The following is a 72,089-nucleotide window of genomic DNA, read 5'->3' as shown; positions in this document are numbered from 1 at the left end:
TGTATTTAATGGATTGGGTATATATGATATTTCAACTACTTTGTAAGGGTATATATGATACTTGTAATTTTATTTTATATTAAGGGTATTGTAGTCATTTCACACTAATATAACTGAGAAAACTAACCCCCATTCACGCCAGGGACTATTAGAGAACGAATTTGTCAATGTTGGGGACTATAGCTGTAATTTTAAAAATATAGAGACTAAAGGTGAAATCAGAGCAAACCACATGAACTATCCAGGCACTTTTCTCAAAATAAAATAAAATAAAATGAAAAATTAAACTCGTGTTTTGTATAACGACTTTCTTTTATACCATATCATGATCACCACTTGCATTCCGCTTTTAATCAATAGGTAAGTTCTAATAGTTACTTGATGTATAATATAAAATAAAAAAACTCGTGTTTTGTATAACGAGTTTCTTTTAGACCATATCATGATCACTACTTGCATTCCGCTTTTTTAATCTACTAGTTGATGCCCCGCCCGTGTTGCGGGGCGATGATAAGACCGTAATTTTCGGTTCAAAGAGCTGCCTAACACTCGCTAATTCTCAATCAACTAAAAAAGCACAACTATAACTAGTTTAATACCCGTCCGGTGGACGGGTTACGCTAACAACGTAACAAACAAAGATAATGTATATTGATGGTGTTTCGGTTTGCTTCTCCTTTTCTTCTTTTCCGTCTCCTTTTTGAAAACCCGCGTAAAACAGCTAGGATATCCACCCGGGTGATGGGCCTTCGACCTCCACTTATTACCTGAGCCCAACCCACTGAAATTCCACCAAATCTGGGCCTGATGCAGCTGATTTAGCGCCCAGGAGTAGCAGCTATCCATCAGCATCCCACCCTTTAACTGGGCCTTCCAATCCAGCAATAGACCTGGTTTATACCTTATAACCTGGGCCCCCGCCTTAACCTAAAACAGAACCAACAACAGAATTTAGATGTGGGCTTTTAAGTTCGGGAATAAGTTCCAGATCCTACAATCAGGCAACAAATTGTTCCAGTACCAAGGCCTATTCATCAGTAAACAACCATTTCTTAACTGCGATAGAATTATAATATTCGTGCAACTTCCCAAAATGCCCTTCATGTACCCATAGTTGTGCGGCTTCACCGGCATAAAAAACGTAGCATCATAACCATTTTGGCCTTTTAACAGCAACATCCCAGATAACAGCTTAACAATTATGTTACTAAAATTGTGACCAGTCATGATTTTGCGTCTCGAGTTGTGAGGGGTAGCATGGTCATTTTGACTGCTCTGTTGTCGCAAATGATGTAACCAGTTCTTGGCAGTCCTTGAAATTAGTGCGACCAATGAACCAAGATCCAATAACAACACCGCATTAGAGCAGATCATCAAGACACACCATATCATCATGTTTTTCCACATCAAAATTACCAACCTTGTTAAAAAACTATTTCTCAGCCAATGAGGGGCATAACAGTCATATTGACAGCCCTGCTTCCATAATCGATGCAGCCTGCTCTAATGTCATAATAACATAGATATTTTTTTTCATTCTAAACAAAAATATTATTTGTTTGTAAAAGAAATATATGTTAGTTCATTAGATTTGAAGTAGGGTATGCATATGACATTCTAAAGAAAATAATGAACATTATTTGATTAGAAAGAAATATATGTTAACTCAGTAGACAGTCCACAGTCCAGTAGTTCAATTTAATATTAAGTCTTTATCACTGGACCATTCCCTTAAGGAGTAATTATTAAATTTCTATTTAGAGAGTTTGATTTGTACCTATCACATAGGAAACCAATACAAGAACACACGTTCCAAATGGTACATTGACCTTTTGTCATCATAAAACTTAGTAGATGGAGGTGTATACCAACCCCGAGGCTTTTTCACGCTCAAGTTATTCTCAAATCCCCTAGAAACAAACAAATATATAAGTTATAACATTCAAAGATTTAAGATAAATGTTCTAAAAATAAAGTATTACCATTCTCCAAGTTCGAATCCGAAACGCTACGCTTTTTCCCATCCCATGGGCCCATGGAGCTTGAGAGAAGAATGGTTGCTTGTGAACAGTTGACACACACACTTTCTCCTTCAAAAGCCTGCACAAATTGAAACAAAATTATAAATTAATCATAGATAGAGATGACAATTAGTGACACAACCTTAATCATGGCACGAAATTGATCAGTTTTTGACACAACTTTAAGCACCATATGGTAGTCGGTTTTAGAACCCATATTATTACAACTTTCCTGCCCATTTAACATGTTTACAATTTGACGATGGCTCATTTATAACCGGCTAACCCGTTTACAAAATGCTATCCCGTCTTCCTGTTTAGATAAAGGGTTACCAATACCAAGATTCAAATCTATGGATTGGTTGTAATCTGTAATAAAAAAGATACAAATCATGACCGATACTTTCAAAATACATGTATTACAGTAAGGTAATTTAGCATGTTACTATTGAAGAAGTTGATTAATAGTTTAATACCTCCGTTTTCAGTCTCGGAACTTAACGACCCCTCATACGAACTGGGTTCAAAGTTGGTGATCGCTTCTCTTCCGTTGCATTTTATAGCAGCCTTGTCATAGGCCCTAAGTTATTGATAATCATAATAATACGACATGATAAGTGTATAAGAACAGATCCATTTAAGAATGAAAAACGATAAGAGGCTGGAGAGAATATTTGTGCTAACCTTGCAGCTTCTATTTCAGTGTCAAACAATCCAAGATAGATGTACCTAAGGCAAACAAAGTGTCACCAATTCAGTCACATGAAACGTACACAAATTGATTCACATTCCCCAAAATCAAGGTAAAAAAAACAGGTTCTTAATAATTTGATTAAAGTACATGGATGGTCCATGTGGTTTATCAAAATTTTGGATTTGGTCCCTAGCTTTCCAAAAGTCACATGGATGGTCTCTATGGTTTGCACTTCGTACGCATTTAGTCCCTAACTTGGACCTGCTGAATCCTTTAGATTTGTTGGAGGACTAAGTGCATTACAAAGTGAAAACCACAGGGACCAATCCGTGTACTTTACTCTAATTTTCAGATATAGTTCTATAAGTTCTCACTTTTTCCCAAGAAACTGCCCCATCCGAGCTTCCCATCGACCACATTTGTACAGGGTAACACCCCGGTATTTTGAGCTTCCTCTAGAGAACCTAGTGCTTTGACGGCGAAGAATGTGAACAAACTCTTCTTTGCTCAAGTTTTTTATCTGCACAAGTTACATAAGATAAATGAATAAAATGGCACAAACACACTTAAATGGTGTTAATATTTAAGTAACTTCAGCCAAACCTGTTTAAGGTCTTCCTCGTAATCACTTATGTTGAAATTAATATCGGCATCAAGTCCACGAAACTTAATCGCAACGTGATCATATGCCCTACAACAAAAACGTCAAACTCATACGGAATGCTTCACTTGATAATGTAAGTTCAAATAGAAAAACAAAAAAAAAATAAAACGGATAGTTAGTTACCTTGCGGCAGCATGTGCAGTGTCAAATCCACCTACAAAACCAATCACAGACAATCAAACAAAAACAAATAGTTCAGCTATTGGTCAAACAACAGAATCCTATACAAGTTTAATTAGCAAAACCGAGCGAACCCAGTGCAAATTCGCCAATTCGGTAACCTTAATTGCTTACCTAGATAAACTTGTTACCCACAATCCCTGCATGATCAATTGTTTGTCAGTATTTAGTTGTACAACAGACATAAATTCTATACACATCCCATCAATTTCCACAGTGACCAACAAATTTAAAATAGAAACAGATCAAGCAAACTGAAACTTAAGAAATTCAGCGGTGTAACCCTAAACTGTAATCAACAATATAAAGACATCATCAAAACAAACAGACATCTAACAAATTCTCTTTAATTAGGGCTTTGAGAAACATAACGGACTACCAAGAGTGAGAGAGATGGACTGTGCTCGAAGCCATGGCAGGAGAACAACCAAGACCGGAGAGAACGGATTACCAGATTGTGGTTGAATGGCGGTGCCCACTTCTCGTAATCGTAAACCGTGGTAGTGGCGGTGAACACTGGTGGCTCCTAATTTTTCAAATTTGGGCAATGGATACCAGATGATGTTGAGATGCTTGGATGAGAGAGAAAAGATTCTTCGAATGGGAAGAAGGAGCCAGATGACGCATTGATTCATGTGGTAAAGGGGGTTTATAAGGATGAATTTAGGTACTTCGCCTTCAAAACCGCTAAGAACCGACAACATACCGCTAAGAACCGCCAACATACCGTGATTTGGGGAGAACATGGGCAGGAAACAGGAAACTTCTTTGAACTGCCAACAGAGGTTATTTTTATGAGTTTAAGTGGCTAAGATTTAATCTCAGCCAAATCCAATGGTGGATATTGACTTGAATGGTGGTTAGACTTAATAGGTTCCATAAATATATATAGGGAGAAGATCATGCGAGAACCACCTCTTATTGTGAGAACCGCGAGAACCAAATGTGAACACACAAAAAATGCCTAAAAATAGCTAAAAATCACACAAAAATTTTTTTTTTGAATTTTTTAATATTTTTTATAAAAAAATCGCTACTTTTCGAAGCCAAAAAAAAATTTTTTTTTAATTTTTTTTTTAAAAAAAAAAATTTTTTTTAATTTTTTTTTAAAAAAAAAATTTCTTTTTGCTTCTAAAAGTAGCGATTTTAACATAAAAAATATTAAAAAATTCAAAAAAAAAATTTTAGATTTTTTTCTGATTTTTTTAGATTTTTTTAGGTTTTTTTGGGGATTTAGTTTTTAGCATTTTAGCTTGGGGGTAGGGGGTGGGGGGGGGGGGGGTTTAGGTTTTTGGGGGGTGGGGGAGGGGGTTTAGGTTTTTGGGGGGGGGGGGTGGTGTTAGGTTTTTTTTAGCATATAGCTTGGGGGGGGGGGAGGGGGGTTTAGGTTTTTTTTTTTGGGGGGGGGGTTAGGTTTTTTTTTTGGGGGGGGGGGGTGGGGGGTTTAGGTTTTTGGTGGGGGGGGGGAGGGTGGGGGTTAGGTTTTTTTAGCTATTTTAGGTTGTGTTCACATTGGTTCTCAAGGTTCTCACAATAAGGGTGGTTCTCGCATGAGCCCCTCCCTATATATATATATATATATATATATATATATATAATTTTGCTAGGAAAAAACTAAAACGATGATAAGACCGTAATTTTCGGCTCAGGGCAAAACTGTAATTTTTCAGGACTAATTAGCGAGTGTTAGGCAGCTCTTTGACACGAAAAAAAAGTAAATGGAGTAAATCAATTAAAATAAAAAACTTTTATAGTTTTGCTAAAAACAATAAAATGATGGGAAAAGCGTAATTTTGAACCGACGGTGAGATGGTAATTTTAATTCAGGGATGAAATCGTAAATTAAAAGGACCAATGGGGGAGTGGCAGGCACCGGTTGGCATGACTGCAATTTTACACTGGGGGCAAAATTGTAATTTAACCAGGAAAACAAACAAAAAAGATGGAGAAAATGTAAATTTAAGTTGAGGGAAAAATCGTAACTTGGCTATGAGAAAAAAACTAGTGGCAAAACTTTAAATTTAAACGGGGCAAAATCATAATTCTTAACCGAGGGCAAAAGTGAAATTTTTATCTGGGAGCAAAAGCGTACATTTATTTTTAAGTGGGGGGTAAAAACATAATTTTAAACTGATGGCAAAATCGTAATTCAAGGAAAAAAAACTAATGGTAAAAGTTAGGGGTGTGAATTTCCAACACGAACCTAACACGAAATTCACGGGTTTGGGTTTGGGTTTAGTCTAAATGGGTTAGGGTCAGGTTCGGGTCAACCTGGTCGGGTTGGCGGGTTAACCCGTTTAACCCATTTATATTAAAATTATATTTTTACTATATATTTTATGTCATAGTTTGATTAGGTGTGTAATTTTATGTCAAAAATATAACTTAAAAAGGGAAATTGACATAATATTTTATGATTTTAATGTAATTTTATTATATAAATTTGTGTTTTCTGTAGTAGATGTTAATTTTAATATATTAATTTGCTGAAAAAAAAATCAAAAAATAAAAATTTCGGGTTGAATGGGTCGGGTTCGGGTCAGCCTGAGAATATTCGGGTCGGGTTCGGGTTCATATGTATGACACAATTTTCGGGTTCGGGTTCGTCTAAAATTTTCGGGTTCGGGTCGGGTTGAACCCGTCAACCCGCGAACACGACCCGTTTAACACCCATAGTAAAAGTGTAAATTTAAACGGGGCAAAATCAAAATTTTTAACCGAGGGCAAAATCGAAATTTTTAGCTAGGAGCAAAAGCGCAAATTTATTTTTAAGTGGGGGTAAAAACATAATTTTAAACTGATGGCAAAATCGTAATTTTAAGGAAAAAAACTAATGGCAAACGTATAAATTTAAACGGGGCAAAATCGTAATTTTTAACTGAGGGCAAAATCGAAATTTTTAGCTGGGAGTAAAAGCACAAATTTATTTTTAAGTGGTAGCAAAAACATAATTTTATACTCATGGCAAAATCGTCATTTTAAAACGGGATAAAATTATAAATTTGTTAGGCCAATAAAGAAGTGTCAGATAGTCGTCTATCACTTTTTAGTTTGCCACCCATTACAGTCAATTGGGGACGGTCATTATTGCCGCTTATGTGAATAGTAAGTATTGAATTGAATGAATAGGTAAGTTTTCAATATGAAACAATATTTACTTGTATTATCGAAGATATAAACCCGTGAACAATCTCCCACGACGTATATTATTTTTAACCTTTTTGTGAGATACTAATATATTTTAAAATTTATAAAATTAAATGTTACAACCACATTGACATATCACAAACCATTGAATTATAGGGCCCACTTTTCTGTATCAGAACAAATCAATTGAAGCAAAAGGTTACGTATATTTTAGTGACTAAATTACAAATAAAAAAGAACAAATAAAATCCTATAAATCTTCATGGTTAAGCATAATTTCTTGATTGGCATGATGCTTCCTGGAACCACCTTAGTGCCTCACACTTCTTTACCAAATAAATATCAACCTCTTCCATATATTTCCAAATAAATTTCAAAATTAAATTTAACATTATAAAATTTTAGTAATCAATACACAATTTATAGCATACATGTAAAAAGGGGTGTGTGTATATTTTATTTTGAAACAATTTTTGTAACTTTTTTCTTTACAAAGAGTATAACACTTACCTGGTTATTTATGAAGTTAGTTTCTGTTTATAGCTCACTAGGTTATCACCCGTGAACTTCGTGGGTAGAAAAATTTACTTTATATTAATCGAGTTATGTCATTAAATAAAATAAAATACATGTTTTCAAACGTAATTTTTTTATAATTGTTTTGAATTGAAAGTTGTAGTCAATGGGTTGCGAGTAAGGTCAGAAACTTCGGGCAAGAACCGGAGGCAGAAACTTGCATCTCTGAACGACCCATGAAACAAAAAAAAAACTTTTATTTTTATAATAAAATATACACATGAAGTTGTTCGAACCTGCAAAACAAACTCATTTAATTAGATTTAGAAGTGGCAACTCTCTCTCTATCCTCTTTTCTGTGTGTTAAATTATTCTTTTTTTCCTTTTCCTTTCAGTTTTTTGTTCAGAATATAATTCAGATTATAACAACCTCTCATTTTTTATACTTAAATGTGAATCTAATTGTTCAAACTTATTTGTCTACAATCAACAAAATCTCATATAACCAGCAATTTCATGCACAATCAAAGGTGTCACAATCAAACACAAACATAATTCAATCTACACATTTCTCAAAACACAATCTCTAACATCACTAACCTGTAGCAATAATTCAAAACCCTAACTAATGTGTTGTGCACTCACTAATATCTGCTACACATGTCTCACTTATTCATCTTCACAACTTCAAACACATCTTATCTAACACCTTATGCCAATCAACAAAATCTCATATATACATAAACCTTGAATATTACTCAAACACATCTTATTTAATGAATCAAAATAAAAACACATAAACCTTGAATATTACTCAATTTATGACTACTATCCCACAAAATAAAACTTTATCAACAAATTATACTAACTTATGCAATGGTAAACCATAAAAATAACAAATTAATTTAGATGATTAGCCTTGCAGAAAACCCAAATCGGGAAAGTTTACCAGAATTGTTAGCGAAAAAAATCAGACTCAGATTGGGTTACTCAAGCGGATATTAATCACGAAAAAAATCAGACTCAGATTGCCATTACTTCAAAATTTAAATTTAAAATAATGATTGAGTTCAAAATTTAAAATTTAAAATCTGAAAATCAAATCACTAATATCCAATCCCGTAAATCAAGCAAACTTATTAGGAAAGTCTAACCTTTAAAATTTAAATTCAATTTACAGTTTCGAAATTTAAAATCAAACACATTAATGGCAAACTTTCAAATCTAATAAGTTATGTTCAAACTTATTTGTCTACAATCAACAAAATCTCATATAACCAGCAATTTCATACACAATCAAAGGTGTCACAATCAAACACAGACATAATTCAATCTACACATTTCTCATAACACAATCCCTAACATCACTAACCTGTAGCAATAATTCAAAACCCTAACTAATGTGTTGTGCACTCACTAATATCTGCTACACATGTCTCACTTATTCATCTTCACAACTTCAAACACATCTTATCTAATACCTTATGCCAATCAACAAAATCTCATACATCAATCAGCGATACAATGCACAATCAAATACCTCACAATCAATTTCAAACATCAATCAATATACAAAATTTCTCAAGGCACAAATTTTAATATCACTAACCTAATGCGCTACTACTCAATAATGTGTTGGTGCCATGAAAAAACATCATAACCTTAACTAATGTGTTAACTTACCAAGGATCAAGGCTGTATATTTTCCCAATGTTGTTTGTCCGACGCATCGTCACAAATCTAGCAACCGAGTCAATCAAATTATTAGTTAAAACCAAATAAACAAAGTATACTAATATCCAATCCCGTAAATCAAGCAAACTTATTAGGAAAGACTAACTTTTCAAATTTAAATTCAATTTACAGATTCGAAATTTAAAATCAAACACATTAATGGCAAACTTTCAAATTTAAATTTAACATAATAATTGACTTCGAAATTGAAAATTTAAAATCAAACACAATAATGGTTTATTTCAAAATTTAAATTTAGATTAATGATTAACTTCAAAATTTAAAATTTAAAATCTGAAAATCAAATCACTAATATCTAATCCCGTAAATCAATCAAACTTATTAGGAAAGTCTAACCTTACGAATCAAAACCAACCGACATGGTACCAATTTATAGCAATAGCAAGCATATCTCTGTCCAACATAGTTGCAGCCAAAAACTCCGGGCCATCCAAAATAAACACCTAATGAATCAAAATAAAAGCACATCCCTAAAATTACAAATAATATAGTCAAAGCATCTCATAAAAAACATCAGGATTTCAAAGCATTCAAAATTTAAAATCAAACACAATAATGGTTTACTTCAAAATTTAAATTTAAAATAATGATTGACTTCAAAATTTAAAATTTAAAATCTGAAAATCAAATCACTAATATCCAATCCCATAAATCAAGCAAACTTATTAGGAAAGTCTAACCTTTCAAATTTAAATTCAATTTACAGATTTGAAATTTAAAATCAAACACATTAATGGAAAACTTTCAAATTTAAATTTAAAATAATGATTGATTTCAAAATTTAAAATTTAAAAATCAAATCACTAAGGAAACATACCAAAAATATAGGATCATATTACTCAATAAACTTTAACAACGAATGAGAGTTGTTTTTAGGATCCATAACTGCAAATGAAGTAACCATTGTTTTAAAAAATATATAATGGTAATATATTTATAGAAACAAAGACTATTTACAGAAACCGAATCATAATTCCGAATACAAAAATAATCTTTAACAACAATAATCTGTTTATAGAAACAAAAACAACTTTAAAATTGAAATCAAAGGCATCTTTAAAGAATTAACAACTAACTAAATACAAAATTTATAACTCAATGACTCACGATAAATCATCATCAATAATTTTAAGACATTGACATATGGAAGTTGTTCTCCCCACAATAAGGTTGCAAAATCATATGGTATTTCCTATCAATCGAAACAAAAAAAAAAACATATAAGTTGCAATAACTTATTGTGTGCACAAAACTGAAAACTTAAGAAACATACCAAAAATATAGGATCATAGTCCCCAATCAACTTTAACAACGAAGGAGCGTTGTTTTCATGATCCATAACTGCAATGGAAGTAACCACTGTTTAAAAAAAAATATAACGGTAATCTATTTATAGAAACAAAGTCTATTTACATAAACCGAATCATAATTTCGAATACAAAAATCATCTTTAACAACACTAATCTATTTATAGAAACAAAAACAACTTTAAAAAGAAATTAAAGACATCTTTAAAGAATTAACAATTAACTAAGTACAAAAATCATAACTAAATACAAAAAAATTATAACTCACAAAACAAACCATAAGAACTTCAAAAGATAATCACATAAAATTTCAAATTAACACCTAAAGACAAAAATAAAAAAGAAAGACTATACATATCAAAAAACAAACAACACCAACAAAACTAAACTAACCTGTTTTTGGTCGACGAACAATTCGAAAAATATAGGATCATAGTCCTCAATCGACTTTAATAACGAAGGAGCATTGTTTTCATTATCCATAACTGCAAACGAAGTAACCATTGTTTAAAAAAAATATAACGGTAATCTATTTATAGAAACAAAGTCTATTTACAGAAACCGAATCATAATTTCGAATACAAAAATCATCTTTAACAACACTAATCTATTTATAGAAACAAAAACAGATTTAAAAAAAATTAAAGACATCTTTAAAGAATTAAAAACTAATTAAATACAAAAATTATAACTCACAAAACAGTGCAAGATATACCTTTCCTTCAACTTCTCATAGGAACCCATTCAATAGTTCCTTGTAGGGGAAGGAGTCTGAAAGAAGCTCTTCACCTAAAATTACAAAACACAAAAAGTTTGTGAGATATGCAACTCGAGTACAAAAACAATAGTCAAAGACTCGAAGCATCCCTAAAGTTACAAATAATATAATCAAAGCATCTCATAAAAAAACATCAAGATTTCAAAGCATACAAAATTTAAAATCAAACATAATAATGGTTAATTCAAAATTTAAATTTAAAATAATGATTGACTTCAAAATTTAAAATTTAAAATCTGAAAATCAAATCACTAATATCCAAGCCCGTAAATCAAGCAAACTTATTAGGAAAGTCTAAACTTTCAAATTTAAATTTAATTTACAGATTCGAAATTTAAAATGAAACACATTAATGGAAAACTTTTAAATTTAAAATTTAAATAGAAACCTTAATTCCAGAAAAATTATCATACTAAAAATAAATCACTAAAATTTGAATTTGAGGTTTCAAAAAAAAAAAATCATTAACGAAATTTAAACTGTGACAATCAAAATAAGGATTTTTTTATTAGTACTCAACAAATGATCGTTAAATAATTAATTAAAAGTGTAATACCATATAAGAAAACAAATATTATATATATTTTGATAAAAATAAATAAATTATATACATCAAAATTATTTCTCATTCTATTGTAGTTTTCATTTTACTTAAATATGATTGTTAATTAATAAAGAAACAAATTTATCTAAAATAACTTTGATATGTTATTGCATTATAAATGGAAATATTACTTTAGAAAACTTTGGAAATTACGAATAGACAAAATCGACCAAATAATTTAACATAAATAAATTATCATTGTTTTGTTAATTATTATAAATTTTATAAGTTTCCTAAAATTAATAATAAGTTAATAAAAATATAAGATATACATCTAGAAATAAATCAACATACAAATTCAAACATCTACTTATTTGGTAATTTGACTGTTATGTTTTATCGTGTGTAAGATATATTCAATTGTTGTATTTTTTAATAAAAATGTATAAAACTAACATTCGTATTGAAAAAAATACATAAGTAACTATCATAATTCGAACAAAATATCAAATCAGAAATACTCACATCAGAAAAAACTATGGAGGACAGACTCGGTTCAGAAATAAATATCTATAACTGCAAAGGAAGTAAGCAATTTTTTAAAAAAATATAACTGTAACATATTTATAGAAACAATGTCTAATTAAAGAAACAGACTTGTAATTCAAATTTCAAAAATTAACCTTAAAAAACAGTGGTCTATTTATAGGAAAAAAATAAATTTTAAAAAGAAATTAAATGTTTCTTTAAAGCTAAATTGAACAAATGATAACTGAAAAATCAAAGAATATGAACTTCAAAACGTTGATAATTTAATAAGAATAAAACACACTATATATATAAAAAAAAAATATGATAAACTAACCTCTGTTACTTGACGAATGGTGGGATTCAGATTGTTATAACGGATGTAAGGAATCACATGAAAAAATACAACAACCAAAATCATTAACTGCGATAAATGTGGAATAGATGATTAAGAAAAACCCGAAAACTTGATTTTATACATAACAAAAATCAACAAAAAACATCTGATGTAGATTTTGGTTTAAGAAAAAAAATAAACATGTTCAATCTCTTAGATTAAAGATGTATACTACATAAACAACCGAGTAAAACAACATACCTTCAAGATTTATGGTCTGATCTACAAAATCAGAAAAAAAGAAGTTAATATAGTTAAAAAAAATTAAACATGTTCAATCGCTTAGATTAAAGATGAATACTACATAAACAACAGAGTAAAACAACATACCTTCAAGATATATATAGGCGGATCTACAAAAAATCAGGAAAAAAAGGTTAATAGAAGTAGAAAGATTAAACAAAATAAAAACATCATAAAATCTTTGAAAAATCTGAAATGACTATTAAATCCTGAGACTACTTTTCCAGCTTTGCTTTCAAATACAAACCTTCATTGTTCTCACAATCACCCATACGCGGTTTAGTGGAAGACTGAGAAGAACATAAATCCACATCATAAACGGCATCCAAATTACGCTTAAGTTCATTCTCCAGCATCTTCTACCCAACATTGTATTAAGATTCTGATAGTAGTTAAAATATAAATGAAACCGTATTAAGATTCTGATAGTAGTTTAAATATAAATGAAACCATAATTTAAAATGAACAAGAAAATATAAACAAAAATTTAGTTGATAAAATTAGAAAAATTAAAATAATAAATTTTGCTCACTTTTCCTTAAATGTCAGTATCTGATCAAAATTGTCGTTAAATGAAAAGCCGTGTACCATCAAAATTTGTAGATATCCCCCATTTACCTATTATTAAGTAACATAAATATACATCACATTTACTCGAAATATTGAAGCTTAAGATTGAGCCATTTTCAAATTAACATGAGATTGAACACTTACCTTGCATAACCCAACTTTGATCAAAACAAAACCTCAATTGCAAATAGAAAACTGTGACAATCAAAATAAGGATTTTTTTATTAGTACTCAACAAATGATCGTTAAATAATTAATTAAAAGTGTAATACCATATAAGAAAACAAATATTATATATATTTTGATAAAAAAATAAATTATCTACATCAAAATTATTTGTCATTCTATTGTAGTTTCCATTTTACTTAAATATGATTGTTAATTAATAAAGAAACAAATTTATCTAAAATAACTTTGATATGTTATTGCATTATAAATGGAAATATTACTTTACAAAACTTTGGAAATTACGAATAGACAAAATCGACCAAATAATTTAACATAAATAAATTTTCATTGTTTTGTTAATTATTATAAATATTTATAAGTTTCCTAAAATTAATAATAAGTTAATAAAAATATAAGATATACATCTAGAAATAAGTCAACATACAAATTCAAACATCAACTTATTTGGTAATTTGACTGTTATGTTTTATCGTGTGTAAGATATATATTCAATTGTTGTATTTTTTAATAAAAATATATAAAACTAACATTCGTATGAAAAAAATACATAAGTAACTATAATAATTCGAACAAAATATCAAATCAGAAATACTCACATAAAAAATACTCATATCAGAAAAAACTATGGAGGACAGACTCTGTTCAGAAATAAATATCTATAACTGCAAAGGAAGTAAGCAATTTTTAAAAAAATATAACCGTAACATATTTATAGAAACAATGTCTAATTAAAGAAACAGACTTATAATTCAAATTTCAAAAATTAACCTTAAAAAACAGTGGTCTATTTATAGGAAAAAAATAAATTTTAAAAAGAAATTAAATGTTTCTTTAAAGCTAAATTGAACAAATGATAACTGAAAAATCAAAGAATATGAACTTCAAAACATTGATAATTTAATTAGAATAAAACACACTATATATATCAAAAAAAATATGATAAACTAACATCTGTTGCTTGACGAATGGTGGTATTCAGATTGTTATAACGGATGTAAGGATCACATGAAAAAATACAACAACCAAAATCATTAACTGCGATAAATGTGGAATAGATGATTAAGAAAAACCCGGAAACTTGATTTTATACATAACAAAAATCAACAAAAAACATCTGATGTAGATTTTGGTTTAAGAAAAAAATAAACATGTTCAATCTCTTAGATTAAAGATGTATACTACATAAACAACCGAGTAAAACAACATACCTTCAAGATTTATGGTCTGATCTACAAAATCAGAAAAAAAAGAGGTTAATATAGTTAAAAAAAAAATAAACATGTTCAATCGCTTAGATTAAAGATGAATACTACATAAACAACAGAGTAAAACAACATACCTTCAAGATATATAGGCGGATCTACAAAAAATCAGGAAAAAAAAGGTTAATAGAAGTAGAAAGAACAAAGATTGAACATACCTTTAAATACAAAGGAATAACATAAATTCAACATCAGATCTTCATTCGGAACATATAATAACGAAGATTTAAGTTCGATTTGGTGTACGGAATAACATAAAATCAACATCCGATCTTCATTCAGAACATATAATAACAAAGATTTAACTTCGATTTGGTGTATTTACCTTTATCTTGATTCAATGTTGAAAATCCGGTGAGAAGATGACGATTCTAGAAGAAAGAGAAGAGAGAAAAGAGTAAAGTTGTGGTAGGTATGTATGATTGTTATGACAATTCACATAGGTTTTATATGATCCGAATGTATTCCGGAAAAAAAAAACCCGACCCAATACATAAAACGGATCCCGCCTCTTTTCTATAGAAATTGTGAATGTAGAAAGCAAAATAGGATTTCCCTCCCAAACCAAATTGCCACATCAGCTTACATGGCCAAAGACAAATGCCACATAGCCCAAATCCATCTCATTTATATATATATATATATATAGAATATAGATGTGTGTTTGGTGTCCTTTTCTACGGTAAATGGATTCTTGAATATACAAGTATTTCATTTCTTTGAAAATACGTCTAGTGAGCTTGCTTGTCTAACATTCCTAAGTTTTGTCTATAGAAAAATACCTTTTTTAATATATAAAAAATTGGATTTTAAGAACCTAACTTTGATATGCAAATTTCACACACAACGTTATTTTCATAGTCATCTAGACACATTATGTTAGTCCTATATCTAAATTTAGTTATGTATGTGAAGTCGATATTAATATACATGATGTTTACTTCTTTTATTATTTTTTTATATAAAAAGTATTGTAGACCAATAAAACTAGTTATACATGTAAGATTAAATATATTATGATTTAATATTTAATCTAGTAGCCATTATAATCATTTACATTATATGGATCAAAATATATAACAACCTATTAATAATTAGTTGGTAATTGTGGATGGACCATATTACCCTTATTAACTAATTAGGTTTCCTCCTCGGTGCTTATATAAAGAGACTTATGTGGAGGTTAAGGGGTTAGACAGTTACACAATCAGACACCCTATTAGCCATAACATCATAATGTTCGACCTCTCTCTCCTACGGCCGATACCCTTTTCGGTTTTCTTAGTCACCATCATTAGATTGCACCCTAAGGAGGAACCAGACCAAATTGACAACTATGTCAAACACTATTGCTGCATCTACATCTGGATTCTCTGCTGGCCTGTACTGATGCAATCAAAGGTATGTTCATTTGTTTTCTTTCATGAGTAAACAGAACTGATTCAACATGTGGTATCAGAGCGTATGTTGATTAGTTAGTTCTGTTTTGTATCCATAAATCTGGAATAAAAATGGAAAACGGAATTTGAAAACCCTAAATAAATTTCGGATTTTTCATCCGAAACCCCATCTCGGATCTGTTCAAACTATATCGGATCATATGTTTTCATCAAATATTACTGTTCCGAAATCATAATGTTCTAGAATTGATTAAATGATTGATAAATTTTCCATATTTCGGATATAAGGTTAAGGTTAATTTTTAGGGTTCATCATGTTCTTAGATGAAATTCGAAATTTCCTTTATGTTTTGGAATGTGATTTGAATTGTGGAATGTTTTCCTAATTTTTGATCTTATTTTATCTAATAAGTTTTTTCGAAATCTGTTAATGAGATAAACAGATTATGATTTTCGAAATTTTGTGATAAAATTAGATCAATGTTATGATAGGAAACTCTATCACAATTCTTAATTTACGAATTTTCAGTTATGTTATCACAATAAACAGCTGTCAACAGGAAGCTTCGAGATCATCAGATTACGACTAGAGACCATCAGTCTCGACTCGAGACCATAAGGTCTCGACTCGAGACCATAAGGTCTCGACTCGAAATCATAAGGGCTTAAAGGTCTACAACTCGAGACAAAGGTCTCGACTCGAGACCATAACGTCATAACTCGAGACCATAAGGTTGCGACTCGAGACCATGGTTGCGACTCGAGACCTCATCATGACTCGAGATCTCATAAGATATAGTAGTCGAGACCATGGTTCCGACTCGTGACAACAAAGTTGCGACTCGAGACCTCATAACTGACTCGAGATCTCATAACTCAGTTCGATCCGCGCTAACGGGTGGTTTGCTATTAAACAATTGGTTTTGTAATCACTTAGTTAATTAATGAGGATCAAATAATGTTTTACAAAACCAAAATGCTTAACTTGAATGAGTTTTTTATATATCATTTCTGGCCAAAGCTGACTTGATACATCTACTTATCGTTCAAGTATTACGAAAGCTATGTTAAGTATGCATCATAAGCATGAATGTTTTAATATCTGGCCAAAGCTGATTTAATTCCTTCATAGATGGCATACTTAACAAGTGCATAACTAAAGTGATTGTCTCAATTTCTGGCCAAAGCTGATTTGTTACAACCACTTTGCACATATGCTTAAATGATTACACTTCTGGCCAAAGCTGTTTTGTTTTCATTTAAGTAGAACTTTAAGTAGTCTATTATTTTGATGTTAGTAATAGACGTATCACAACCTCTTCACATAATGATCCTTATATTAATGATCCTCAATTAATTTTTGTGATCATTTTGTCTGCCTTATTCTTAGTACCCATAATTTTACTCACTATAAAATTCTTCTATAAATCTATATCTCATCTACTCTAATTCCTAAATCTAATATGTTTTGCTTAAAGTTTCTATAAGAATTAGCTCTTAAATTAAATTCTTGATTATCTCTTAAGACACGATAATCCTATTGCCCTCTTCTGATAAAGCACTACAGAAGAAAAGTAGAGCATGATGAATAGGACAAATCAAACATGATGTCTCTTATGATAATCAAGAACTATGTAACATAAGTGTTGTCACTAAAAAGGTTATTCCAGATTAGGTCTTTCCTAAGACTCATCTATAATTGTGGAATAATCACTAGAACTCCTAAGATGCATGCCTTCATTTAAAATTATAAATTATAAGGTTAAGTGGTATATGTGAATACATTATAATGTACAATACCATGACCCATAAAGTTAAGGGCTTACGCATGGAAATAAGTACATTTTCCAGTACATTACATACTAAGTTTTTCATTTGTACAATTTGATGCATTATAAATCAGCTATAACACTCAAAAGTACCAAAGTATAACGAGTGTGTTGATAAACAACATATGTACATAGAAATAAATGTTTGAAACTGGAAAATAAGATGTTATTCACCTTACAACCACTAAAACTTTAAAAGAGGATTGTTCTAAGGTCCATAGACAAATTACAAGTGTTAATTCCACCTCTAAGGTTCTTCAAGGGAAAGATCTCACTGCATAATTATGCCATTAGACTAGGCATAAGCAACGAGACTATCCATTATTCTAAAGAACAGTTGGATAAGTTAATTATGTAGTCATTTCCTAATGATATTTAAGTCTGATAATTTTTTAATATTCCAATTAACACATGATTAGTTGACTCTAGTTCCATACGTTTCCTTACCAGGATTCGACAAATAACTAACATGAGAGTTAGTGACAAAATTAATTGTTAACGCTATAAGAACCATAATAAGCAGTCTTCTAACAACGCCTTTCGATACCTTATATATTCTGAAGATTAATCAGAATATAGTATCATGATTAAGCAATGTTATGAAGATTGTGAGGTTTGCATGGTCATCATAAAGTCACACTTATCTTAAACTCTCCTCTTATTTGTTCTAAATATCTGGATAGAAACATTACTAAGATGAAACTAGATGATACCTTATTTTTTCACAACTTTTGTCATCATGCAAATGAGAATTTGACAAAAAGAAAATGAGACTTATAAATTTCATCCATTAGAACCAAAATTCATGAGAAATCATAACATGGTTACTGAGGATGATTTTTCATCTAATCTCATTTTAAGTGATTTTAAATCATGACGTTAAAGCCCTAAAATATGACTTGGCTTAAGGAATAATTATGGGTCCATCATAAGTCATTCATTGACATTCATGGAACTTATTCTAAATGGAATATTCAGACATAATTCATTTATCATTTAACAGACTATCAACTTGTATCTAAATTTTGTCGCATATGGCACACGGTCTTAGAAGAAATATATACTTTATAAGATTTCTATTAAATATGTCCCTAAAGTTTCTTATGATATCTGGACATTAAAGAATCAAATAAAGTCTAACGTATATGTGATAAGTTCCCACGTCACGTAGCTCATTGAAACTTCTCTTGTAGCATTCTAGAGATATTAAAGATCAGTGGGAGCATTAAGTGTCTTAATAATAACTTGCAATAGTTGCAAGAGGTGGGGGAGTGAAAATTTTACATTACCTAAATTTGCACCTCTTGTACAAGACACTGCTCTATCATGACACTGTTCCATCAATACTTGTCTCCTTAAAATCTAATGCTACTCTTACAAAAGGTTCATTGTTGCTTAATTGTGGGCACACTTAGATTTCTTACCTAAACTAACATAATCCTCAACAAGAGAAATCACAACGACTAACGTCATTAATTTTTTTTTCTCTATTAGAATTTGTTGGTCGTTAAATATTGACCCTAAGTATGCTGAGTTCCTAAAGATTTCTAAGGTCAGTAGGAGCAGTCAAAGTCCTTATCATGACTTGCAAGGAATACAAGAGGCGGGGGAAGAGTGTCATTAAATTTCACTCCGAATTTAACTCCGATTACACCTCTTGTACACCATACTGCACCAACACTTACAAACTTAGAATGAAAATGATAGCAACCTAACCAAGAGCTAATCCATAAAACTGAAACTTCTAACAAACCCAATAATCAACTCAGGAGGTCATCTAGGTTTAAAAGCCTACTAACTTTGATGATTACATACCCTCCCTAATAAAGTTGAAATGGCTTTTGGAAATGTTTAATGATCCTATCTCTTAAAATCACGCCATTAGCGTAAATCAATCATTTGAATGGAATAAAACTGTTTTCTAGTAAAACTGATTTTATGTGTTCATATAACGTTTGGGATTTGATTGAATTACCTAAGAGTGTTTATAACTAAATCAAATCCTAATATAAGCGTTAAGACACAAAGAGGCATGATTGGTTGTCAAAGGTTGTACTCAGGAAGAGATAAATTATTAAAGAATCTTTATTACATATCTAACAAAAGATTTCTTTGAGGATCATCACTGTTCTAGTAGCTTATAATAGTTTTAAGCTACATTAGATGAACATTAAAACGATTTTCCCTAACAAATGGCTGACACAGTTACATGTTCATAAAACAACCTGAAAGTTCCAAACTGAAGGTTAAACAACACTTTATTTGTAAGCCAATAAAATCCATGTATGGGTTAATGCAAACATCATAATGTGATGAAAAGCTAAAGTAATTATTTTCATCAAGAATCAAGTGGATTAATGAACCTACCTCAAAATGAGTGGGAGCAACTAAGATAAACTTGTCTATATAGATGATATTCTTTTGACAAGTATATGTTACAAAAGTCAAAGCATTGTTAACACAAACTTTGATATAATAGATCTCAGAGATGTCTCTTATGTAATAGATATCATAACGTACCGAGATAGACCCAATGGGACAATAGTTTCGTTTGATAAGTTTAACGTTAAATGGGTCCTTACATATGTAACAAAATACTGCTCTCCTTTAGAGGATAATAGGATAAATGAGATTGTTTCCTTATGCTTCATTAATTCGAAGCCTTATGTAAGTTTAAGTTTATACTCGTTTAGATATTACTCACATTGCAACACACTAGATATGTCTAGATTAATTTGTAGCATCTAATGGAGTATTACAATATCTTTAAAAGAAACGAGAGACTACAATTTAAAGAAGAAGTGAGAATTAAAACCGGTTTATTACTCTAACTTTGTGATATTCAAAGATTATAAAATGTAATTTCGGGTATATCTTTATGTCAGCAGATAAAACCTATTTCATGGAGGAGTCATGATGCACTGATATTAACAACCTAAGTTATAACGACATAATATAGTCACTAAATGTTGTTGGAAATTTATCAGTGGACTCATAAGTTTATTAACTCCATATAATTAATGTTTTGAAGAATTAGTGTGATAAAGTCAGCTACCATGACTCCTTGAACAGTAACAGTTCAAGAGGTGCTGCATTAAGTTTCGATACGCAATTAATTATTCGTTTATGAACGAATTGAGGAAACTAAGTTTTGTATCGAATACATTCATGATATGCTTAAGGATCCTATAACTGAAGGGCTATTACCCATAAGTCTTATTAAGAGAGCTCATAGACGGGTTAATTAATAGTCGTGCGCAATTGCATATCGTACTATGAATGACTAAGTATTAGTTAATTTTCCTCATCAGTTTGATTTTGTATGTCTCTAAGAATATGTCAAGCTAGCATAATGGCATATAGACAAATATAGTTACAAATCAAACAAAGGGCTTACGCGTATTTTGATCATAACGATTAGGTTTTAAATTAAGGCTATAGTATGATTAATGGGGGTCCTGAGTCGCATAATGATTCAACGGCTGTATTTCTCTGCTATAGTACTTGTTTAAGGCTAAAATGAGTGTTAACTCCTGATCAGGCTTATCTAATACTCACAGTAAATGATTATTTGGCTAAGTGGGAGAATGTAAGATTAAATATATTATGATTTAATATTTAATCTAGTAGCCATTATAATCATTTACATTATATAGATCAAAATATATATAACAATCTATTAATAATTAGTTGGTAATTGTTGATGGACCATATTACCCTTATTAACTAATTAGGTTTCCTCCTGGGTGCTTATATAAGGAGACTTATGTGGAGGTTAAGGGGTTAGACAGTTACACAATCAGACACCCTATTAACCATAACATCATAATGTTCGACCTCCCTCTCCTACGGCCGATACCCTTTTCGGTTTTCTTAGTCACCATCATTAGATTGCACCCTAAGGAGGAACCAGACCATATTGACAACTATGTCAAACACTATTGCTGCATCTACATCTGGATTCTCTGCTGGCCTGTACTGATGCAATCAAAGGTATGTTCACTTGTTTTCCTTCATGAGTAAACAGAACTGATCCAACAATACATATGCGTACGTAGAGACATATGTAATAAAAGGTAAAATTTAATAATAGTAGACATTTGACAGTTCAATCTTTAAGGATTAATTTTGCTTATTCTTATTCTAAAAAAACAATGGAAAGTAGGTAAACTGTAGCCAATATCTTAATACGAATAATTCCGACAACTTGATGAGAAAAAAGGCGTTTATCTATTACAGAGATGGTGCAATTTGATTTTTTATTACTCTTATCTTACGAGAAATACACATGATTCGTGATGGGGATAAATAGAAAACAAAAAAAATGCGCATGTTGAAAGTAAAGTTTGGAAATAGAACAATTACTTCTGTCGTGTATCCTCGATTAAAGGAGCCTCAATACCAATAGGCGGTAGAGGGGAAGAAGTACTACACCTAGGAATCAACAATATTAAAACTTTGTTATAAATTATCCTTTTCTTTAGCAGGCTTGGGATTAAAAGAATAGTTGTGACAACAAACATCCATCTCGTTTGTATTTTGGATACCCGTATAACCATCAAAGGCCGTTGAAGTGACAAATTCCGAAAATTAGGAAGCGTTGAGACAACGTCAAAAGTGAGCGAAATCTTCTGTTTTGGTGGGGTTAGGAGTAAACCAGTTTGGTTTATGATTTGAAAAACAACTTTTCACATTTGAATTACGGTTTACACTTTGGAAATGGCCGAAATAATAAAAAAAAAATCAAAATCTTTTAATTTGTATAAGTTTATATAAATAAACTATTTTTCAACGTATAGGACTCTAAAAAATTATATTACATGTATGTGTTTATAGTTACAACGCATATTTATTGTTAATTTAACTGATTTTACACTTTTTTGTAAACTTTTTAATAATTAAAAGGTAAATGCTTGGCCTTTTTTAAACCTACAATTTTACTAAACTTTCAAATATATAATGGAGGTAAATGCTTGGCCTTTTTTAAACCTACAATTAATGGTACAATTTTGTGTTATAAAATGGCCCTGAAACGTGAACAGTCATGTTTTAAGATTTATCTATCTCTTATACTAAAGCAAAATAGTGGTTGACCATTTGACCATGATGTGGCTATTCTATTTGGCCAGAGAATTGGGAATTTTGGGCGGCATTTTCCTTCTTCTTACCTACGCTCTTCTTCAATTTGGAAACCTAATCAATTCTCTCAATCAGTTACGCTCTTCTTCAATTTGAAAATCATTCTCCAGGCAAATTGATTTCTCTTCATCGAGTATGCATCAATCTTTTCTTTCACCTACCTCACATTCACTAACCCTAATACTATCTGCGGCTTCATCTCTGGTGATTTTACCTGTACCCACTTCAGAAATCTCTAAATCTCAAATATACGAACTATCATCAAGGTATGTTGTTTTCTTCGATGTTTGATGATGTAATATGATAATCCTTTGATTCCTTAGCTTTAATCACTGTTTAATATTTTAATTGTTGATATATGTATAGATTTGTGGAATCGTTTTTTATTTTGTCGTTCAATCACCATTTAGGCCGCAACCAAATCTCAATTTTAGGGTTTGTGGGCATGTGAATCTGGGTTGGAGAACAAGATTCAACTGAAATTGGAGCAATTTTTCATTCTACAATACTCCCAAACATCGAATGGTAATAAGTTTTTGCTCAAAATCTTTCCATTTCCTTGACTTCAATTTGTTCATCTCTTTTATATTATCTCTTTGTGGTTCAGAATTATCGCCGGAAACGGTTGTCTTTGTTGCGTAACCTGAGATGCTTTATCAACTCGCTCAAGTAGTTCTCTCTTTGAAACTTCTGTATTTTTCCTTTTTGTTTGTGATTGATGTTTGTTAAACCAACTTTAAAATTTGGTCTGGTAATACTGATCATGTTTAGAAATTCGTTTGTGACTTTGTGTGTAGAGCAGGTGTTGGAGGTTTTTGCATCAGTTGCAGGGCTCTGCTGCAATTGTTAATTCATTGGTCATCTGATACAACAGTTCAGTATGAAGCCCACTGAAGAACACCCTACAAGAATTTATACGGATTATTGGCGGTTTTTGCAGCTGTTGCAAAGTTCTGCTATTGGGGATATGAGGAAAGTGAAGAAAGATAGTGAGGGTAGGTGAGGTAACGACGGAAAGGTTTCATTGTATCATTTGGTCAGTAGCATATGAATTTGTTTCTATTTTTGTTTTGTTTTTGCTGTAGCTATTTCGTCTTTAAAGATGTTTTTGTGTAGGTTCTTGCGATTTGGTTTGATTTCGTCTTCGCTATTGTCTTCGTTCTCTGATTCAGTTGTTGGTGGTATGTGTGAAATTTGGTTACTATCTATTTCTGCGGTGTATTTGTTTGGTTCCTGATTTTCCAAGATTTGTGTTGATATTTTTCTTGGGTTTTTTTTATTTTTTTTCCAGGTTTTTTTATTGTGGTTGTCTGTTGGAGTGAACTAGCGATGTTTGAGGAGGCACTATTTGAGGAGGTTGCTCAACATTTTTTAATTATGGTAAGTGTTAAACAGGTAAATTTTTAAAGTTTCGAGTCCTTATTTCATCGAGAAAAAGTAGTTTTCTTAATATCTTCTTTTATTTATATCAATGACGGAATTTTGGGAATAAGAAAAATGTTCAAAAAGTTTACTTGGTTGTAGGCTTTCCATAACATACATTGTTTTTTGTTGTGTCAAGTTTAGTTAGACTAATGTTGTTGTATTTTTAAGCATTTGGTATTTGTGGATGTTGTTTGGCTGTTGAGTATGTGTGTAGATACGGGTGTCATGTTTATGTTTTTTTTTTAAACTTCACCTTTTTTAACGTTTCTGTTTAGAGGTATAGGGATATGTTTACTTGGAACTAGGGGTGTTGAGGTGTTCACGGTTTGGTTTAAACCCGTGAAACCGTCTAAACCGGTCATCGGTTTGGTTTCACGGTCGGTTTTTTAATATCTTTCTGTTGATCGGTTTCGAAGTTCTCAAACCGTAATGAACGGTTTGGTTTGTGGTTTCAAAATTTTTAAAACAAGATAAAACCGAACCGGACTGCAAGATTTTAATACATATTAACTTTTTAAATATTTTATATCATACGTATTTGATTATTTATATCCTTTATGACATTTAGTAAAAAGATAATAATGTGGATGACTATAGATTTCTAAAGTTTAGTGTAGCAATGTAAATTGCAGTGGGTCATCAGATAATTTGGTTTAAGATTTAACATTTTATTCCAGTTTACAACTCTAAGGCTTACTTCAAGGTTGTAGCACTATTTGACTTTATTCTCATTTTAATTTATATTTTTATTTGAGATGTCAAAAAAGATTGTTTAACATCCTTTCTTCACATAGTAGGTAATGCTTTCGATTTATTCCTATTTCAAACAGAATCTGAACAATCGGTTGTGTATGTACTGTGTACTGTGTGTATGTGAAAGTTTTTCATTTTTTTTGGCTTTCCACAACTGCAGGAAGAAGATGGTATTGATGAAGAGCTGATATAAACATAAAAATAAAATAGCAGATGCTTATAACTAGGTTTCTCACTAATAATGTGTCACAACCTAATTGAATTTGTTAATTTTAGGTTCAGTAGACCTTAATAAGTCTTTACCTCTTAATCAGTCTTTAGCCTCATGTCTGTGCATATAAGTTGTTCCCTGTTAAAAATAGCATGGTGTGAAAAAATTCATTACATTTTGTTAGAAAGCCAACCTAGAAAACAAGACAGTGGATACAGATGCATGCTTGGAGGAATATATACACATACCAATAAATGCATAGAACAAAGTGATTTGATTGTAACAAAATCCCGGATTGCAAAGTTTGTACATATTGTCTTTGATGAGTAGGTTTCAAATGGAGTGTTGACCTTTGACCTGTTACTCGACTCACATGTTTTGCCCTTTGACCCATTACTTGACCCGACCCGCCTGTTTTGATTTATATAATATATATTACCAACCAAGCAATGCATCATCGATTTGTACTCTATGCAATTTAATTTAGTCTTAATATATAACCTATATAATTTTTAGAATTACTATATTGCATTTAGTTTAGTCTAAATTATAATTTTTTTTAAAAATATGTGTTTCATTTCTATTGTAATCCATGTCCAGCAATGAACAAGCTTAAGAAGGTGGGTTTATGGGTAAATTCATCTTTTCATCTTCTTCGCTCACGGTCTACATCGTTATCCAATCTACTACATGAATCTGTCAAAGCTGTTCCTATCGGTGATGCATCTATTCATCAAGGTCCGTCGTGTATCCTGTACAAGTGACTTTCATTAGTGTTATTCAATACATTTGTTCTTCATATTGAATCATTAAAGTATGTGTATGTGCGTGCGTCATTGTGTTGTCTCAGTGTGCAAAGATTCAAGGAAAAAATTTTGCCTGCGGTGACGTTGATGCAGCTTGAAAGTCCCATCGTGGTACATATTTATCTGTCGTGACTTATGTTGGAATTCTCATTCTCTTATTATGAATTTGTTGACTTAATAAAGTCAAATTACTATTTTACCCTTTAATTATTCTGTTTATTGTTAGTTAGGAAGTTAGAGAACAGTTAGTTAGTTAGTTTTTGTCTGTATATAATTAGGGCTTGTATCATTTTGGGAATAATTCAATTCAAGCTTTTCATTCTCTCAATTTACAGAATTTGCGAGTATGGCCTGTTTGAGATATATTTTGGTCATAAAGAACAGGGCATCTTTAGCTTATTTGACAATTTGAAAGTGTGTTTGGTTATAAGGAACAATTTAAAATGTATTCGGGTCTTTTGACCTATTTCAAATGGTTTTTGTATGTAAAAATTTAAGAGTAAAGTACACTGATGGTCCCTGTTTGGTCATATAGGAATAGTATGTAGAGGAAATAAGAACTGATTTGAAGGTACTAAACAACAGGCATCTTAAAGCAAGAATATTGCTGATAAAAGCATTAGGAAGCAGGTATATGTTTTTTATAACAAAAACAACATGAGTCCAAAACTGAAGTGGTGATGCTCGAATCTTGTGCTCTTATAGGAAGCAGGATAAGTTATTCGAGAATGTGGTTGCCAATGGAGCAGATTATGTAGACTGAAATAAGTCTAATTAGGTACAGTTGAATTGTGTGGCAAATATAGGATTCCCTTTTGTTTTTTGGACTCCCTTCTGTTAGCAGAGGTAGTATAGAAAGTTTACAGTGTTTATGATTTAGTTTTTTTTATTGTTGTCGGTTAAGAAATAAGATTATTGTTGGTTGTTTTGTAGTGGAAGGATTCAATGGAGTCTTTAATTTTTGAATTTGAAAACAATCAAGTTAACTAATATACTGGAGATGTCTTGCCTAACCAGGTAAACTGCAGACATTAAAATAGCAATTATGTAAGCTCCGACCGATTTGTACATGAAAATTGTCAACGACAACACCTTTATGCGAAAAGGCCAGCCTTCAATGAACACTTCCACACCTGAAACTGATGTTATTCCCCGCTTTTACTTTGATTTAAGAGATTATGAAAGTCTTTCCGTCCTACGTCCTACGGATCGTAAAAAGAATCACCAGCTCCTAGCTCCTTACAGGTACTCATTGGAGTCACATGTTCACTCTCTTTCTTAAAAGAAGGAAAATATCACTAACAAAAAGAACAATGGCTCTTTTTCTACTACTCACCCTAGGAAACGAAAAACGCAAATCTCTTCATACCTATGCTAATTCACTAATAATCCGTTTTTATTTTGCCTTATGTGTTTCAGGTTTGCAGAAACGCCAGCTTTCCAGGCCGGAATTAAATGAAGGCATATGGGCTTCAAAGGCATATGGACTCGTAGCTGGACCAAAGCTGGTGCAAAGTTATTTGTGGAAATTTGTGTTAATATTTTAGTTCCATATGTGTAGAGATACTTTAATGTGTATAACTTATTGTGTAACGATTGATGGTTATGCAAAGTTTAAAAGATTTATTAACTGTATGGAGGTAAATCCATTTTTTGGTTATATAATTTAACTGGTGTATTTACATACAATTTAATCAATTGTATAACTAATAGACATTAATTTACTGTTTAAAATTAATTTTCAAACATTTATATATAATCTGCACTTGTGTAAATGGTATACATTGTAGTTGTAGGATTTTGGTTTGAAAGATGCTCAACTTGGCTGTTCAAGATAATATTATTTTCCAATTCTTCATTTGGTGTTAATCGTATCGTGTAAGAGCGTTTTTTTTTTTTTTTTTTTTTGTAGTGAAAGGTGGAAGTAGAACAAAAGAAATAGATCAATGGTTGGGTGAAAATGTGTTCATTGGGTTCAAATCAAGAGTAAAAGGAATACTCGAAGGGGTTTTTTAATTAGCGGGTTGGCGTCGTAAGTTGTTAACCTGTTGTAGTCATGTCTATTTTGTAAGCTATGGTAATTCATTTAGGTTTTTTCATTTTTATTATTTTCAGTTTCATTATGTTTTTACTATTTCATTAGTTATTCCAGGAAAGTATTGTACGGATGGTCTTTAAGGAAGCCTTTGCTTTTTTTTTTTTGAACCGTAAATTTGGATCACTGACGGACCACTGACAGTTGAGTGAAAATGTGTTCATTGGGTTCAAATCGAGAGTAAAAGGAATACTCGAAGGGGTTTTTTAATTAGCGGGTTGGCGCCGTAAGTTAACCTGTTGTAGTCATGTTTATTTTGTAAGCTATGGTAATTCATTTAGGTTTTTTCATTTTTATTATTTTCAATTTCATTATGTTTTTACTATTTCATTAGTTATTCCAGGAAAGTATTGTACGGATGGTCTTTAAGGAAGCCTCTGTTTTTTTTTTTTTTTTGAACGGCAAATTTGGATGACTGACGGACCACTGGAGTATCATCGTGGTGCCTTCCTTTGGTTCCTATGTAGATGTTTTGTAGGCAATTTGTTACATATTTTCCTTAGGTTATAATTATTACAGGTTGTAAGCTGTTTTTAACTGATATATAGATGAGGTTAGTGGTTGCAATTTGTTGCTATATGCTTTCTATTTATGGACATGACTTTTTACATTGTAGTGTCTTGAGATAAAAAAATAATTCATGTCCATTATAAGGAAAAAAAATAATACATATTTTTGCTATGTAAGAAAAAAAACTTATAATTGTTTATTTATATAAACTTGTGCAATGATGTAGTCTATTAGTTTGCTGGCTGTTAACTATGACAGCTTATATACCAATCTGTGGCAAACGGGCATGGCCGTGTAACGCGTAAACAAAATAAACCCGACAAGCCGAAGACATAATGTCCAAGTCACATTGCGTAGCACGTATAAAAAATGACCAAAGTGCATTAATCTGGACAAAAAATCAAGCAAATTCTATTACGTTCAATTCACATTCCGTATTCATGTATTTCAATTATGTGTAATTCTATATTATGTTAGTACTGTAACGTTTCTCTCATTAAAAATTTTATGTCAACAATGTTGAATAATATTTTTTGTGAAGCCACCCGTGTAACACACGGGAACTTAGACTAGTTTATATTTATAAAAAGTTATGGATTTTGTTAACTTATTGACAATTTGTAACGAATATGAACACTTCACTAAAGCTGATATGAAATAATCATTTTAGATTTTTTTTATTGAAAACAAAATTAAATTACAACTAGATGAACATAAATAAATTATAAGGGAAAATCTTCAACCATCAGTTTCAATATCGTGTAAGGGCTTGAAAAATCCTTTCAAGTCAAGCAACCCATGATTGCCACGTGTTCGACAACCGTCATTCGGTTGAAGGTTCTTAACCGAGCCGTTTCAATTGGCTTGTTCCTTAGAGCCGGTTGAAGGATCTTAGCCGAGTACTTTCAACACAGCTCAAGCCGTTTCAGATTAATCTTTCCTTGGCTTAAATATATAACTTTTTTATTACTTAATATATAAAATTACATTTATTCAACTCGTGTAATAAACGAGGTTTTAAAGTTTAAAACAATATAATTTGATATAAGAAACAATTATATTTGTTTAACACGGTATAATTTGATATAACAATATAACTGTCTGACGGGTATAAAAAACCTCGTTTATTACACGAGTTGAATAAATGTAATTTTATATATTAAGTAATAAAAAAGTTATATATTTAAGAATCTCATGTATTGTACGAGTTGAATAAATGTAATTGTATATACCAAATAATTAAAAAAAAGTTATACCTTTAAAAACTCTGTGTGTTACACGGGTTAAATAAATGTAATTTTGTATACTAAATAATACAAAAAGTAATATCTTTGGAAAACTCGTGTATTGTACGAGTTGAATAAATCTAATGTTATATACCAAATAATAAAAAAAAATTATATCTTAATAACCCAGTGTATTACACGGGTTGAATAAATGTAATTTTGTATCGTAATAATAAAAAGTTATATCTTTAAAAAATAAGGGGTATTACACGGATTGAATAAATGTATTTTTATATATCAAATTATAAAAAAAGTTATATCTTAAAAAGGTAATATTTTAAATCTAAGCTCCTTAAGCCAAAGAAAGATCTTAAGCCAAGCCAAGCCGCTACACTGAAATATCTTGAGCCAAGCTAAGGAAAGATTAATTTGAAACGGCTTAAGCCGTGTTGAAAGTACTCAGCTAAGATCTTTCAACCGGCTAACAACCTTTAACTGAATGACGACTATCAGACACGTGGTAATCATGGATTGGTTGACTTGAAAGAAATTTTCAAACCCTTACACGAGATTGAAACGGCTCATTAAGCCGCTATATTTGACTATTTGTGATATTTTAACCGGTTAATGGCTATTTTAGAGATTTTCCCATTAATTAATTTTATGGTCATTTGTCAACATATCTATAAGTGACGCTTGGTCACCAAGATTGTACTTTTAATTCCTATGTTACTTGGAAGCCACGCTTGACTACGTCAATCATTATTAACTAAATTTTGGAAATTCAAACAATACTTTAAAACCATGTTATTATTTGTAGTTTTGTACCATCTCTAACTTTAGGTGAAGGGTTGTCTCTACCTGGCTCCACGCCGACATGCTCGGCTTCTACTGAGCCTTGGTGTGGAGAAGAATTCATTAAACACCGTTCTCCTCACCACATCCTCCCCACCCATCTCTCTCTTTCACATCAGTCCAAAGGTGTCTAAGGGCTTGATGATTAGAGTTGGTCTAAGGTTCGTTTAATTTTTACTATTTGCATCATTTAGTTTACCTAATTGCTTACCGTCTAGTAGTCATATTTTTACGGACTCGATTAATGATGTTTATCTTCATAAGAATTGATACTATTTTTATAAGGCTCTTCCTCCAAATGAATCAAGTGAGATCTATATTTTCATCCATAGGCTTGTCGGATCGATAGAAAGTTTAATATTAACTGAACTACTTATTTCCATGTGATATCTATACTATTTACCATAGTATTTTTATTTTAAATTTTCTGAATCCATCAATTTCGTATTGAACCCATAAGTCACATAACTTTTTCATGTAATTTGATCACTTGTTTATCATCATAAAATCAAAATAACCTTAATACAAGAGTTAACAAGTTAAATTTATCAAATATTTATAATGTTGTTAGTTGTTGATCCTATTTAATAATTTTGTTCCGCCTTCTCGGTGTGCAAAACATGGTAATAATGTGTATACGGATGTTGGATTGTTTTTTTAACGGGAAAGAATTTCACGTGTAAACCCACCCTGTTTGGGGCTATGTCCAAGGTCGACTCCTTGACCGCCATGAGACCGTGCCCCCGATGCACGGGAACCGAATGGAATCCGTAAACCCTCGCCTCCCGTCAGGTTCGAACCCGGGATTAAAGCCCCAATTTGTCCATTCACCCAGATGTCCCTTAAAAATGGCTCAAGTGAGAATCGAACCAACGTCTCCACTTGGGTGTGAGGTTGGTTGGGTTTAATTTATTATTTATCTTGTTTTCAACTGAAATTACAAAATAAAATATATATATATGATAGTATACGGCATTAAAAGCTAAATAGTCATTCAAAGAAAAAAACACGTTACAAAAAATAAATGAAAAGGCTAGTGATTATATGAAAAGTGTAAAAACGCTTCTGAGATAACAAAATAACTCAAACCCAACAAAACCCCCCAAAGAAAACTCCACTAAAAGTGAATACACTAATGTATCATAAAATCTTAAAAAAATATAATAAATAATAATGAGATTTTGGAAAATTTGAAACTACTAAAGTTATAGAATTGAAAGAAGTAATTGAGTATTTGATATGTGAAGTCAAATTTTAGATGAGTTTAACATAGGTTTCATGTAATGGGTTTACCAGGAGTAAATCTTTAACTATACTAGCTTACAATGACGGATCCAGAATTTTATTCTGATGGTTTTTTTTTGTGAATTCTTCTTAATTCTTAGTTTTTTTTTTCTAAATTCTATAAAGTTCTCACCAAGGGCGTAGGATAGTGGTGGAGGGAGGGGGCGGCCGACCCCTCGAATTTTTCGCTCAGCAGTGGAGAGTATGTAGTTTTCGTATAGAATTTTTTTGGTATATACGTTTTCGACCCCCCCCCCCCCCCCGTTTTATAGAAATTTTTTGGTGTGTACGTTTTCGACCCCCAGTTGGAAATCTCAAGCTTCACCACTGGTTCTCACTATTTTTTTCTAAACGGACTAGGTTCGTAATAATACACAAATATGGGCTAAATCCGCCCCTACGAGCCTATAATGTGTGGCATTATTGCGTTAGATCACTAGAAACATTTAAAGGATTGTTTGGTTTTTATTGCAGATACCTTTGAGTCCTTGGCTATTACAAAAGTGAAAAAAACAGTTACCCTGGCTGCCAGCTAATGTGTTATCCATGCTGTTTTGTACACATATGCATCTATCCAAAACATTGTGACGGAGTGACGGCTAATGTTCTAGAATCTCGATATTTATTTAAGGGTGTGCCTATTGGCACATCAAACCCTATCAAAATTAGGGTTTATCTACGCAACGTATTGGTCAATACGCAGCGTATAGGGTTAACCCTCTATGCTGCGTATTGACCAATACGCTGCGTAGATAAACCATGGATCTCAGTGTCTGATAACTAATCATTGCACAGAAAACAAGGGTCATTATACGCAGCGTATATAAACCATTAGATTTTTTTTGGTCATTTTGGTAGGTTTGAGGGATCATTTTTTCACAAAGTTTAAATACGCTGCGTATTGACCTCTAAGTAGCGTATATAAAGGTCTGAAAATGTCTTTTATACCCTTGTGTTGAGGCTATACGAAGCCAAATACAAGGGTAGTTGTGTCATTTTTGTCTCATACGCTGCGTAGGGACCTCTAAGGAGCGTATATAAAGCTCCATTTTTGTATTTTTTTTATTGTGTATTCCTTTGTTTATTTATAAAAAAAAGAAAATTATTTATAAAAAAACAATATTATTGGTAAATAATACAAATATAAATTATAAAAATAAAAAATAATATAAATATGATGAATTATAAAAATTAAAAAAAGAAAATTATTTATAAAAAAACAATATTATTGGTAAATAATACAAATATAAATTATAGAAATAAAAAATAATATAAATATTATGAATTATAAAAATTAAAAAAGAAAATTATTTATAAAAAAAACAATATTATTGGTAAATAATACAAATATATTGTTTTGTTATCGTTTAAATTAAATTATCGTATTCCATTGTTTATTTATAAAAAAAGAGAATTATTTATAAAAAAAACAATATTATTCGTAAATAATACAAATATATTATATTGTTATCGTTTAAATTAAATTATCTTATCGTATTGCATCGTATCGTATCCTATCGTATCGTATTGCATCAAATCGTATCGTATAGTGTATAGTATATAAGTCTCGTATAGAGGCCTATACGGGTGTTATTGTATAGTATAGTATCGTATCGTATAGTGTAGTATAAGTCTCGTATACGTTTCCTATAGGTCTTGTATATGCATATAGGATTAGACGGGACCTAAACCACACCTATACGATACGATATCACACTTATAGGCTTATACGAGGTTAATACGTGAGCTAAAACACACCTATACGATACAATATCACACTTATAGGCTTATACGAGGTCAATACGTGACCTATACTACGTTATATGAAATGATATCACACTTATAGGCTTATACGAGGTCAATACTTTACCTATACGCCGCTATACGATACGATATCACACTTATAGGCTTGTACGAGGTCAATACGTGACCTATACGACGCTATACGATACGATATAACACTTATAGGCTTATACGAGGTCAATACGTGACCTATACTACGTTATACGATACGATATCATACTTGTAGGCTTATACGAGGTCAATACGTGACCTATACTACACCTATACGACACGATATCACACTTATAGGCTTATACGAGGTCAATACGTGACCTATACGACGCTATACGATACAATATCACACTTATAGGCTTATACGAAGTCAATATCGTGTTGCATCGTATCGTATAGTGTATAGTATAAGTCTCGTATAGGTTCCATGTAGGTCTTGTATATGCCTATAGGCCTACACGGGACCTAAACCATACCTATAGGCCTATACGGGACATATATACACCTATAGACCTATACGAGTGTTATATCGTATCGTATAGTAGCGTATCATGTTGCATCGTATTGTAAAGTGTAGTAGCGTATAGGTTCCATGTAGGTCTTGCATAGGTTCTATGTAGGTCTTGTATACACCTATAGGCCTACACGGAACCTAAACCACACCAGTGGTGTCACACCCCGATTTCCACGTGTTTCACCGGTGGGCCCGGTGGGGGATTACCGTGACGTAGTTGGCAACAATATAGTCAAACCACACAATATATAAAAGCACAGCGGAAGCATAAAGATAAATATATTTCAACCTTTGAATGTAATATCAAAGTATCACAATTGTTGAAATAAAATCCACAGGGGATCAAATTAAGATATAGGTATTGTTCAACAGACGTAGGCTAAGGAGAAATATCCAGCCAATTACGCTTAGAACCTGCATTTAATCTTTTTAGGGAAAATACGTCAGTTTACACTGGTAAATACATTCAACCGACACTTTTGTAAAATGTTTAATAAAATTGATTTGAATGCACAAGGCACAAACTCTTTATAACTTGGGATAATTTATAATTAAATCTTGTAAAAGAATTACATGTTACTATGCGTTCGGTCGCCCGGGTCGTGCCGGGTTAAAGGTTAATAGACACGCCACTAAGCATAAAGCCATGGCGGGAAAACCAACGGTTATACCTTTAATAATATAGACACATTACGGGTGTACGCCTACACCCGTGTGTCGAGGTCGTGGCCAAGTTTCTTTAAATACCGCAAGTATAAATACCTGAGCAAGTATAAATCCTTAATAAACAATGCAAGTTTCTTTTACTGGTCTCCTATTCTGGAACGAAGGTTTAAATCAACCTATTAGAATCCTAACGGGTCTTTAATTTAGCCTTAGCTTAGACCGGTCAGTTTCAAAGGATATTTACGGTTTAATCGCGTGAAAGGCGAAAACCGGGAATGAAATGTGATTCAGACCCGACAAGTTTGAAGACTTGTTTTATATGGGTAATATAATCACACTCTGGATTTTGAGGTCAAAACAATAAGGTTTGACCCGTTTCGGCTAATTTATGTAAACTAGTTACATAAGCCGAACCGTGCGCGCAAAAGGCGTAACGGGTAACCGTAAGAGTCCTACACAAGTTTCCTAAGTCAATATGCTTTAAAGAGGTTGTGGTATTAGTAGGATACCTTCCATAATGCCCGTAACGAGTTTAAATCCATTTTATGCCCCGTAGGGGTATTTCGGTCTTTTTAAAGATTATAAAAAAGGTTTCTGAGTTCTACAGGAAATCTGAGTTTTCCGAACAGTTTATAAAGTTCAAAATACTCTATTTATTATTTAAAATCAGTAGCAACTGGAATCGGGTCAAAAGACCTTGTAGAACTCAAGTTATGCTCGAAAAGGGTATATTCGGTATTTACCGAACCGATGCCATAACCGCAGGTTATGAGCAGGTTAAAAATCATTAAAAATCTTTAAAAATCTCCAAATATTATTTTACATCAGTGTGTAAAAGGTTTGGTGTCGAAATCTGGGTTTAGATAGGCGTATGTTAATTGCGCCATTTAATTACTAAAGTTTCCGTAATTGCGCTATTTAGCATAACTCCTATTCTGGACCTCGGATTGACGTGAAATTTTAGGGACATGCTTAGAAATCAGTAACTAAGGTTATGGTTCTTTCACGTGTCTGAAATTCTCGTTTTAAATTAAAAAGGGCGTTACGGTCAACTTTTAAGCATTTAACGGAAAGGTGTAAAAGACTCGGACAAACAACGAACCGGTCACAGAGGGTTATACCATCATGTAACCTGGTCCTAAGAGAGTCCTAAGGCATATCTAAAACATACTTTAACGGGTTGGAACTGAAGTCAAAGCAAAAGTCAATGTTTTGCGACTTTCGGCTCCGAACCGGGTCAAAACAGTAAATGGTCGGATCAAACAAGCTTAGACTAGTTAATATACTTGTTATCATGTTTTATGAGTGTTAAAACAAATTACACGCTATCTACATTACTGATTATGCTTAAAATCGCAAAATAGCATTCTGTTGACTTTTTCTAAGCAAGTTTGACTCGACATTCGGACTAGTTAGAGTGGGAATCAGAGGGTGCCCTTTTTGGGGTTTAATGCCCACATGATTACCAACATATAACTACTTTTGATTCGATAAACCACTGGACCATTTGTGATTTATCGCCAAGTCAACCGTTAATTACGACGGTTTGACTTTTAGGCTATAACTAAGCAAAAACTAAGCCACAAAGGGTTAGGCATACTTACAGAAGCTTGGTGCACGACTAGAGATGTTAGAAGAATGCTTTTGAGCTCTAGAAATGAGCAGATGAGTTGTTTGAAGGTGTGATGAACAATGGTGCACCACATTGCCTTTTATAGTGAAATTTTGGGCACAAGATCATTACAACTCAACCTATAATTGCTCATGGACGATCAGCAGCTGTCCCTGAGTGCTAGGGGACATGTAGGGGGCGCCCATGCTTCAATTAATGCATCCAAGGTCGGTTACAAGCTCAAACATTGAATCTGTGTGAGTTTTCTGCTTCTGGGGACTTGACGCGGCCCGCATCAAGGTTCAGGCTGGGCTCACGCGGGCCGCCTGAATCCTTATGTCAGAAACCGTATCTTCATATGGCTCGCGGCCCGCCTGAACTTCCTTGTTTCTCTAATGCGGGCCGCATGAGGCCTGAAATTCAAGATTTTCAAATCTTTTGCCATTATTAGCCTGACCTTTCGGTTTCGAAGGGGTAACTTTGCGGTTTGGGCCTCGATTATTTACGAATAAGGGCCCCGTGACTTTTACCCGCGCTGTTAAGTCCCTGGTTAGTTTAATTACTATCCGAAAAGCCTTATCTTTCATTGTTGACGCTTCTAACCCCTCGCATACGGAATTGATCATAACTTTCTCGTTTCAAAACGGAACTTCGTGAAATTTATATCGTATATTCTAGTAAGCGTAATTTACTGTTACAAAGCCTCGGGTATGTTAAAGGGTCACTCAGAGTATTACTTAAACATGTTGACACAATTAACCCCTGTAGTTTGTAATCTCTCACTTTCTTCCGTATTTCGTTCCGTACGATCCATGATTTATCCGTTTGAAGGTACGAGCATCATCTAGGGTTACTGCACAGTACATTTATCCCTCGTTGACATTTTTAACCCTCGAATTTACATACTTTCAATGTTTGTCAACTTTAGTCCTTTATTTAGTATTTAACACCACGTGTAAACCCAAGACACGTGTCAATACATTATTGGGCGAAAAGATTCGAGGTGTTACAAGTGGCGGAGTAGTAGCGTATCGTGTTGCATCGTATCGTATAATATATTTGTATTATTTACCAATAATATTGTTTTTTTATAAATAATTTTCTTTTTTAATTTTTATAATTCATAATAGTTGTATTATTTTTAATTTTTATAATTTATATTTGTATTATTTACCAATAATATTGTTTTTTAAATAATTTTCTTTTTTAATTTTTATAATTAATAGTAGTTGTATTATTTTTAATTTTTATATTTTATATTTGTATTATTTACCAATAATATTATTTTTTATAAATAATTTTCTTTTTTAGTTCTTATAATTAATAGTAGTTGTATTATTTTTAATTTTTATAATTTATATTTGTATTATTTACCAATAATATTTTTTTTATAAATAATTTTTAATTTTTATAATTTATAATAGTTGTATTTTTTTATTTTTTATAATTTATATTTGTATTATTTACCAATAATATTGTTTTTTTATAAATAATTTTCTTTTTCAATAAATAAATAAAGGAATACATAAAAAAAATACAAAAATTGAGTTTTATATACGCTGCGTATAGGTCCATACGCAGCGTATATAAACCCTTGTTTTCTGTGCAATGATTGCTGATAAGGCTCTGAAATCCATGGTTTATTTACGCTGAGTATAGGTCTACACGCAGCGTATAGGGTTAACCCTAGGTCTATACGCAGCGTATAGGGTTAACCCTATACGCTGCGTATTGACCAATACGTTGCGTAGGTAAGCCCTAAGTGTGCAGATAGGCAAACATGGTGTGCAGATAGTTAGAGCCTTATTTAAAAGTTAAAAGAGTAAATTGACAAAATTGTTCATAAAGTTTGATCATATTTATCACTTTCATCTAGGGGTGCAAATGCACCGAGTCGAGCCTGAGTTCGACCAGGCTTGAGCTCGAGTTCGATTAACTTATGAGAGCTCGGCTCGATTCAAGCTTTATTTTCAAAGCTCGAGCTCGGCTCGTCTGTATTTTCTCAAGCTCGAGCTCGACTCGGGATCGGCTCGTTTATTATGTATTAATTAGTATATTAAATAAAACTAATATAAATAATAGACTTTTTAGGCTCGCAAGCTCGATAAGTGAAGCTCGGGCTCGGGCTCGTTTACTAAATAAACTTATTTTTAATTCGAGGTCGTCAGGTCGGCTTGTAAATAAGTTTAAATAAGCTCAGCTCGTTTACACTAACGCTTGATAAGGCTCGACAAGCTTAACGAGCTTCACATGCAAGGCTCGAGCTCGGGCTCGATAAACAAACGAGCTTTATTTTAGGCTTAAGCTCGGCTCGGTCTCGGGCTCGATAAGGCTCGACTCGTTTCGAGCTTTTTCTCGAGCCGATCTCGAGTAGCTCGCGAGCCGCTCGGCTCGTTTACACCCCTACCTTCATCTAAAACAACTTTTTTTGTACTGTATTGCCTTACATTTTTTGGATTTTTTGTCATTTTCAACCAATCGTCTAACTTTTTTTTTACCAAAAACGTCCATGAGATTTTTACAATTTTCATCCAAATGTCTGACAGAAAAAATAAAGCAAAATAGACGTTTCGATAAAAATGACAAAAAATCTCAAAAGTGAAAGGCGATGTGTAAAAAAATAAGTTGTTTTGTATAAAACTGACAAATATGTCCAAACCTTAAGGACGATTTTGACAATTAACTCAAAGTTAAATTCTATAACTATATCATCAATAATTTTATATACAATTCAACACTAATTTAGTAATTTTAACAAAATTACATAAACAGAAAAACAAAAACAACTTTTTTAGTAGTACTAAGAAAAAAAAAAAAAAAACCCACCGGAAAACAGAGCATTGTCAGTTTTCACAATTCAACAAAAGAGCTCGGCGGCAAAGATACAACAACCACCACCGTCGCCGCAAACGCCACCGTCACGGCCTTCAAAAACCAATAAAAAAAAATCCTTGCTTAAATTTTCTTGATTTCACTTGTAGAGTCCGACTTCATCTCTCCGACGATCTCCACCGGAATTACAGTCGCCGGCGAAGTGAAGCATCCATTTCCGGCAGCTTTCTTCTTCTTCCCTCCGGCGAAAGAAATTACTAAATCTGTGACTGATTTAGCAATCATTTTAAACATCATGGTTTTAATCTGACCCCTTTTTGGTCCCTTTTTCTTGATCACATGTTTGGAAGCTGATTTAAACATTCCGACGGTTTCCACCGATGTCGCGCCGATGCCAGTGTTCTTATCACCTGATTTAGCAATCATTTTGAGAATCTTGATTGATATTTTATTGGATGAATATTGTTTTGAGTTTGAAGTGAAAAAATAAGGTGGGTTTTAATGTGTTGGGCAATCTAGAAAGAGTTATGCACGACAAGTGTATACGTGACACGTGTTAATCTTTTTTATAAACGTCTTATTTTTTTTTGGAATTCACCTCTAATAAAATTACACGTTATTTGTCATTGTCAGTCTCATTTTTGAATATTTCTCATGCCAGTCTTATCTTTCACCAATTTTTTCTCCATCGGTCCTCAGTTAAAAAAATTTAACGGAGTTACGTTAAGTTTTTTTTTTCGAATTACAAACTGACGTATTACGGTTTTTTCTCAGAACAGGGATACGAGTCTACTGATGTAAAACTTACCTCGAAACGGTGCTTCAAACGACTTGATTTTTGTTAATTGTAGTTTAAACACCCGAATTGAAGCACCGTTTTCATCGTTTGGAGCACAATTTCAAGGTAAGTTTTACATCATTCGATTCGTATACTCGTTCTGATCAAAAGCCCTAAAACATCAGCTTGTAATTCAGAAAATAACTTAACTCCGTTAAGTTTTTTAACTGAGGACCGATGGAGGAAAAATAAGTGAAAGAGGGACTGGCATGGGGAATATTAAAAGATGGGACTGACAAAGGCCAATGACGTCTAATTGGGACTATTATACGCCAACCCCCCCCCCCCCCCTTTTGGAACGGCAATATTTCATAAAACTAGCAAACGGCTAGAGACGGCAAAAGCCAACTTAAAACATGAAAATATACCAATTGTGTCAGTTTATATTATAAACGTCATATAAATTGACTATTTTTACTTTCTGAAAATAGTAATATTTATTTTAATAAATGTATTATGTACTTGTGTAGATACTTTTCTGTCAATTATACTTTTAATATTGTAATCATTCATAATAATTAATTATCGTTATTTTGGTTTAGTTTAAAAGATAACATCCTTTCAATTTTTATTTTCTTATAAACATGACTCATGAATTTAGGGGCGTAAACAAGTCAATCCGAGCTTGACTTGTTTTAAGTTATATTCTAAGTCAAGCTCGGCCAGTCATTAATTTAGGATCGTAAACAAACCGACACGAGCTTTACTTCGTTTTACACTTTTACCTTAAAAATTAAAACTCCTTCGTATTTCTTTTTGTAATGTTGGCGAGGATAAATTCTTTTAAGTTATCGACCAGTCATTAATTTAGGACCGTAAACAACCATACACGAGCTCTACTTCGTTTTACCTTAAAAATTAAAAGTCCCTCGTATTTCTTTTTGTAATGTCGGCGAGGATAAACCACAGTCATGTCATTTCATGGTTGGTAGGATTCCCGAACCAAATTCTTTTTATAAAGTCCAAAGTCATGATATTATTTCTTGGAGGCCAAGTTTGACCAATTCAGAAATTCTACTGGTTAAAAAACTAAACAAATTAGACCCTAAACATTTATCATTTGATGTTTTTTGCCTTATGATAACATATGCTCGTTACTTCATATCATTGATGAAGTACTATAATATTACATTACAACTATATTTTGAGTAAATTACAAGTTTTGTCCTTTATATTTACATCAAATTATAGGCGGTGTCCTTTATCTTTAAAATTGATAGGTTTTGTACTTTATGTTTCAAAATCTTACACGTTATGTCCTTTAGGACTAACCCAGTTTATTTTTTCAGTTAAATAAGAACATATACAGGTCAAATGAGGGTAGATATGTCATTTGTTAATCCACTTATCTCTTCCCCCAATATAAACCAAAACCATATTAGTTCTTCACTTTCCCCAAATTGAAATAAGAACTGCCACAACCTAGTGCCACCACCACCACCCACCCCACCATCCACCACTACCGGTTCTATCACCACCAAAGAAAATTAATCTTATGTTTTTATTATGGTAGAGTTTATTATAATAGACCCTAACTTATATCTCTTGACGAAAATAGGGGAGTTTTCAATGGGGATTCTGCAGCGGTGAAGACTATAAAAAGGGATGTTTCCGGCGAGATTAACATACTTCAACGAATCAATCACTCCAACATAATCAGTCTCTCTCGATTCTGTTTGCATCAGGGAAACCCGTATCTCGTTTATGAGTTCGCTGACAATCGTTTGCTTAGCGACTGGCTGCACTCGACCACCAAGAACACGAAATATGATTCAGTTTTGGAATTGAAACAAAGAGTTCAAATTGCACATGATATAGCTGATGCATTGAATTATCTACACAATTTTATCACTCCACCATACATTCACAAAAATTTAAAGAGCAGCAATGTGTTGTTAGACGTGCATATGCGAGCGAAAATAACAAATTCTGGGCTCGCTAGAAGTGTGGAAGAAACAGACAATGGGGTCTGTTGTACTAGGCGTTTGGTGGTGATGAGGTTTAGGGAAAGAATTTGGGGTATGTGGTATGTTTGGTGGTGATGAACTGGTGGTGGGGTGGGTGGTGGTGGCACTAGGTTATGGCAGACCTGTTTTCAATTTGGGGGAAATGTGAAGAACTAGGTTTAGGATAGTTTATATTGGGGGAAAAGATAAATGGATTAACAAATGACATATCTACCCTTATGTGACCTGCACATGTTCTTATTTAACTGAAAAAATAAACTGGGTTAGTTTTAAAGGACATAACGTGTAAGATTTTGAAACATAAAGTACAAAATCTATCAATTTTAAAGGTAAAGGACACCGCCTGCAATTTGGTGAAAACATAAAGGACAAAACATGTAATTTACTCTTATATTTTTTTGCGATCTCGCGTTTTTGAGTTAGAGTAAATGGTAACATCTTTGGTGGAACATTGTGATGTGGCTTAATATACGACTTAATATCCCGATCATACATAAATTGTCTCACCGTCTCACGTTGTTTCGTAACTGATGCTATAGTGTCTTCCTCTCGTTTCTTTCTTATTTCCACCAACTCCAACGCTTTTGCTTCTTTCATCATTGTGTACTGTTCCAAGTTCCCAGGCAACCCAATTGAGCTTTCGGACATTGTGGCGACGTTCTTATCTTTCCTTTGTGGTCTTCTTGGAGAGGAGTCTTCGTTTATATCGGGTATAGAATTATTGAATTCAATTCCAGGTGTACCCGTGTGGCAGTTACCCGAATCCGATTACTTTCTTTTCTAGTCCGAACTACTACTTTCTTCACCCAACAATGGTACTTTGGCCCATTTGTCATGTTTTCTAACCACCTCCCACGCCTCAACATGTTGAAAAACACTCGGATATTTGATTGTAAATCTTACAACGTCGTTTTCATGATGTCAAGATCGTCACACCCGCTGTCAGGATTGCAAGCAACCTACACTACGCGAGCTAGAAGCTAAAGTAAATCTTTTTTGGCATCTTTATCTTTGCTTGGACCGCGACTTTGTTTGGTCTTCCTCTTTCCTTCGGCCCATGTTTCAAAGCTAGCACATTTTTTGTTATAATATATAATAAATGTAAACTTATTGAAATAACAAAAATAAAGTTATAAAGAATATTATGATAAAGATATAAACAAATATAAAGTTAAAGATATAAACAAATATATAAAGTTAAAAAAATTATACCGCTTGCTGCCAAAGACCGTTCAAATAGTTCAATTTAGTTAACATAGGTTGCCGTTTTGAACGTACTTGATGAATGTTTTGGGTACTTCTGTCAACTGTCTTGTTGTAATGCTTGAGAATTTGTTTCCAAAACTCGTCACGGGTTTGTTGATTGCCTTGTTTCTTGTTTATTGAACAATAAACCCATGCCTTGGCTAACGCCTCTTCTTGTTTTTTTTTTCATCCAATTTTGACACTCCATCTTTCCTCCCGTGCTTTCCGGTTCACTTGCTCCACCAACATATTTGTCTTCATATTCGTCTTCGCCAAGATCTTCATCTTTACCCAAATCTTGCGTTTCGAGCATAACATCTTCATACTCGTTGTCATCGTAAATTGGGAGCGAGCATTCGACATTCTCTCGTGGTGATTGAATTGGTGGGCTCCTATTGCAAATGGTTCTAATGAGTTTTGCGCTTCCATGGAATATTCGTACTGACCGGGTGCGACCATTGTTGGACCGTGTGGGTGTGAAAATACTTGTGGTGAAAAATTTTATTGAGGTTGGGTGGTGTAAAAGGTCGGCTGTGAAGCTTGGGAGTTAAAAAGTTAAGGTTGAGAGTGTGGTGTATACCCGAGTGGGGATTGAAACTGTGCACTCAAACCGCCTCGCCTCGTATGCGAGACGCATTCCCGCAGGTTCGAACCCGATTCTCGACTAGTAGACCATTTTTCTTGGCATCACCCCTTTTTTGTTTATCTATTCTGTGTATGGTTTGTATTTTGGTTGTGAATGGTTTAACTTGTGAGAAATGGTTTGTGTACGGTGGTATTTAAATAAAGAAAAGTATTTTTTTTTTAAAATTTAAACTCAAATGGCAATATAGTCGTTGAAACACACCAACGATCAAAAATGGGTCGAATAGCATGTGGTGGGTCATCCTCGAAAATTTCATTTCCCCGCTCTATCACACCCCGATATTTACAGCACATCCCGGTGGGCCCGGGTGGGGTGTATCGTGACGTAAGATTGGTATCATCATAGACACAAACACAGATAGCACAGCGGAAGTCTTGGATTTAAAATATTATTACAAACTCAAGTGTCCAACTGTTCAAAATAATATACAGACGATTTGTAATAAAAGATCCATAGGCGAATTGTAAAATGTACAAAAGTGAGATCAACAGACTACTAGGCTTTATGCAAAGGAGTTGCAAATTCCTCTTCTAGCATTACCGAGCAACTTCCAGTCTATTTATGTATCCTTGCAACCTGTAACTTAGTCTTTTGAAAATATGTCAGTTTACACTGTTAAATACAATCAACCGACTCATTTTAAAAATATTTTCAAAATCATTTTAAGTGCACAAGGCACATGATTTTATATATAACCTGGGACAGTTAAAAATGATCTTGTATACAGTTTTACATGCCTCTCAATACATATGGGGCCTAGTACTAAACACCGAGACATGATTAACCGACACGCCACTTAAACCCACAAAGGAGTTATCCCCAACTAGTGGGTAAGAAAAACTTTTTATAATAGCATTAGCATCTGTCAGGTGTATGCCTACACCACGTGCTCGGTCATGGCTATTAGAAACTTAAATGAGTCAAGGATATCCAGGACACGGTTGCGTTAACCCCCAATGTTTAAGTTATCAGACAAAACAGATTAAAATGGATCATGGAATTTTGTAGTCACAATCCGACATATGATCCCATACCCGACCAAGAGGTAATAATTTACCATATCCCAAGCCCATATAGGGAAAATAGGTTAAGAGTATATACCTAGGCTAAAACTCGTCTTAATATGCAAGAATAATAAATAGCTCAGCCATTAATCAAATAACTAAGGTAGGTTGCAATTTACTGGAAGGCCCTAGTCTGGAATGATGGTATAAATAACCAATTAAAATGTCAACGGGTCTTATTCAAGTCGTAGACTTGGACCGGTTAACTTAAAATATCGAAAACGGTATGATACGCTTGATTAAGCAATGATCGGAATAGAATGTGGTTTAAACCCAACAAGTGCTAAGACTTGTATAATATGGGTAAACAATATACATTCTGGAATTTGAAGTAAAAGTGATAAGATTTGACTCGTTTCGGTAAACTTACGTAAACTAGTTACATATGCTTAACCGTACGCATATAGGCGATATCGGGTAACCAGATGAGTCATGAACAAGTTCTATATGCCATTATACTTTAGATAAGTTGTAACATCAGTAGGTTAGCAACTTATATGCACATTAAGGTTTTAAATCAAAATATGCCTCCTAAGGGCATTTTAGTCATTATGTGACATAAAATAAGAACTTGCGTATAAACTGATAGTATGAACATGTTCATTCTGCAAAAATACTTTAATTATGATATAATATTAGTAAGTAATCAAACATGTATGAGTTTTATGATTTAAGACCAAACTATACACCGTAGAAGCATTTTGGTCATCACATACTTAGTTTGAGAACTTATTTGAAAATCTGAGTTATGATCAAGTACCTACTGTAAAAACATTTAATTTAATATTGGTTCTTGTTGTTGTGATATAGGTAAAGTCAACCTTTAATGGCATTCTGTGCTCGGAACGAACACACTCTAAACTGCTCTCAACACGCTTCCGTACTTAACTTATGCAAACGGGTCAAAACATTTTGGTTGTTATGTAATGAAAGTTTAGTTGTTAAATTATCCGAGACTTGTGTTTCATAACTTTTGTAAATGCTGGATGTTTCACAACTAGACTAAATGGTTAATTTGTATGTAAAAGCAAGTTGTTTTAGTATTATGTACAACTATCAAATTTAGTCATAATTTTTATTGTTTAAACATTTGGTTTTGACCGCTTTAAAAGGCTGGGCGTTTCAAACACTCTTTCATATAAGACCCATCCATTGAAATCACTATTATTAGGTAGCGTTTGGTATGAAGGAACATAATGTGGAATAGAATGGATCATTATGATGGAATGAAAAGAAACATGATTGGTTATCATGTGATAATGGAATGGAGCATTCCAAATGAATTCAACTCCTTCCAAATATAACAATTTTCATTTCTTGGTCAGATGGTGTTTTTTTTTCCATTCCTTCAATGAATGGAAAGAAACATATTATTATTGTTGTTGTTGTTATTATTATTAATACATATAAAAAATTTTATTATTAGTTTTTTTTACCATTGTGTTATTATTATTATTGAGACAATTATATTTTTGTCGTTTTTAATATAATTGTATTTCGTTATTTCGTCTTTTTTATCTATCAAACTATACAAAGTAATGATTCATTTTATTTACAAATGAATAATCAAACATTACAATGGAATGAAATGGTCTATTTATTTCGTTATCTATTCCATTACCTCATTCATTCAATTCCATCATCTGTTTCATTTTCTCATACCAACCAAATCCTTTTAAGGATTGTTTGGTTTCTAACTTTTTATATTGTAGATACCCTTGACTATTACAAAATTCTAAAAAATAAAGAGTTATTCTGGCTTCCAGCTAATTTGTTATCCAAAAGATTGTGACGGCTAACATTCTAGAATCACAATTCACAAAAAAAAAAAAAAAAAAAAAAAAAAAAATTCTAAAGTTAAATTCTATAATCACGTCATCAATTAACTCAATTTTTTAAGGCAAATTATCATTTCACACCAAAAATACATGCAGTGTTGCAGACCAATCAAAGTGATTAGCATGGGAGGCTTTGATGGTGTGCGGGGAGGACCTCCGCACAAGGCCCACATTTTCGAGGGGCATGCGATTTAAAAAAAATCCGATACGTATATGTTATTTTTTTAAAATAGTAAACACATACCACTTTCAATATTAACCCCAATATTGATTTGGTCTTTTTTAAATAATAACAAAACATACTAGAAGGGCACATCTTTTCAATCTCGAACAGGGTACGTAAATTCTCAGAGACGCCTCTGGTGATTAGTACAGCACACATACAAGATCACCCTTTGTTACTCGCCCAGATTAAGTTAACTCAATTAACTCAAGGGGGGTGTTATTAAATACACTTTCATTTTTTAAATTTTACTAGTTGCACTCCTCCCTTGAAGTTTGTAAATAAATACATTCAACCCTTGTATTTTCTAATTTTTGAAGATTTGTATTAGGAAATATCTCTATTTCTTCTAGGGGTTTATATCAGACACATTACAGTGTCATACAAAAACTTGCCAGCAAAAATATATACAACTAAATGTCAGTTTCATGGCTAGTTGTGCAACATCAAGATCTAAAATAAGTTGTGACTGAAAAACAAAACTACCAGTGATAAGCATCATCAAACTACCACTTTAAGTTACCATGCCCTACGTTAGGGCACAAACAAGGAATCCTTACCTTGATCAGCAACGTTGAACACGCATTGAACATGTACTTAAAGAACAACTAAAATTCATGAAAATTCAAAAAAAAAAAAAAAAAAAAAAAAAAAACAAAAGATTCCCATTTAAATGCTGAAACCAAACTAAACAAAATATTTATGCTAGATATAGTTCACAATGCATAGCATATAAGTATATAACTCTATAAGACCTTAAAGCGATTTGTTGACTAATAAGTAAAACTTTGTCTACTTGTCCAGCAAAAGTATGATCAGCTGCTAGCTATAGGTGTAAGAAAATACAAAAGGGATTGAACAAAGAACATAAGGATTTATTTTCAAAAGATAGAAAATACAAGGGTGGAATTTAAAAAATTTTAAAACTAATATTTTTAGAAACAGAGGTATAAACAGTAAAAGTGGAGGTGCATTTAGTCACACCCTTAACTCAATTATATATAATTTCAAACCAATGAGAGGGTGGTCTATTGACAAAGTCAAAGCCTTTAAATACACCTAGGTTGGAAAGGGTAATGTCTTGCGTTCAAATCTCACATACGACAAATGATTAAAGAAATTAGCCATTCAAAAAAAATATATAATTTCAACACTAATCTAACAAAATTACATAAATAAATAAAAAAAACAATAACAATCCTTTTTTACTATAGTAAGAACTAAGATGAACCACCTAAAACCTTCTGTTTCATCAATAAAAAAAAACCCACCAGAAAACATAGCATTGTCAATTGTTACAGTTTCAACAAAAGAGCTCCGGCGACCAAGATACAACTACCGCCACCGCCACCGACGGCCACCGCAACCGTCACCGCCTTCAAAAACCAATAAAAAATACTTGCTTAATTTTTCTTGATTTCACTTGTAGAATCCGACTTCACCTCTCCGACGATCTCCACCGGAATTACAGTCGCCGGCGAGATGAAGCATCCAATTCCGGCAGCTTTATTCTCCCCTCCGGCAAAACAAAATACTAAATCTGTGACCGATTTAGCAATCATTTTAAACATCATGCTTTTAATCTGACCCCTTTTTGGTCCCTTTTTCTTGATCACATATTTGCAACCTGATTTAAACCCTCCGCCGGTTTCCACCGGCTTCACGGCGATGTTGTTCTCTACTCCGGCGACCCCATGTGGTAAGTTTGTGAGTGATTCAGCAATCATTTTGAAAATCTTGAGCTTGATCTGACCCCTCTTAGGTTGGGTTTGATTGATATTTTTTGATTTTGAAGCCATTTTTATGTGTGTTTTGAAGTGAAAAAAAGTGGGAATTTAATGTGTTGTGATAGTCTAGATTCTAGAAAGAGTTTAATTGGGTATATCGGGTGGTTCAGTCGGGTGTGTATAAAATATTGCTCACAAATGGTTTGAACCAGTTTTTAAAATATTGTTCACAAATGTGTTAAGCTTTTTTTATAAACGCCATATTCATTTGTCATTCTCACGTCACCACCACTCGCCATGGGTTTTTTACTTTCTGAAAATAGTAATATTTGTTTTAGGAAATATTAATTACTTATTTTGAGCCTTATCTGTAAATTGTACTTTCTTTTTCTTATCTTTATCACCATCCACATAAAGTTTACGTGAAAAACGTGTGAATATATTTTTTTTGTAAATAACAGTATTTATGTACTTACATGTAAATAATTACTTTACATGTATATTTATTCAACATATAATTACATAAGGTAGTGTTTGGTACGAAGGAATAGAAGGTGGAATGGAATGGATGATTACGAGGGAATGAACAAAATGGTGTTTGGTTGGTCAATGGAATGGAATCACCCATTCCAAAAGGCATTCCATTCCCTCAAAATCATTCCTTCCACCCCCCATGTTTTTTTTCCATTCCATCCTCTCTTACACCATTCATCAACAACACCACAATCCACCACCTTCGCCAAAACCCACCACCACCACTACCCACCCACCACCGACGCCATCACCGCCACCCGCCACCACCTCACCCCGACAGCCACCGCCACCGCCGCCACCCACTTGCCACCGTTATCACCCACAACCGCGACCAACGGCCAACGCCACTCACCGCCGCCGCCCACCACCATCGTCGACATCACCACTACCGTAACCACCAACCGCCGTTGCCGCCGCCACCCACCGCCACCTCTGCTGCCACCCACCACCAACGACCACCTTGCCACCACCACCACTCGTCGTCACCGCCGCACCGCCACTCGCCGCCACCACCACCACCCATCGCCGCCGCCGACACCTACCACCGCCACCTATAACCACCCACAATTACTACCACCGACCACCACCGCCACTCACCGCTTATTTTATTACTCCGTTTTTCTTGCCTACCGAACAATACACAATAATAATTCATTACATTCACACATGGTAACCAAACAAGACATGGAATGGTAATGAGCCATTGCATTCCCTCGTCCATTCCATTACCTCGTCCATTCCATTCCTTCGTCCATTCCATTACCCCATACCAAACAGACCCTAACTGTGGAGGAGGAATGTACTGGCTCGATTATTCCGAGTTGGATAAAACCATCATTAAATAAAGATATTAATTACAATAATCTTTCAATATTCTCATGCAAATAGAAGATTTGCATATCTGAGAAAGTAGGAGACGTTGCATAACCGACCTTTGATTTAAGAGAGAACTCTAATTCACCAATAAGTATAAATAGAAGATGCAATAGCAAGGTAAAGGTACACAATTCTCTCTCAGACCACTTTTACTCCCACTAATGAATACTTATTCTCACGCCAGAGGGTGGTTACAGGAATAACTCATTCCTGTAACGAGTCCTAACGGTGTTCTGTTTTGTAGATCAAAGGTCGGATCACTCTCAATCGAATCACCCAGCTAAGGGACGTATCTCAGTTGACGTTTCTACAATAAGTATCTTAATTGTTATTATTTTTTTGCAAGGCTGACAATTGAGTTATGACTTCAGCAAGAAACATAGAGTTTGGAAACAGAAAATTACACTAAGATAATAAGAAATCTAGAAATAAACTCTTGGTGCTTCACACCACTTTTCCCAACTTATGTTTCTCCATTTTGATGTGTTCTTAATCCAAATTATATGATAAACTAGAAAAGTACCCCACCGCGATGCGGCAGGGGCTTGAAAAATATTCAGCTATTGCATCGGGGTGTTAAAATATATTAAGGGATCATTTTTTTTTCTGGCAAGCTGTACAAATAATTACACGATAAATCATTCTTTCTCATTTACCTTTGACGATACCATCAGTTCATTTTCCCATGTAGCTTCACACTTTTTAGATATATGTAACTATGTTTAAATTTTTATTTCCATGGTAGATTAAAACCACCAAAATCATCACAACAATAGCCACCACAACCATCACAACCGTAACATCACAACTGTCAAAACCAAAGTTGGAAAAAGGAAAAAAAAGAGGCTCAGATTCAAACATCCTCGTCGCCATAATCAACAAAGCACAACTCAGTACCGCTACGGTTGCAACCGGAGTTGCCATGTCAAAACCCGCCACACCCCGCGATGCGGCGGGGATTGATTTCATCTATATCATAGTTAATAAAGCCCAGCCCAACTGTTTTCACGATTAAAATTTTTTGAAAATGTTTCTGTTTGTACACTTGTATCCTCGGTTTGCAAAGTTTTCCTTGGCTAAGGGGCTGTTTGGTAGCATCTGAATGACATTAAGAGGCTACCTCTTAATGAAATCATTTAAGAGTTTAACAAAGATAATGTAGAAGAATGTGACATGTGATGGTTTACCATTCAGATGTTACCTCTTATTCAGTCAGACATAAGGTTACCTCTTATTCATTCAGACATAAGGGCCACAAATGATTTCATTAAGAGACAGCCTCTGAATGAATTAAGAGGCTACCAAACAGCCCCTAAGTTATATTACTTCGTGTTTTTCTTAACCAAAATTTAATAACTTTAACAATAGACAAGTACAAACCAACTATTAGGACAAAAACGACTTAGCTTACCACTAACCATTTTTTTTAATTACTCGGCGACGGTTTCTTTGTATTTATGCCACCAAGTTTATCAATTACAAAATCAAAACGAAGTACTGAACAATAAAAATTTAGGTGAAACTAAATTATATAATAGTATTTAAACTTCATTTTTAAGGCCAGAAATAAACCACCTGTGTATGATCAATTCTTCAAAAGAAGATTAAATTATATCTAATTTGTTGAGTTATGTATCATTACAAAATTATACCCAGATTATTATCGAAGACAAGGGTAGACTTTCGTTCGTTCATCGGACCTTGGTCGTAACATGACCGGAATTGAGAGGCGCTGCCGTGCGCAGCCGGGTTCACCACCAGAATTGGTATACAAGTAAATCTTAGTTACCCAAAATAACCTGATGATACCCCGTTAAGCGCTGTGTTATATAAGTTTAAACTTTAGTCCCTGAATCAGGTTTAAGACGAAATGACTATTCTACCCTATCGTTTACACCCCGTGGTCTGTAATATATAAGATTTTTAGGCCCAGAAATTGGTTAATGTTTCCTGCCTAAGTTATGTTTGACCATGCAGAGTCAAATGATGAATTAAAGTTGACCTTTAAAGTCAAACGGACAATTCAATCCATAAATCACACAAATCGACGTGATATACACAAAGACAATAGCTATAGTTAAAATACCATTGAGTTTAAATATATATCTTAGTTAAGTACATCTTAGTGGATGATTATAGATAATACACTAAAGGTGGCTTAGACGATCCTCTATCTATCCCGTGAATAATGCAGGTTCACGATTGGATGGCCATAAACCATGACCACCACATCAAATATCTAGGATGTGTGTGTCCAGTTGGCCCTCAATTCAAGTGCAAAACATGAACGATTATAAACACATTGCACTCTACATTAACAAATGTACACTATTCAAATTTTCAATGATCTATTAGGTTGGACATTGCTGGTTATACCATCATTTTATAGCAATAGTATGAAAACCAAAAACTTATCGGTTTACTAACAGTTTGACTTTACTTAGTCAAAATGATGACTTGATTCAATATCATATATACATTTTTAACATGGATACACTTTGTTCTATTGCGGTTCCTTAAACATCAGTATCAAACCAAAAATTAAGTGATTAAAACAATCTTATCTTACCTCAATCGACGATGGAGTCAACCGTAGACCTGGTAGAAACCCTAGTTACCAGTAACAGATCTGAACCCTAAACAGATTTGAACCCTAGCCGCTAGTACCGCCATCATCGTTCGCTTGAGTTAACCGACGCCGCCCTAAGAACCACTACTGCGAGGCTCCATCTCCTTTACCGGTAACAGATCTGAACTCTAGCCGTTAGTACTGCCATCATCGTTCGCTTGAGTTAACCGACGCCGCCCTAAGAACCACCGCTGTGAGGCTCCATCTCCTTTACGGTGTCTCCCTCTTGAAGTCTCTCTTTCTCTCTGTCACCGCTGCGAGGCTCCATCTCCTTTACGGTCTCTCCCTCTTGAAGTCTCTCTTTCTCTCTGTATCTCATCTGATCCTGTGTTTCTTGATTATGTTCAGGTAGAAAAGGCCACGTGTAGATAACATGAAAATGTTTGGAAAAGCTAGTACAACATTCTAAGCAGGATGTACCAACTTCATTGCACCGAATTGTTGTAAAATAGAGTATATATAAATTCTTCACTTGTTCTGCGATCGTTTTTGCGTTTTCCTTTTTCGTTAAAAATCAATTTGTTCGTAGTCTTCCATAGTAGCCAACAAGAAGTGTAAAAGGTCAAGTACCAAAATTCGTTCCTAGCCAACCAACTAATTACTTTAGATTATAATTACTCTAGAGCGTAGCGGATCCAATAATATTTTTTCATCGGGTTACTTTTGATAAATTCTCACTAATTTTTTTCAAATCATACGAGGTTTTCACTATTTTTTTTTTCCAAATTGAGGGAGGTTCCCAGGAACCCTCAAAACACCCTTGAGTCCGCCCCTGCTCTTGAGTAATTATATACCTGCATAATTATGTAAGTATATTCTTATTTAACTCAAACATAATATTACGTCAACGGCCATTTTTTGTTTCATCCACTTGGTACACGTAGTATGTTATTCGTACGGGATCTTAACCCCATTGTTATTTTGTCTTATTTGATAAAATCTTTTTTTAAGCATAACTCACGAGTTTAGGGGTGTAAACTAGTCGAGCCTAAGCTCGGCTAGTTTTGGACAATATTCGAAAACTCGATATTCGCTCGTTTATTTTTCAAAAAATATATTGGTTTACAATTATTATTATTATTTATAAATTGTTTAATTATAATATTTTTAATTTAACATCATATATATTATTTATTACTTTCTTTATAATTTTTAATATAAATAAAATTATTATAAAAGGAGAAATTTAGTAAAAATAAATTATATATTCATTATGTTGGTTTAGAGTTGCGCACCTACTCAAGTTCGATAAGCAAAACTCGAGTATTGAACTCTTTTTTTTCAAGCTCAAACTTAGCTCTATTAAATTTTTAGAGAGCTGATCTCGTGTAGCTCACGCGTAATTCACTAATTTGGCATGTTTACAACTCTACTCACCATTCAACTATAGATTAATAAAGTAATAAAAAAGTGCTAATATCTTGTTTTATTATAGTAAAGTAAAAAAAAAAAAAAAACTTGTTTAAAATATTTGTGTAAAAGGTTAGTGTAAAGGTAACAACTTATAAGTTTAGTTTGAGAATGAAATGATATGGTTATTGAACCATGATTAATTTATCCGTTTGACACAACTAACCAAATATGATATTGTATCAAATCTCTATATGGTCCAGTTGCAAAGATGAAAGACCGAAAACCTTGACCCTTTCTAACCTTTCTATGATTATTAATAAAAAGGCTACTCGATTGGTCCTTAAACAAAGGTATAGTGGTGTGTTCGAGATCATAGTTTTCCGGACAACCCTTCCACGGTTAAATCAATATTCATAACAAGTAATTATGTATGCATGAAGGGTATCTAGAGGAAGATGTTGTCGCAGTGAGTTGTGGAAGAAAAGAGGAGAGGATCCCCTTATAGAGTTTTATTAATGTTTTAAAAACCGGTTTTTAAATCATATCGGGTTGAGCTTTGAAATAGTTTAACCGGTTGAATCTCGTTGTACTGAACGGTTCAACCAGGTTATTAGTTGACCCTATAATTTTATAAAATACAACTATGTTCTTCTAAAATATTAAGCATTTTTGTTACTTATAAACAATATTACATTGGACGAGATAGGTAACAATGTCAACAACGATGGAATATTAGAATGAAAGACACTAGGTTAATTACCGGAAATGTGAAAGGTCGGTATAACCTTAATATTGTATTTTATTAAAATAAAAAAACAATTTATAAGATAATACAAACTGGTTCAACAGTTTAAACCGGTAGAACCGGATTTACCACCAGTACATAGAAAATACCGTATTCAGGGTTTACCGGGGTTTATTGTACTAGCCGGTTCATATATTTTAAACATATATGGTCGAGACAAAAGGTTTATTAATTATTAGGATGCAAAAGAGCCTTTTGTAGCTGTGGGCTTTGTTTGGACGTTTTTTTTTTGAAAAATTGGAGAGTAAGTCCAGCCCAAATGGTCTCACAAACTTTCATTTGAGAAAGCTATAAAAATTTTCACGGTTTCACCCTTTAAACAATATTCGTAACATAGAAATATTATTTTTCAGTTTTCAACTTATTTATTTTAGTCTTGAACGTGAAATTACAAGAATTATAACAAGATTTTAACAGTAAAAATAAAAATAACTCAATTCAAGGAAACAAGTTAGGGGTGTGTGGTGTAGGCCACTTGAACTAACTGTTTGAACTGCAGTCTGAATATGCAGCCAGGCCAATAATCTCTAGATCAAGTGGTAAAGGGTTTGCATTTCTCCTAAGAGATCAACTCTCACTTGGTGCAGAGTGAGGCACTGGTGGGCAATGATAGAAGACCTAGGGAAACCTGGGTTCAATCCTTGAGCCAAACAGGTTTTACCGGTAATTTCACCGTCGTGCTTACGGGCGGGTGAGTTACTGGGTTTTCCCGGAATTGGTGGTGGACTCGGATTACTCCGTTTGGTCCAGTGGGTGCCCCGAAAGTGCTTTAGGTTGATTCTGTTGGCCGTTAAAAAAACATTAAGCCGGATTTCAGTTTCTTTGCGCATTAATAATTGGTTCCTCATCAGGTAAGATTCAAAACAGATTAAATCCGATAAAACCTGAGCATTTTCTACAAATTTGATACAGTTTTCACATGTCATTTGTGAACTTTGCATGTTTAACAGAGGTTATTGACGATTAACGGTCAATAGTGTTGACTTGTGTTGGCGTTAAAAGACATTTAAACTTAAAACAAAACAAATATTATCAAATAAAAAATGTACTTATCTTGTTTTCAATTAATATTATTCCATGTTATAAAAGATAGTGAGTGGTTGAAGGTTTTTTTTTTTTTTTTGAAAGGTAACTATTATTTACAAAGGCAAGCCCTCAAATACAAGGGCAGCCGCGAACAAAACAAAAACCGATTACATCACAGAAAAAGAAATCCAGTTTTCCCAAGAAACATCTCTATCTTTCGATCTATTACTATACCACAAAAAACTTAGCGACTTAATGTCTTGAACAATGCTAGCGGCAGATCTTTGCTTATTAGAAAGTCTTCTTTTGTTCCTAGAAATCCAAATACACCACCAACCCACCATAATTATACCTTTGAGGATGATCTTAGCTTTAGAACCCAATCCGAAGAAATCATGAACATCAAGCAGGTCGTTCAGCGAAAATGCAAATATCGGACTGATATTGCACCATCTACTGATGAGATACCATACCTCCGAAGCCACCGCACACGAGCAAAAAAGATGTTCCGCCGTCTCTAAACCATCGCAGCACATCACACACTTTTCATCCCCATTAAAACAGTTGTGCTTTATAAGAGCATCCAAAGTTGCTATCCGACCCATTTGAGCCTGCCAGACCAGGATGTTAACCTTCTTCGGCACCCACTTCGACCATTTTAAAACATAATTATTACTGTAGTTAACATTGCTTCTAAGATATCTTTTAACCGCGCCAACCGAAAAGGTTTTATCCTTTCCGCCGATCCATTCCCACCTATCGTTGTTACCTGAGAGCTTCACCGAGTCCAAAAGATCAATAAACTCGTTCCACTCCTCCCATTCTTCAGCCGAGGCCTCGGGACCATCCCCAGCTTCTCGAAAAAACCAGCAGCGAATTATTAAACCGGGACAAAACGAAACAGTTTTAACAGACTCAAGCCAGAACTTTTCCTTGAGTGGCACATTACAGACCCACGAATCAAGCCAGAACCTTATCGCAAGCCCATTACCTACCAAACCCTTAAAATTTTGAAACAAAGAGACTCCTCCCATTTTAGTTTTTGAGGTCACAGAGACGATTCCTTTCCATATCCCACCAATATTATTGTTCAACGGAACCAAGGACCAACTTCTATTGGAAAATTGAATGGAATCCACCACCTTTTTCCAAAGAGCATTGCTTTCATTCCGATATCTCCAAATCCATTTACTCGGCAGAGCGATATTGATGTCTTTAAGATCCGTAAGCCCAATTCCTCCCTTATCAAACGGAGCCGAAACCCGGTCCTAGGCAACCCAGTGAAGCTTTTTCTCCGAGCTCCCTCCACACCAAAGGAATTTCTTTATCATCGCCTGCAGTTTATTGACAACTGAAACTGGGGATTTAAATAAAGAAAAATAATAATTCGGCAGACATTCGAGGACCGATTTGATGAGAGTCACAAGACCACCAATAGACAACAAGGAGGCCTTCCATAACGCCAAACGCGATTCAAAAATGTCGAAAATAAAATTCCAATTAGCAACTCTACTCATCTTGGCGCCTGAAGAAACACTGACCTTCAAGGTAGTATCCTACTAGGACTTCAACTCTTGGCGATCCGAACTGTTAGCTGCAAAACAGAACACTGTTAGGACTCGTTACAGGAATGGGGTTATTCCTGTAACCACCCTCCGGCGTGAGAATAAGTCTCGGTTTGGGAGAAAGTATAAGTGTATAGAGAGAGAGAGAGAGAGAGAGAGTAAACGAGAGCAAGATGAGATCATACCTTAGATGTTTACCTCTATTTATATTTTACCATTAGGGTTTCCCTTAACTTAGGATGGGCTCCGATAAGTTAGGGATTTGCATGATCTTCCCAAAAGAATGGGGATTTGGTTACGTGATTTATCCATGCAGAATAGAACATTCTAGAATAAATGTTTATGATTAATTATTTATAATAAAATAATAGGTAATGACCGGGTCGGGTTAGCCTATCCGGGTTATACCTCGTCATGTCCCCCCAGTCCGAAGTTATGAAGTGCAATTCATGAAATCGGACTAAAAAAGGAAAAGTCAAAATTTCCCCCTTTGAGTATAAGTTTCTCGAGGGGGGTACCGTTGTGGTTTTTGAAAAAAATGGCGGCGATAGGAAAGGATGTGACAGTTAAATCATCATTAAGATGATAACTATCACCACCCTGCTCTGCTGCGTGTTCCCGTCCGTTTGTCTTTTCGAATTCGAAAAGTTGCAATTTGGTATAAATAGAATTCTTGTTGAGGGTTTTAAAATTTCATTTCTCCCTTCGTTTACAACTGCGTTCTTCATATTCTTGAATAAAAAATGGCTTCCAAAACCGGCGAATCATCTTCCTCTGCCCAAGCGAGTGCTGGTGCCCTTTATTGCAAGTGGGACTTGTGTCGTACAACAATCTTGTTCAAGATTATGGTATTAGGGCAGAATGGAATCCGGTACTGCCATCAAAGACAGACACTACATTTCCGTTGAAGAAAGGTAAAATCACTTTGTTTAGTGATTTTTTCAAGTTTTGTAACTTTCGATTGCCGATCACCAACTTCTGCAAGTTGGTTCTTGACCATTACCCCATCCATATTTCTCAATTGCACCCGTTGGGGTTGGTTAAACTTCGACAGTTCGAGTTTACCTGTATCGCCTTGGGGCACATCCCTGAACTCGTCGTTTTTAGGGCTTTTTCGTTCTTGTATGGAAATTTCCCTTTTTTTACTTTCGACAGAAGGGACCCCGATGTGTCTTGCTTGAGAGACATGCCTACCAGCTCCAAGGACAAAGATTGGAAGAAAAAAATTCTTCTATACTGATGCTGGTGTTATTCCCGGAGAAATGCACTGCAGGGAGATGGGGCCGAGAGACAAAGTTAAAAACGAAGGTCCCCCGGAAGATGCTTTTGTGGCAAACGCCCTGTACACAAGATTGTGTGGGCGCCTTTTCGAGTGCACGGTAATTCCCTAGGGAGCCTTGGTGATGGCGGGGATGAGCCTACTATGGCGTGACATTAAGTTGTATCCTTCGTTCCGGAGGGATGATGAAGGTACATATCCTTTTTACCTTGCATATGCTTCGTTAACTATGTGTGAGATAACATGTGTACATGTTACAGGGGAATGGAGTTTCTTTGATTTTGTCGACCCCCCGTGGCATGCTGCATTGAAAGCCGCGGATCGCGTGCTTGGTGAACAGGAACCGAATGTCCTGAAGGTTCACTTGGAGCAGTTTTTACTGCCCGTTGTGCCGGCGGATCCGGCTGCCTATATTTCTCAGCTTCCCCCCAGCGGAGGAAGTAATGTTGCTGCCATAGAAAAGAAACCGTTCAGGATAAGAGTCACCGGGAGGAAATAGATGGCCGCGGGAGCCGCCGCTTCCTCGGTTAGCATGACCACACACGCTGGGGGTGCTGCCGTGGAGTTGACAAGTTCGACCCATGTGTCGAAAAAACGCAAGACTTTTACTATACCTGCCCTGACTGCTTTCGAAGCTATGCAAACTGCGTACCCCCTACCCCTTGGTAAGTAATCTTACTTGTGTGTTCGATTGTAGACTTTGTGTTTCAGGTTATTGAACTTCTGATTTGATACAGGTTCTACTGCTGGGGTTCAGGTTGAGGGTGTGTCCCCTACCCCATTGACGTCTGTAGGAATTATACCTTCCGCTGTTGGCGAAACCAGCCTATCAGATCTTATATTTCAGGCGAGTGTTACCGCCGCTGTTAGTTGTAGCATTGCCGCCACCCATGCCTACAACCGATGTGACCGTGACAACTAGTCAAGTATCCACACCACTACTTTCAAGTGTCACACCCTCCTCCTTGTTTGATTCTCCATTGAGCGTATTTTCTGCCACCGGGAAGGAGATGCCCATCGTGTCTGTTGCTCATGAAGCAACTAGTGCCGGAGGTACCGCTGTTAGTGATGCTGGGGGTCCAGTAGTGGAATTGCTGATGATGGGGCCCGCTTAGGTGATGATCTTTATTTGCCTACCATCAACTGGGATCCCAATATGCAAGATAAACGCTACCAGCCCCAGTGGAAAATTGTTGAGTCTTCTAGACTGATTTTCCCCCAGTGATTCAGCACTGGGTTGAGCGAGCATACCCCCTAGCGGAGTCGGCGTATGTGGAAGGGTTGAACAATGAGAATTTGATGAATTCCACCATCGTGGACTCCGTTAGTCAGCCCTGGAGGCTAGCAGAGATTCGGCGTAGGTGGATGCATGATAACAACGAGCTCCACCAAGCGCGGGCTGCTATTCAAGAGTAGAAAGATGAGAAATACCGCTTGGAGAGTCAGCTCCAAGCCGCGGGGTTGAGGGAGAGTAGGTTCTTATCGGAGAAGAATAAGGCGGGAGATGACTTGAAACGGGTGATGTCACACCCCAACTGATGGCGGAATCATCGGGGCGCGGCACTAGGCGAATCAGATTGCTCAAGAGAATCCATAACAACTATATTGCGACAGTATTTATTACATTTGTTATCCCATACTAACAATCAGTACAATCACATAAGTTATCACAGATTTCTTGTCCTCTCGAACAATACAAATCTGACAACCTAGATTTTAGGTGAGTTTCTAGACTTCTTAGCTTGATTTGATGTAGACTGCGACTAAACCTACAACATACGTTAAAACAACGTCAATACAAAAGTATTGGCGAGTATACAAGTTTTGATAATGTAGCGTAAATAGATAAAAATGCTGCGAATTACCAAATACATAAATGAGATACCTTAACATACATGCATACAAGACCGATACTACCAGCTAAGTCACTCGAGCTGCGATTGCGATTGCTATTCATCCTAACTAGACCTCGTCGGGTGCTATAGTACTATACTAGTTAAGGCGGGACCTCGCGAGTATAAGTCCTAACACATATGTAACTAGCATCACGTGTAAATATGCATATCAGTTATTCGCAAGTGATAAATAGTTTGATTGAATAATTTGTTTTGATAAATTCGATTTAATAGGAACATATGTTACACCCAAAATGCGATAAAAGGGGTTCGAGTATACTCACAGTCGGTGTTCGGCAAGCAAACACAACTTGGTTGGATTGAAGGGAGCGCGTCTGAGGTTAGCCTGATTACAGATTGATGGCGTAAGCGTCAAACAGTGCGTTAAATGATGAGATGTGACTGAGTGTCGAATGGCAACCCGATCGGATGGCAATCCGATTGGATGGCCAGTCGATCGGGTGGCAATCCGTTCGGATGATCATCCGATCGGATGGCCATTCGATTGGATTGTCACCTCGTTTGGTATGGATGTGTTTGTGTATGATGGCTTGCCTTTTGAAGTTTTCGTTGTAGCATTTCAAAAACAGAGAAATATCTCTACCCTTCAGGTCGGTCGATCGAACGATGGCTCGATCGGGTGACGATCTGATTAGTAGGACACTTAGTGAGAATAAGTTCACAGTAGTTTGTTACTCGATCGGATTGTAATCCGATCGGGTGGCAGTCTGTTTGGAACTGGCTATGTATTGAATATGTTGAAAAGTTGTTAAGTGTTGAAGTTCAAAACATCACCTGGTCGGGTGGTCGTTCGATCAGGTGGCAATCCGATCGAACGGCAATCCGTTCGACGTTCCAAACTTTGAAAAGTTGAATAATTAGTTTAAGTGAGGAACCAAGTGCAAGCCGATCGGACGGCTGTCCGATCGGGTGGCAATACGATCGGGTGGTAATCCGATCGGACGGCATTCCGTTCCAACTGCCTTGATCGTCTTGACACTTGATTGTTTTGAAAGTTTGCGGTTTTGATCGAGATGATGTGATAACGTGCTAAACAACAGAAACTCCATCATGAACCAAGTCATCCGATTGAACAAGAATCACCCTGATCCGATCAGTTAACTGTCCGTAATGGTTGTTCATGCTTAACTCGAAATCTGTTGTTTCTTTAGACAGAATCAGATCTGGAACCAACACTTCACTTAGAATGAGTAGAAGATCAGAACGAGCTCTGATTCCATCGGTTTTGGGTGCATTGAGTGTAAAAGAGTTGAAAGAAAGTTGAAAAAGTTTCTTTCAATCCTTTTATCATTGAAGGTGTCTAGATCTATGCGAAATCGTAGTGAAATCATGTGGAAAATCCTTCAGATCTGAGTTATTCTTGGTGGAATGAGGCCAACATTTGAAGTTCATAAGAACTCCATGATGACATCATCCTAGAACACCTCAAATCCATTGATTTCATGGTTAAAAGTTAAGATTCAAAGGTGTAAAAGATGAAGAAGTGTGTGTAGATCAAAGAAGTATAAGATTTTAGTTGAAAACTTACAAGAATCGCGAGGAATCGAGAGGAAAAGCCCCAAAAGTGTGCTGGTCGAGTGAGAGCTGTCACATCACTGTTCAAGTGATGTGACAAGTGATATTTATAGGTGAAGTGGAGTGAAGGGGAGAAGTACAACGGATCGGATGGCTGTCCGATCGGGTGGCAATCCGATCGGATGGCCATCCGATCGAGTGGTCACTCGATCGGTGGTCTCCGGCGAATCGCGTTTCGATGTTTCATTTTGTTCGTTAAGCTTTAGCGATAGTTTGGTTACACATTTTCATACCCATATTCATTTGTTTATTATAATTAGTCACATATGGTCGTATAAGTATCCATATTCCAAAGTTGCGATACAATAACCGGGTTTCATTTTGAATATGCGTTACTCTGCGACGCATCACGGCCATCGAGGAGGGTAGAATAGGTCCTCACACAATGTCATCATGAACGTTAGTGTGTGTAATGCGATGTGTTATAGCGATAATGTATGCGTAATATGCGAAAATACTGCGAAATAACGATGTATGCGATATAGCTACATTATGATCCGAATCTCTGGTGCTAGGCGTAATGAGTATAACGAGTAGTAACAACGCACGAGCGTGCGGGTTGTTACAGTCTCCCCTGATTTAGGAAATTTCGTCCCGAAATTAATCCATAAGATGGGTTGCGAGACTTGATGCGAGTGGAAGTAGCGATTAAAAGCGTCAAGGATAAGCGAGTGATCGATTGAAGATTGACGAGAGAGAGCGTTGCGATGACTGGCGATGGTAGCGAGTAAGACGATTCATACACAAAAGGTGGCAACACAAAGAAAGCGATCCAAAAGTATTTTGAATTCTCGAAAGGTTGATTAATTTGAAAAGGTTTGAAGAGACAACAATGACCATCTTCAGTATAAATTTTATGATCTAACTCTACACAGAATTCAAGTTATGACTGAAAATATGACTCTCTTTTACTGCTGTAAAAATGCAGCTTTAGCTGCTGTTACAAATTGACGCTTTAAAAATAGTAAACGAAGTCCAAAAATTATGATTCCGGTGCCATTAGAACCGTATTTCATAGTACATAAACACAGACTTCAGAAAATACATTTTTCGTTTTATTAAGGCGCTATTACAGCCAGTTAAAGTCGGCTAAAAAGGCAATTCAGCAAGCTGTTTATAGTATAAGTGCCATTAAAAAGTACGCATACGATTACCATTCATTCTAATACGATTAAAATCAGATCATAAGTCTGTTACAGCAGATTATGGTTTGTTTATTTCAGATTTATCATGATTTCAACATCATTTAACCATACATCTTCTCTAGTTAGTTTAAACTTCAAGACTTTGATGATGTTCTTTAGAGTTCTTATGTTTTCGATCTTTAAACATCATTAACCACTTAAATAACAAGTAAAATACAAGGATCTAAGTGCTTACCACTAGCGCAAGGCTAGGGAAGTTTCAGAGCGTCAAAGTGGTGGATAAAAGAAAACGAGAGCGGTCCTTGAGCTTCCGAACACACCACGCTTCATTGTATGATCCCTTGCACCTTTGTGTATGTAGAAAATGGTTGAACAAGACTTTGATGGTGGTGATATGGTGGTGGAATAATGGCAGCCGAGTATCAAAGAGAAGAGGGAGAGAGATGCAATTTTCTTTAAGCGTGGAATGAATGAAATGTGAGTCTTATGGTCTTATTTATGGACCACTTAGCTTGATTAACCATTGGACTATATGTTTAGTAGATATTAGACCAACAATTAAAATAATCATATCTTGTAAGGGTGGTGTTCCCTAGAGGGGAACCGATTGGTTCATGGGGGGGGGGGGTGTTTGTGGTTAGTTTCCTACTAGCTAGTTAAGGTTAGTTAGGAGTTTAATTAGAAGGTTAAACACATTACTAGTGTGTTATGATTTATAACGGGTGTTAGGGTATTCGGGGACCCTAACTGGCTCAGAAAAGGAAAAACAATGTTATTGTCAATATTTTTATGTTCCGGGTAAAGTCCGGTTGTTCGGTTGGATACTGATCCGTTGAAGTGCTTAATAAGCATTTAAAGTGTCGTTAATATTATTTTTAGTGACACAAAGAATTCCCGACACTTTGGAAAGTGTCTAGTATTATTTTCCCATGTTTTTGCACTTTACTAGTTAGCTTAAATGCTGAATTTTATATTAAAGTGCAGAATTTTGTGTTTAAAACATGTTTTTGGCACATCCGGTCACTATAACTTATACCTAGTGACGCAGTTCTACAATCCTCACTTCCCTACACTTCCTACTAGTGTAGTAAACTATTCCCGGCTCATACTGGCCTTAGAGACAGTATCTGTCTGATGCTGGTTATATCAGCATGTTTAATGGGTTATCCGTTCATTGTGCTACTGTGCTTTTTGTGCATCAAGTTTGTCACTATAGTTCTGTGTAAATAAATGGAGTGAGAGTAAATAAAGTATGATGCATGTATGTGTATGTATCAGAATTCAAGTAACAATATATCCACAATTGTAAGCTAGCACAGTAATTAAGTATCAATTAAATATTAATTAATTCGTACAGATACCTGGTTTTGTGAGGGTTGTCACATTCTCCCCCCGTTAGAAAAATTTCGTCCTCGAAATTTGTACTACCTTAACCCCTCACACGTGTATGTATATGAATAATATCAAGGTAGATAATCTTCAATCCGAATCAAACCTTACCCACATTTGGTGAGTCCAAGAATATATATCAACCCGATTCCTAGGGTTAAAAAGGTGTGTGTTCATAGCAGTTGATGTCATGGGTACAAGACGTACTTGACGTATAGCCTAGTGTAATCCAGCTAGTAGGGGGTTTCACAAAAAGGAGCCTTGACTAATAAGACTCTCAAACGATCGATCGCAATATGCACGCGAGTTTTCACGAAACATAGCACCCGCTATATAAATTTAAAAATCAACAACTCAAATGAAATAGTAAAATGATCTGTCAACTCCCAAGTGGACGAATGGTAAGATTCAGTGTGTTGAATGTTTTGAATGGCGAGAATATGCCGAGTGAACACAAGCGAATCTGGTGTATCCTTGCTTTGATTTGTAGTTGCATCAGGAATGTCTGAGTGACAAGTCAACAAAGTTTATGTATTTTTGCGTGAAACGGTTGACCATGATTAGCACAAGCTACAAGTCTATAATGACACCACAAGGTGTCGCAATGACATAATTCCATGATAGCGGTGATTGAACAAGTTCACTGTGTTTGAGATCAGATGAAAGTGTACCGAAACAAAAGCCTGGAGAATTGATTTTCACAATGTTATAAAGTTTTCGGTTGAATATGGAACATCGAAGTATCACTATTTTGATCGAAGATGAAAAAGTCTTAAGTACTGTAAGGCATTTGATTGACAACGAAAGAATCGTCAGGAGGTACATGGTGCTTACGAAATGAATATATGTACCATTGTCTTTGTTGGTGCACTACATCTGTCGACTTCGTCTTGTATCGAGTCCTACATTGCATTCTATAGATTAGGGCACGTTTTACGAGAAAATAGGAAGTATATAGTGTTTAGTGGGCTGATTTCGCTTTTAGGGTCATAAGGTGATGATTTCGCTTATTTGAACATTGCTGATTTCGCTCATGAGGACATATGTCTCTTGGAGCGAAATCTGATCAGTATATATAGTAGTCTTTAGGGCGAAATCAGTATCAAGTTGTGCAATTCCATACCGAAGTGCTGCCGGTGTGAAGATCGAGCTGTAATTATTGTCATATCAATACAAACAGTAGATTAAGTAAAGAATCAACTATTTCTACCTCCGTTGCTTGTTATTCCGCACCTGAAACAGAGAAGAACACCTCTAAACGACTCATTCGGGTCAGAACACGATCCTACAAGTGGTATCAGAGCTTCAGGAGGAGGAGTTCTGCAGAGATTAGCTGGAATTCATCGAGATTTCTTACTTCTACACCTTCTTTCTTCACCAGATCAAGTTTTAACGGTCGGATTTCGCTCAAAATTTCACAGACAGTGTGTTATTGGACATAGACAAATCCCTGAGAGTTTGAGACCTAAATTCAAAGTAAAAATGGACTAAAAGTGTACCCGAGTTAATTTCACTTATACGGACAGTCTGTAATTTCGCTTATTGTTCACAACTGATTTCGTTCCAGAGGTCCATTGCTTCTGATTTCGTTCCTGTGTCAGGCTAATTTCGCTCCTAGGTCACCACAACCAAGATTTCACTACAAACTCATATGTAATTTCACTCAAGACTGTCAGATCAGAGATTTTGTTTTTACCCACATTCTGATTTCGCTCCTGCACACATAGTCTGGGTTAATTTCGCTCATAAGTGCATTTTAATTTCGCTCCAGTATCAGATAATCTACTATTTCGCTCCAGTGTTACATCAGACAGATTTCGCTCTTGTGTGCTTTCAGTGATTTCGCCCTTAGCTGCAATCATTGTAATTTCGCTTCAAAGCTGCTGATTTTGAAATACGTGTTGACATATCATGGATACCGAGTTCTATTACGCATTTGCAACACCGTCTGCTCCGGCTGCTATTTCTCAAGCCATGAACTTAGAAAATGAGACGGGAACCACACAAAAGCCCCCGAAATTGATGAGTATTGAAGAATATTACGGGTGGAAAGATCGATTCGAGAACTGGGTTCAGGCAAACCATCTCAGGTCGTGGGAATGTATCTTGAAGAAATATGTGTTGCCTAGAACAGAGTTGCAGGTTCTTAAAGAGTTATCAGAATTCACGGATCAAGAACGTCTCATGTACAAAGCCGAGAAAATGATGATCAGTTTATTGCAGCAAGCGATCAAAGAAGACATTTTCATCTTGCTTCAGCACGACAAAACTGCAAAGTCAATCTGGGATGCTTTTCGTGTTAAGTTCGAGGGTAGTGAGAACATGATAAAGAGCATAAAGGCGCTGCTAAAGAAAGAATTTGATTTGTTCAGTAGCTTACCGGGAGAGGATACAAAGAAGCTAATTGAACGTTACTGTCACTTAGTGCGATCGATGTCAATGTTGAGTATTACAAAAGATCGTGAAGAGTGGGTGGATAAGCTTGCCGATGCGTTACCGTAGAAAGAGTGGGGAACGTATTTGATGATTCTGAAGAACACGGGTGTTTATGATGGGCTAACAATTTCACAATTCATTGAAAAGATCGAGAGTCAGGACTTGGAACAGCAGAAGATCGCTAGGATGAACAGTCCGAGTGGTCAACAAGATGTAAAGATGTACTACAAAGGTAGCGTTCCGGTTCCTGAAGCTGAAGGAGTCCGAAAATCCAAACTGCGTTCAGTGTTGGAGATTCTACAGAAAAAGTTGATCAAGGTTCAAACAGCAGCAGCAGCGGGTTTTCATCATTTCCAAGTGTCAATCCTAAAGAGTCAAACACGAGTTTTCATTCTCAGGGCACTAAGACTGGAAATGGTTTTGTGATTCAATGCAACATCGCTCTAAATCTTCCAGAAGGCCAAAGTTTTTCTGAGGAAACTGCAAAAGATCACATAGCTCTACTTGGTTCCGTGTTGTTATCTTATGAGGGTCTTGTAGCTGGTCGGATCGGGAATCCTATGCTCACCAAAGAGGATTACGATCAAACAGACGCTGAGGAGATGGAACTGATGAATATCAAATGGTGTCTTGCAAGTGTTCTCAGACGAGCTGAAAAGTTCAAGCTTATCACTGGGAGAAATGACTTTCTCGATGCTCATGTATCTACTTTAGGTTTTGATAAATCTAAAGTTACTTGTTTTCGATGCAGGGAGAAAGGCCATTTCAAGCGAGAGTGCAAGAACAGGGAAGCTAGTGGTGCTCAGAATACGTTCGGAAAAGACGACTACTACCGGAAAGCCATTTATCAACAGGTTGGTCAACTACAAGATTCACAGACGGCTCATGGTAGGAAGATTGAGGATTCCAAGAGAGCATGTTTGGTAGACTTCAACTGGAGCAACTACATATCTTCTGATAGCAAAGCATGTTTAGTTGATCAAGATGATGAACGATTACCTGAAGGCTTCAGCTGGGATATGTTTGTTGATGAAAAGGGTGATTTCAAAGCTTTCATCGCTAAGATTGTTAGAGAACTAGACATGTTTGCCACATGGATGAAGTCGATTGGTGAGACAGTGAAGAATGTGGAGGAACAGTCTGTTACATCTGGCGATAGCTCAGAAAGTGCTGATGCAGAGTCACAAAGTGCAAGTGAAAGTGAACAGAATGAGGATACTTCAGAAAAAGAAGTTGCTTTTGATCAAACACCATCTGATTCTGGTGTATCAGATGCTGATTCTGAAAAGTCTGCACAGTTTGATCAGTCACCTCCAGATGAGAGTAGCAGTGATGATGAGGAAGAGAAACACATTAACATTGCTAAATCTCATCTTTCTCCTGAAAGTTTTCATTTCTATTTTGCAGATCGCATGGAGAAACTGAAGGAGAAAAGAGCTGCTAGGGAACAACAACAAATGAAAACTGAAGATGTTGTTCAGAATGTGAAAGTTGAAAGTGATGCTGAGGTGATTACTGAAACTGAGAAGGTGACTGAAGACGAAAAGATGGTTGAAGTGATAAAGACAATCGAAGTTGAAAAGATTGTTGAAGTTGTGAAGCCTTGCGAGAAGTGTTTAGAAGCATGCAAGGAATGTTCAGCAAAAGATGAGATAATTGCTGAGTACGAGAAGAAGAAGGAGCAGTTATTGTTCAATCTTAACTATGTAAAGGAATCTTATGATGTCTTGAACAAAACAGTAACTGGTCTCCAAAAGACAAACTCAGAAAGAGAACAAGCACTGACGATGATGAATGCAGTCATGATGTCAAAGCAAAAAGCAATCAACTTCTACATCGAAGAGAATGCTAAGTGGAAGCAAGAGTTGGAGACGGAAAAGATCGAGAATGAGAGAATTATACGTTTATTGCAAAGTTATTCTAGTTCTGATTATCTCATTGATCGTATTTACCCAACTGTTGCAGGTATGGAAGCTTTTAATGATGACAAGCCAACAAAGAAGAAGAATACTGGTAAGAAACCGACTGTTAGCTATAACAAGTGTCCACCTCCGATTTGGGAAGGGTATTCTCCTAGAAAACCAAACGAGGAGCAACTTGAAAAAGCAGTCAATATAAAGCTAAAAACCACCATAACTGACGTATTACCAGAAAACATTGACGTCACGTTTACCTCGTCTGACACTGATCATGAGTCTGAGTTAATCAAAAAGGTGGTTGATCAGGTGTTGGATACTGATGAGGATGAGTCAAAGTCTAAGTCTGGAGGGTCAAATTCGTCAGTCAACAATTCAAATTCGTCGGTCAAACGGTCTTACAGTAAAGAATTTTTGTTATCGAAAGCAAATTTGGATGATGAAACATTTGAAGTAGCGTACACTTTAAATGATTCGGACAAATTATATTCTGACAAAGAATTTCCAATAAGAAGTGTCAAATTTGAATTGATCAAAAAGGTTTTCAAAATGACAGAAATTAATATTTCTGAAATAAAAGATTTAAATCTTAATGGAAAACCTAAAAAATACAATTCAAGAGTTCAACAATGATTAAACAAGAAAAAGGGTTACAATTCTGGTTCGGGTTCTCAAAAGAAACCAAACCAAAATCGTAGCTACAAAAAGAAGGCGTTGGCTTTATTCCACCAGAAAATCATAAAAATATAAAAAGTTCTAAAACAAAAACAGAATTTGTGTCAGGTGGGAGTGCTGAGGAAGAGCAGAAGAAACCATTTTGGAGACAGTCAAACCAAGAGTTTCTTGCTGAGAGAAAGAGAAATGGACCTGGAATGTTTCATCAAAGAGAGACTCGTACCTGTTTCAAATGCAATGAAGCTGGTCACATTGCATGGAACAGCCCAAAGAATATCAAGAAAAAACAGGGAGTTTCTGAGAAATTGAAAGAAAAAGTTGTTGATGTTGAACCACCAACTGAAAACTTCAAAGTTTTTGAAAATTCTATTCATGAAGTTGGTGAATGTTCTAAAAATGTTTACAGATAGAAAGTTGAGAACAACCAAGTGTGGGTTGTTAAAAAGGTTAGTGAGAAAGTCGGCGATGAATCTGGTTCCACAAAGCCAGAAGAGCCACAAGTTGAGATGAAAATTTCAGTGAATGATGATGAGTTTCCATCACTGAAATTTGAGGAGGTTAAAAAGAAAGTTGGTAAAATTGAAATCTCAAATCAATTTTACAATGAGAAAACCAAGTTTGATGTCGAGAAAACATTTAATGGAAGTGTTAAAAAGATATTTGGGAAAATGTTAAATGGGAAAGCAAAGGGGGTTAAGGATTTTTATGCTACTAAAAAGGCAACTTACAATCCTACTACGCAAGAATTGAAAGCCATCAAGTCTGAGAAGACTTGGATGGAAGTATGTTTCCCGTAAAGTCTTAGGACTATGCCGGAGATCCCAAGTTGTTATCGTGGATCAGGAATCGGCATCATTCAGGTTTTTTATTTGATTGTGTTTGAAAAAGTTTTGAAAGTTGTTAAAACTTTTACATGTAAAAGGACTACGCCGGAGCTTCCAGGTTGGTAAGTGCGAAGCAGGAATCGGCATCCTGATTGGTAAATGTAGACGTAACATTCCTACAGTTGGTATTGGTTAGTCTTTCAGTGACTCCGAACCTACAAGTGGTATTGTGTGATCTTACAAGTGGTAGTGTTTCGGATAATGTTACAAGTGGTATAGAGGTTATTTGTCTGTAAACGGTAAATCAGGGACATTAAGTTGTACTTGATTTACTAATTGGATAGAAACTGACAAGATGATGAACCATAACCCCGATTTTAACACATGTTTAACATACAAGTGGTAAAAACAAACTCATTTTCCGGAAAAATCATTTTGATTAAAACAAACTTAAGTGTTTTGAGATCTAAATGAGAAAATGGTTGGTTGAAAGGGGGAGTTCTGATTGTTTATGCCTAGTGAATGGCGAATTGATGCGATTTGATGTCGGTTGTCAAATTTCTGTATAGTTTGTGTTGTTTTTTTTTATGTTTTCAAGTGGGTCAAGAGTCTAGTGTGTTCTCAATTTTTCTTTAATGTGTGCGCATTTTAGGGGGAGTAGAAAATTTTCAGAAAATCCAAAAACATTAGAAAATTTGAAAAAGCCAAAAACATGATAAAATCAAAAATGAGTTTTGCTGTGAAAAAGAGGAAATGATAGTACATCAGTGGACTGTCACAACATGCTAAAGAAATGTAAAGATAAAATGTGATTAACAATCTCACTGAGGATGTACCAGTAGGTTTTTACAC

General features: G+C 34.6%; 2 protein-coding genes and 1 long non-coding RNA gene across 3 annotated transcripts; 2 read left to right on the top strand and 1 right to left on the bottom strand.

Moving 5' to 3' along the window:
- Positions 1 to 2,122: 2,122 nt before the first annotated feature.
- LOC110873350 (APETALA2-like protein 1) lies at positions 2,123 to 3,555 on the bottom strand (the record flags this gene model as incomplete). Its single annotated transcript, XM_022122271.2, has 6 exons — positions 2,123 to 2,390; positions 2,498 to 2,601; positions 2,706 to 2,750; positions 3,090 to 3,235; positions 3,319 to 3,406; positions 3,503 to 3,555. Coding segments are annotated over 6 exons (534 nt in total), but the record flags the coding sequence as incomplete, so codon positions are not given.
- A 20,451-nt stretch (positions 3,556 to 24,006) lies between these two features.
- Positions 24,007 to 26,278, top strand: LOC118481304. Its single transcript, XR_004865343.1, has 4 exons — positions 24,007 to 24,199; positions 24,280 to 24,344; positions 24,455 to 24,543; positions 26,153 to 26,278. It is a non-coding gene; the product is annotated as an uncharacterized LOC118481304 (long non-coding RNA).
- Positions 26,279 to 27,992: 1,714 nt separating this feature from the next.
- Positions 27,993 to 42,868, top strand: LOC118481006 (protein LYK5-like). Its single transcript, XM_035976071.1, has 5 exons — positions 27,993 to 27,998; positions 28,155 to 28,185; positions 28,271 to 28,344; positions 31,033 to 31,205; positions 42,143 to 42,868. Exons 1-5 carry the CDS (start codon positions 27,993 to 27,995, stop codon positions 42,624 to 42,626), a joined length of 768 nt encoding a protein of 255 aa, XP_035831964.1. The 3' UTR covers positions 42,627 to 42,868.
- The last annotated feature ends 29,221 nt before the right edge of the window (positions 42,869 to 72,089 follow it).

Source organism: Helianthus annuus, chromosome 8 (genome assembly GCF_002127325.2).
Source record: "Helianthus annuus cultivar XRQ/B chromosome 8, HanXRQr2.0-SUNRISE, whole genome shotgun sequence".
Classification (NCBI taxonomy): Eukaryota; Viridiplantae; Streptophyta; class Magnoliopsida; order Asterales; family Asteraceae; genus Helianthus; species Helianthus annuus.
The sequence above is the reverse complement of the archived record's forward strand: the minus strand, read 5'-3'. Positions and strand labels throughout refer to the sequence as shown.

Coding starts and splice junctions, on each gene's coding strand:
- LOC118481006 (XM_035976071.1), top strand. Junction 28,345..31,032: donor TCATTGGGTTCAAATCAAGA/GTAAAAGGAATA, acceptor CTCTAACTTTAG/GTGAAGGGTTGTCTCTACCT. Junction 31,206..42,142: donor ATGATTAGAGTTGGTCTAAG/GTTCGTTTAATT, acceptor TGACGAAAATAG/GGGAGTTTTCAATGGGGATT.